The 72,089-nt window shown below is 41.2% G+C and overlaps 2 protein-coding genes across 4 annotated transcripts; one reads left to right on the forward strand and one right to left on the reverse strand.

Moving 5' to 3' along the window:
* Positions 1-6,203: 6,203 nt before the first annotated feature.
* Positions 6,204-20,126, reverse strand: LOC124147080 (ubiquitin-conjugating enzyme E2 R2-like). Its single transcript, XM_046517693.2, has 5 exons — positions 19,810-20,126; positions 17,207-17,293; positions 13,736-13,833; positions 12,040-12,174; positions 6,204-8,903 (listed from the first exon to the last, which is right to left on the reverse strand). The coding sequence occupies exons 1-5, from the start codon at positions 19,987-19,989 to the stop codon at positions 8,696-8,698; spliced, it is 708 nt and encodes a 235-aa protein (XP_046373649.1). The 5' UTR covers positions 19,990-20,126; the 3' UTR covers positions 6,204-8,695.
* A 3,316-nt stretch (positions 20,127-23,442) lies between these two features.
* LOC124147079 (tyrosine-protein phosphatase non-receptor type 9-like) lies at positions 23,443-56,487 on the forward strand. Of its 3 annotated transcripts, XM_046517689.2 has the most exons (13): positions 23,483-23,521; positions 24,046-24,082; positions 27,818-27,961; positions 29,142-29,231; positions 31,063-31,187; positions 32,172-32,277; positions 34,272-34,382; positions 41,890-42,578; positions 43,126-43,286; positions 44,810-44,888; positions 46,600-46,750; positions 48,145-48,349; positions 49,135-56,487. In XM_046517689.2, the coding sequence occupies exons 2-13, from the start codon at positions 24,080-24,082 to the stop codon at positions 49,356-49,358; spliced, it is 2,088 nt and encodes a 695-aa protein (XP_046373645.1). In that variant the 5' UTR covers positions 23,483-23,521; positions 24,046-24,079; the 3' UTR covers positions 49,359-56,487. The 3 variants fall into 3 exon arrangements, with proteins under 3 accessions (XP_046373644.1, XP_046373645.1, XP_046373643.1); XM_046517688.2 differs by lacking the exon at positions 24,046-24,082 and having other exon boundaries at positions 23,443-23,521; XM_046517687.2 differs by lacking the exons at positions 23,483-23,521; positions 24,046-24,082 and adding an exon at positions 26,498-26,611.
* The last annotated feature ends 15,602 nt before the right edge of the window (positions 56,488-72,089 follow it).

Genomic DNA, 72,089 nt, shown 5'->3' on the forward strand with positions numbered 1-72,089 from the left:
GATCGCTCAAAGGTGGCACAACGGTCGCAGCCCTGTGTAAAGGGGCCTTAAGAGCATGTAACTACAGATGTGTTTTAGTTTTACGAGACAGGCCAGCAGTGTAGGATAGCGATAGGACACCCAAGCCAGCAGGAGTTATCTCCCCCTATCGGAAAAGGTTTCTCTGCCCCTACCGGAAGAGGGCGCCACGTCCGGGAGGCGAGTGCCTCCAAGACGGCGGCACTTCCGGTTCCGGGAGGCGTGCGCCTCCAAGATGGCGAGGAGGAGGTGGAAATAAAAAGCGCACGTAAAATCTTCAACAATAAAATGGGGAAGTAAAATCCTCAACTTAAATAAGTAAGGTTATCAGGGTTGGCAAGCAGAGTGAACCGTATAGCTTGAAGAAGATAGGGGTGTCTCGAGCCAGACGGTTAAGAACCTCTAGCCATACTTATCGTTTGAGATTTAACCAAGGCTCCTTGGAAGACGTTCCTGCACACAACCTGTCAACAGAACTGCAACGTTTATTTGATAGCGTGCTTGATGACATCTACCAAGAGGTGTCAGGCCAGAAGGGTGACCGTATTGGTTTTTGTATCCATCACCCCGCTTTGGAGTCCCCCATACGTATTCCATTACGCCACTTGGAAGATCTCCATCGCAAAAATATCTTGTATGCCGTGGAAAAAGTCAAGCAGTCCAACAAAGACCTTGCCATCGATGACACCATGGATGTGAAATGATTACATGTAGCAGATCCAGATCGACTAGGATCAGGTAGTGGACAGCGTCTGAATAACGTGGTTTGGCTGGAAGCCTTTTTAGAACACAAAAGGTGCATTGTACGGATCAAGAACAAAGATCAATCCTGTTTGGCAAGGGCCAATGTTGCGGCACAACATTATGCACAGAAGACCAAACCCCCTACCCAAGAATGGTTAAGCCAGAGAAGGAGACTGATGAGAACGGGGCGAGCCGATGTTCAAGGAAAACTGGCACAGAAATTGTTTCAGCGCCTTGGCATCCCTGAAGGTCGTTGTCAGGGCCTGGTGTGTCAAGAACCAGCGACCCCAGAGCATCAGTGCCATGTCACACCCATCCATGAAGCCTGTGATGGTGATGATGATGATGATGATGATGATTTTGAATGTATGCAAGACATGGGTGTGCACATCCCGAATTTGTGTGGGTACCGATGATGGGTAAATGGTTGATGGCCCTGTCCGAAAAAACCAAGAGGACACACCCTGAGGAGGATGAAGCACCGAGGGAGCAGCAGCACATCTTCCCATGGAGGTTGACACGCCTGCCCCTCTTGGAGGAGGAAGAGGAGGAGGAGGATCCCATGGAGGTGGACACACCCGCCCTGCCGCTTGATGAGGATGAAGTCATTTATGTGATTGATCATAATGCACGGGGGTATGATGGACACTCGATCATTAAGTCCATACACCCGCATCTGGTGAAAACCCCAAACATGATACTGAAAGGGCAACAGATTTAACAGATGAAAGTGGGACGATTGTGTTTCAAAGACAGTTTGAATTTCCTGACCATGCCACTGAAAGTATTTCCAGAGACCTTTGCCCTGGCTGAACTGAAGAAAGGGTAGTTTCCTCACTTGTTGAATGCCCAGGCTAACAGATCTATGGAGGTCCCTAACCACCAGCAGTCATATACGATCCTGAAGTTATGTCTCCCACTGAACGCACCACCTTCCTCCAGTGGAATACCAAGAAAGTTCAAGAAGGAGCCTTGTTTGACTTGCAAGAAGAACTCTAAACCTACTGTCGTGATGTCGTTATTTTGAGGCGTGGATGTGCTTCCTTCCTACAGTTATTTATGGAGCAGTGCGATGTGGATCTCTTTGCAGAGGCAGTGACACTGCCCGGGGCATGCTCAAAAACTCTTCCTGAAACAAAAAAACATTGCCATTATCCAACCTCAAGGCTACCGACCTGAGAGAGGCTATTCCCTGGCCTGTTTGCATCGCTATCTCATGAAGACCACTTCAGATCTGCACATACAGCATGCCAGAAATGAGGGTGAAGAGACTTTCACGTGTGCAGAGGGTAGGCATCATTACAGTGTGGATGGATACGATCAAGCTACAGGCACCTTCTTTGAATTCATGGGCTGTTTCTGGCATGGGTGCCCCACCTGTTACAAGACCGCACGTGGAGCACCTCATTCTGTCCTGGGCACTTCTATGGGTGTACGCTATGGCAAGACCCAGTTTCGCCTGACCCTCTTGAACCAACACCCTGATGTGAAACGTATCGTCACCTTGTGGGAATGTGACTTTAAAGCCCAGCAATGGGCAGACCAAGCTTTGGGCCTTTTCTTGCATGGACCACACTGTGACGACTTACTTGACCTGCTTGACCCTCGTGAGGCCTTCTATAGTGGACGAACCAATGCCACCCAATTATACTATGAGGCCCAAGAAGGTGAAACAATCCGGTATGTCGATGTCTGTTCATTTTATCCCAACATTTGCAAGTATGGTACCTTTCCCACAGGACACCCTACCCTTCGGGACCATCCTCCTGTGGAGACCTTGTTTGATCTGCATGGCCTTATGCAATGACGTATCCTACCACCGGCACAACTCTACCATCCTCTACTGTCATTCAGATCGGGTGGAAAACTGCTCTTTCCTTTGTGCCGTATTTGTGCCAAAACCCTGTCAGAGGTGTCATGTGAGCACACGGATGAAGTGCTTGGGTTGGCACGTACACCACCCTAGAAGTCCAAGAAGCTGTGAAGCAGCGTGGCTACAAAGTGATTCAGATCTATGAAGCTTTCGACACCTTTGACACGTATGACCCTGAGACCCAGCAAGGAGGACTCTTTGCCAGTATGTCGACCATTTTTTCAAGTTAAAGACCGAAGCCAGTGGATACCCTGAGGGTTGTACCGATCCTGATGCTTACATCAAAGACATATATCAGAAAGAAGGCATCATCCTCAACAAGGCCAACATCAGTTCGGTCAGCGCTTAGGCTATGGTCAGACACTCATGCAAAGTACTTTGCTCTGTTGAAAGAAATACCATTAACGATGTCATGGTCTTGGTGACATATGGTTTTGGTGAACTATACCCCCAAGAAAGAATTCCACACACCCCATACTAATGCCAATGTCGCCGTGGCTGCTTGGGTCACCGCACAAGCGTGTCTCAAGCTGTACAGCATCCTAAAGCCACTGGGTGGCAGATTCTTATACCTCGACAGGGACAGTGTCATTTATGTCCATCGCCCAGAGGAATAGAATCCACCACTGGGGGACACTTTGGGTGATTTAACAGATGAGCTGGCGGAAACACCATCAAGAAGTTTCTGCCAAAGGCCCGATGGAAGGCACAACACGACCTGCAAATTACAGAGCCAGTCAACACCTCAACTTTGACACTATGAAAGACATTTTTTGTGTATATATAGTAGAGTAAAAATCTCAAAACCGACAAATTTTCTGATTATCAACTTGCAAAAATAATAGTGTCCCCTAATATAATTTTTCTCTTGATATTACAGAATATGATACTTGAGAATTACTTTCTAGTTCAATGCAGTGCAGTGATGTGTTTAATTAATTAGAAAATAATTAATGAATTAGCCTAATCCGCTAGGACATTCAACTCCATTACAGATCACAAAATGGAAAGTAATTGTAAAAGCGCTAGGTTGCTTTGAAATATAAAATCATATTCAGCAATTAATTTTAAGTGTGAATACAATTCAGTGTTAATACAAATGGAAACTGGCTGAATAAAATGTATGATTGGACATTTGTAAGTGCTCGCTCCATATTTCAAAAGTTTGCCTAGACAACAAAGTCATTTACATGAAACGGTATCCAAAATATAGTATTTTTCATCTTTTGTCACAGCATATATTATCAATAATCCTAATCTAAAGTTAAAACTCATAAAAACAACAAAGTTTTTCGTCAGTTGTCAAAAGAAGTCATCTATTAAAAAAATCCTGACGTAACAGAGTTGAGTTTGTTGTAACGGAGTTGTAACTCATATATTTTGTTATTCCTCTGTAGCATAAAATAACAACCTTGTTAGGACTTTGGTACTTAGGTTTATAAGCCAGTTACTGCAGTAATGGCATACAAAAGTTGGTCTACTAAATTACTAATGTTCAACCCTTTGTATAGACCTTGAAATAAATAAGCACAAAGTTGCTTAAAATGCAATTTTAGATCACTATAATATAGTTACAAAACTCACAATTGTAAAGATCAAATTCCAGATCAATCATAACATCAACACTGTCAGAAAATATGTTGTTTATACATGCTTAATGAAATTGCTTTCTGCAGCCCAAACACAATAGCAGGGCACTCCCATCAATGTAAAAGACAACAGTTCTGTCTTAAATAATTGGTCCACTGTCTGAAAGAGCGCTATCAATAGTATCAAATCCACATTTTGCACAGGTCCTAACATCTTGTTCATCAGAAACAGAGCAGTCCGAATGACTATTTTAAAAAAAAATTCTTTCAACAGACTGTGGGAAAATTATTTTTCCGGTATAGGGTTAAAATAAAATAAAATATTCTTGAAGAACAAAGCTATGTACTGTCAATAACTATCGAAATTGTGCAGATGCACAAATGTTTCCTCTCCGTTACGCTGTACAGCATCACAGAGTTGAGTGTAACGGAGTTGAGAAACCTTATTATATATGGCTCATATCCCACCATGCTTTGCTTTTTATGGAAATTAAAATACTCACTGCTAACATGGTCTTACTAACCAATTTCTTTTGGAAAAGTGAAGGAAATTAGAATGAGATATAGATCTATAGACAGTGTAACAGAGTTGAGGCTTAGAAAACATACTGTACTTAACAGACATATCTTGACGTCATTGGCTTGAACATTGTACATAAATGTGGCATCTATCTATCACCAGCAGATGATCTTCATACACGTTGCCAAAAGAGGAAGCGTATGAGAGTTATCTCCCATAGCACAGTTATTTTTTGAGTTGTGTTGAGTGCCTTTTTTTTCCTAATTTATTTTTTTTCAATTAGGTTTTAGATAATAATGATAGGATACGTGTAATTAATGTTCATTTGTTACATTTTTATATAATTTAGATATAGATTAAGTATTATTTTTTATTCTGGTCCAGCTGAGGGACATCCATGTTTTTAGTAAATCAAGAAAATATTTGCTTATAAACAAACAAATATTAACTTGAAAGTACATTTTTTAGCATTTTACATTTGAAGAAAGGTAATCTACTTGTGAATAGCCTTGAAAAGGAAATCAAATATTTTAAAATACATTTCTGCAAACACACTTCTAATGTACAGGTCAAGTGGGAAATTGTTACAGTGTTGAGATTTTCACCCAGTACAGAGTTGAGCGGACAGTGTTTTCTTTTGGTTTCGGGGATTCAAAGCCATGCGTACAAATCAAATCAAACACGTTGCTTCACGCAAAAATCTTCGGTGAAGTAACTCTCTTCTCGTTCAACTTTGATTGGAAAACAACCTGTTTTGTGTTGAAAGTCGTGAACAGACTGACGAATATGTGTCTTACACAATTCACATACTTTATTTACACACCTACGATGCTTTTCATGTGAACGCATAGTAAATTTACATATACGCAGGTATGTATAGTTACGCTTGTGTAAAATTACTTGAGTTAGTAAATGTGCATGTGAACGGGGTATTAGGTGGTGCTACAGCTATGAAGTCTCCATATCAAACTGCCAATACTGCCTGAATGAAACTCTTTACATGTCATTTCATGAGGGAATGGCCTACAAACTGACCTTGACATTTGACACAGAGATGACATATGTTTGTTTGTTGTTTAACACTGCACTCAGCAATATTTCAGTGGTCTGTAAATAATCAAGCCTGGACCGGACAATCCAGAGGATGACATCATGAGCATCCATCCACGTAATTGGGATACGATGACATGTATGAACGAAGCCAGCGACCCTGCCACCCAATCCCCTACAAGTATAGTCGCCTATTACAGTAAACCGGAGACCTATTCCAACCCAGTTCTCCACAGGACGAGTATATAGGCAGTATATCAGGTATGACGTCTCCAACATCTGTCATATTATAAAGCATGTGGTTGAGAAAACAAACTGTGCCAAAGGAGGCATCGGAGCTCAAATTCAACCAAACTCATTAAAGGGGGAATTTTTTAAGAATAAAGATAAAAAACAATGACAATAAATGCAAACTTTAAATAATTAACCATTTTTTTATTCAAATGTTTATTATTTGATGATATCAAACCCTCTCAAGCATACTATACAGATGAGATGACACATATGAATCATGAAACAAGACTTGATAAACATGATAAATAGAAACAAAATTATAACATGACGAACTTAAAAGGTGGGAAAACAAGTTTCAACATAGTAGGAGGTGGGAAAGCAAGTTTTAACATAGTAGAAGGTGGTAAAGCAAGTTCCAACATAGGAGTGGCTAGTAGATTATTTATTACCAGGTGTTAAGAAACTGAATATCCTGAGCATCAAGTGGTTGAGTAATGGTCTTTTATTTAAATGTAAAATGTTTTGAAGTTTCCAAAGTTCAATTTTTAAATCATAGAATCCAAATAAACATCTTCATTTCCTTATGACTGAGAAGCATGTGTGTCATTTTATATATCATAAATATACATGTACAAATATATCAAAGAGATCTACATTTCTCAAGAGTTAAGGCCATCGATATTCCTCACTCATCTGACATGACAGTCAGTTATCCTCATCAAATCCATGACATGAAGAAACAAAGATTATGGGACAAGCATGTTTTGGAGGGTGACTTCATGGACAGATCAGTTTAACTTGGGGTCACTCGTTCCATCACTTGTTCCTAGTGATTGAAACAGTGGACATGTTGCATATTGTCACCAAAAAATGCAAAGTGATGCACATTGAATGTTTCTGTTCAGAAAGACAACTACAATATAGGAATGATGAAGTAATGAGATTGTTCAACAGGAACACGTTCAAAGGTCTATGCTGCGTATTGTCATGAAGTTGACATCATTTGGCTACATACAGGATTTAATATAAAAAAAGCAAGTGTTAACTTATCTTTGGCTTCAACTTGCACAACTTTGAAAACCTTATACTTTAGGAAATTGTTTTTTCAAATGTTTTAGTAGATCAAAAGCTACAATGTATTAAAAAAGACAATGATGATGAGGTTGCAGTGTGTAGTTAACCATGACGTAAGACCCTGTGTCATATCAGGCAGTGTTACATGATTGCAGAGTTGGTGTTGCCACTGAACCACATGCTTAATAAAGTCATTTGTGCTGTGTCCAACATAGGCTGGAAGGGAAACAACTCATCAAAGGACAATGAATTAACCCCCTTTGCATCATAACTACATTGCCTAGTGCATCACACTGAAACAGTCAGGCATGGTGAAAACAAGAGCAAAACTTTTACAGATCTAAACACTGGGAATTAAAAGATGTGTCTGTTAAACATGGAGGATAATCCGGACTGTTATGGAAGGGAGATAACCCAGAATACAGAACTAAAGGAGAGGAACAGGGCGCAAGAGTGAGGGAAATTAAATAGTAGAATTTACAAACTGTACATTTATACCAAGTGATAACAACACCCGCACATTCACACCCACGCAAACTGATACATACAGACACACACCCATATACACAACAGAATTAATTTTCATCCAAATAACTTGCATGCTTAGGAACAAGCACAAGTGGCGGGGATACACTGTACACATCTGTGGCACCATCTGTACCAACTTACTGTAGACCAAACGACCTCGCAATTTACAGCTTCAGTTGCTCAATGGCCACCATCTCTGTACAATAAAACTTTTTTTGTTCAATTTTTAAAGATTGATTCACATAAAAGTACATAAAATGTATACAAACTCGGAATAGGATTTTTTACATTCTGATATTTTTTACACGGGAAGGGCAAGAACCTTTATCGTAACATGAATCAACCCTTTGAGCAACACACACCATGGCTTAGTCAGGTATAAAAATTCTTCGTGTTTTCATCTTTTGAAGTGGTCAAGTTTGGTCTCATTATGGTTGTACAATGCTACTGGGTTCCCATCCACCATCAACTCTAGGCTGAGCAGCCACACCAGCTAACAGGGGAAACTACAGCCTGCCTCCAAACAAGTCTCAATCTCTGGTACTCACACCAGCACCTACAACTATTTACAGCATATTATTGAAATCGGAATTATGAAACGAAAACAACTTAACAAACATGGATAAATTAATGGATTGTATGTTTATAAGCACTTGGATTATTGCACCATGTGAATCAGGAAATTGTCAGTGTGGCTGCTCAACCTTACGGCATGATGGCACTGACACAAGCTCCATCTTTGCCTTTCTCCACTGACTAAACTATCACCACCAGCACACTTGGACTATGATCACAACCCAGTATTATCAGGACTAGTCCAGCTTTAGGAACTCTTGCAAAGCTCGTACTTGGCATTGCATCCCTCAGCTTAACCATAGTGCCAGATGCATTAAAGAACACCTCAAAACCAAAGCCACATAGCAGAACATGTGTTCACTTGAAAAAACACTAGAGACATTTCCTGGAGCTTCTTGGCCCCCTGCACAAATTTTGAATTTGAAGAATTTTGTATTTGAGTGTGTAACAGTGAGTGTAATAGTTGCAGTCCTGCATAGAAGACTAACATCAGGATTCTTCATTTCCAGAATCATCATCATCATCTTCATACATTTCCTCTTCATCGTCCATATCATCTACATAATCATCATCGTAGAAGTCTACATCGACAGCATTGTCGGTGGCCGGCTTGGCTGTAACACAGTATTCCTGCAGCGTGGTGGGCACACGCACACTGTCACGCTCTGCATCCTCCCGAGTTGCTGTCACTTGTTTTCTATTCAACAAGGAATACAAAAGTTAACGTGAATCATTTATATTTCATGTGCATGATTTTATCAACAAAAGTTTACTTTGAAGTTTTAAAGATAGTTTATCCTGAATCATATTCAGAGTATATCTGGGGTGCATGTAAATTTGTATCGAGTCAAAAGATGTTGGACACAAGGTGAAAATAGTCACAAACCTCACCTGAATTTTTATCCAATATTCCCAACATAAGATCATAGAGATCATGACACAATAGTAAACAAGATATGCAAAAATATAAGTAACAGATATTTTCAAACAACAGAACACCAGAAATATATCTGAAAGATACATGCAGGGAATGGCTGAAATATGGACGAAGATGACAAATTCAATATGACAGTACTCAAGAATGATTGTTTTGATCACTTATACTATCATACTATTCCCTGGGCAATATTCAACCAATCGAATCTTAGTACTACACCTTTCGTCCTTGTTAATGTATGGGACATAAAATAGCCATATTGCTTTGTGAAATGAGGGTTGGATTATTGTCTTACATAAAGCTAGTATATACCCGAAATTGATCCCTTTCCATGTTTTCAGGTCATTCAAATAACTTGACTTTGGTGATGGAGTACGGCCTGCTTCAACAAGTATTATTCATATCAATCAATTTCATCAATTGTTGGTAGGAATGGCATAAACTTTTATTTTTGATTATTTTCTGACCAGGTTAGTTTGTTTTTACCTGTTGAGTGGAATATGTTGCAAGTTTGACAATAGATACTGACATGGTTTGAAGTATTTGTTTGTTGTTAAGTACGCTCAGCAATACTGAATCTACATGATAAGGTCTGCAAAAAAATGAGCCTAGACCAAAAATTCCAATGAATGAAATGAGGTATCAGGTAATATGACATGCAATCAACCAAGACACCAGGTCTGATCACCCAGTTGCATCTTACGTCATCCTGTTCAGGTAACATGACATGCAATCAACCAAGACACCAGGTCTGATCACCCAATCCATTACGTTGCATCTTACGTCATCCTGTTCAGGTAATATGACATGCAATCAAGCAAGACACCAGGTCTGATCACCCAATCCATTAAGTTGCATCTTACGTCATCCTGTTCAGGTAATATGACATGCAATCAACCAAGACACCAGGTCTGATCACCCAATCCATTACGTTGCATCTTACGTCATCCTGTTCAGGTAACATGACATGCAATCAACCAAGACACCAGGTCTGATCACCCAGTTGCATCTTACGTCATCCTGTTCAGGTAACATGACATGCAATCAACCAAGACACCAGGTCTGATCACCCAGTTGCATCTTACGTCATCCTGTTCAGGTAACATGACATGCAATCAACCAAGACACCAGGTCTGATCACCCAATCCATTAAGTTGCATCTTACGTCACCCTGCTCAGGTAACATGACATTCAATCAACCAAGACACCAGGTCTGATCACCCAGTTGCATCTTACGTCATCCTGCTCAGGTAACATGACATTCAATCAACCAAGACACCAGGTCTGATCACCCAGTTGCATCTTACGTCATCCTGCTCAGGTAACATGACATTCAATCAACCAAGACACCAGGTCTGATCACCCAGTTGCATCTTACGTCATCCTGCTCAGGTAATATGACATGCAATCAACCAAGACACCAGGTCTGATCACCCAATCCATTAAGTTGCATCTTACGTCACCCTGCTCAGGTAACATGACATGCAATCAACCAAGACACCAGGTCTGATCACCCAGTTGCATCTTACGTCATCCTGTTCAGGTAACATGACATGCAATCAACCAAGACACCAGGTCTGATCACCCAGTTGCATCTTACGTCATCCTGCTCAGGTAACATGACATGCAATCAACCAAGACACCAGGTCTGATCACCCAGTTGCATCTTACGTCATCCTGTTCAGGTAATATGACATGCAATCAACCAAGACACCAGGTCTGATCACCCAGTTGCATCTTACGTCATCCTGCTCAGGTAACATGACATTCAATCAACCAAGACACCAGGTCTGATCACCCAGTTGCATCTTACTTCATCCTGCTCAGGTAACATGACATGCAATCAACCAAGACACCAGGTCTGATCACCCAGTTGCATCTTACGTCATCCTGTTCAGGTAATATGACATGCAATCAACCAAGACACCAGGTCTGATCACCCAATCCATTACGTTGCATCTTACGTCATCCTGCTCAGGTAATATGACATGCAATCAACCAAGACACCAGGTCTGATCACCCAGTTGCATCTTACGTCATCCTGCTCAGGTAACATGACATGCAATCAACCAAGACACCAGGTCTGATCACCCAATCCATTTAGTTGCATCTTACGTCATCCTGCTCAGGTAATATGACATGCAATCAACCAAGACACCAGGTCTGATCACCCAGTTGCATCTTACGTCATCCTGTTCAGGTAACATGACATGCAATCAACCAAGACACCAGGTCTGATCACCAAATCCATTAAGTTGCATCTTACGTCAAGTTACAAGCAGCACTGGTTGCTGCAGAATCACAAGGACTACAGCAAAGTAATTATTCCAAGCAAATGTTGCTGTCTTGCAGGGAACAGAAGTTTTACAATTATATGTATTGTTTCTATACATTTAAAAAACTGAGAAATGTACGGAAATGTATGAGAGATGTATATGTTCCTTGTTTCATCCATGATCGATCATTCATTGCTTTAATGAATCAATCACAAGTCTTGAAATGTTCACCAACCAAGCATATACACCCTCAACACATCTCGGTTGTAAACAGGGAATTTAACATGGACAAATGATAATCAGCACTGAGTCAGTTTTTAGTATCACACAGATATTGATCAGATTAACTGTAGTCATCAGGCAGAATGTATAATACTTTAAAGACACTTCAATGTGGAGTCAGACCACCTGGTCCGAATCCCCTATGACTACTTGTGTGTCAAGCCTATTTCTGGTGTGCCCCTGCTGGAAATTTCAAAGTCTGTTGTCATTTTTGTTTTCATTTTGTAGTTTATCGGAAGTGTTTTGGGCTAGTAAAATATGATGAGGGCTTGCAACATTTATTGTGAACTTTGGAAACAAATTCCTACACGGGATGATACCACATCACGCCAACTCACCTGATGATGTTCTCGTATTCCTTGTCCTTGCCTTTGGACTCCCTCCATTTCCTGAACATGACGGAGGCATCGACGTTGGCAGGAGAGAAGGTGTTGGGCTCGTTCAACAGGGATATGATGCTCAGCAGAACAGTTCTAAAATGCAGGAAATGTCATATAGTCAAGGCCGTAAGACCTGCAAACCAATGTAAAGTATATTAATTACTAGTAACCCAATCTCACTAAAATCAGATCTTAGTGCTCGCAACCACTGCATAAAGACTGGACATTGCACTACTAGGGTTGGCATATTGGCACATGAATCATATTGCAATGCATCTCAATATGGAGAACTGTATAGTGACATAATTTGCAATACGTATTGGGGTAATTCTTCTGTGAGTGTATCCTACAATATTGATATGCAAGGGTTGCATTATGATGCGTGTATTGCTGACAGCCGTATTGCAATATACCAGTACACCAGTTATATTGCACACACCTACCCATTACAGGGCACATCATAACCTTTTGCCAACTCTAACCAACCAAAGAAATGACAAACAAGAAGTCAATATTATCCAGACAACAGTTTTCTTGAGCCTTACGGCACTAGTTTCAAACTGGCAACTTCTATTCCAGACTATGAAATAGAATAAAATTGAAACTAACTAAAGAAATTTCAAGATTCTAAATGATGGCCTGATATTGTCTAGCAGTTATTCCAATGGGCTATGGAAAGTCTTTTGTTTCAAATGTTTGCTCTATTGAAATGGAAGATAGGTGGCAATTTTGATGGGATAATGGAATGTCCGAAGCGTAAGATCTTTGTTTAGTGGCAGCGAGAACTAAGATCTGATTTTACTAAGATTGTTTGTAACCAAGACTATTTTCTTGAACTTGTTGATCAAACTAAGATATATCCCACTTAGATCTGTCATGTACTTTAAGCAAACTATCAGAAGGTATGGGTTTTCCTACACAAAAAAATCTAAAAAAGAAAAGTAAAACTCTTTTCTAAAGCTCTAGGACAAGTTAATACGAGTTGCATCACAAATTCTCTGAGCTCCATGTACGCACGGTGTAACATTGCTGTACCTTCATGTAGATGGGTTTATTATATATAATTATGGAAGACTGTCTAAAATAGGATTTTCTTTGCCTTATGCATCTCATTTTACTTTGAACGTCTTTCATTGGCTGAAAGTCACGAATTTGCAAACATAGGACATGTAGTCATAGTTGTGATGATACCCAAGATGTTTCTGCTTCAAATATTCCAGCTATATGACGGCAGTCTGTAAATAATCGAGTCTGGACCAGACAATCCAGTGATTTACATCATACGCATTAGGGCTAGCAATAAATATAGATTATACATATCAAAATCGCTAACTCAATGCCCTAGTGAGCATTTATCCACACAATTGGGATATGATGACATGCATCAACCAAGGCAGCGAGTCTGACCACCCGATCCCGTTAGTCGCCCCTTATGACAAGCACAGTCACCTGATACAGCAGGCAATGGTTGCTGAAGACCTGTTCTACCTGGAATCTTCACTGGTCAAGCAACAATGCAAGTTGTCAGGGTATGTTTTATGCGCCAAACTGACCACGCCATCCATTAAGTTGCCTCTACATGGTACTTGGGACTAATTCTAATATGGAGTTGCCCAGGTTGATGTGTGAACGTGTGATGATCTATTTATACTACCTGACAGTCTGTGTGGGATTCCATCTTTCTGACGGAAGCTCTCCACTTTGAGGATCATCTACTGGGGGATGCAGGATGGAGATACACACATCACCGTTCTGGTCACATGAAACAGAAGACACACTACTTACTCACCACTCAACAGACTTAAAACATGTCTTACCCTTTTCGCGAACACCTGGGGTCATCACTGATTTTCAGTGGCCCATTCATACAAATTCCACGGCTATTTTTCCCTTTACGCCAAATGGAATCCGTTTCATCCGAAAATCTAGGATGGTTATTCTCTTCCATTGACAATTTATATTCACTGCCAGTCTTGAGGCCTAGTGCACATCTGATTTCACTAATTCTCAGAATGTGCAGCTCCTGCACCCAGATTTCGATAACAAATAAGCAGAATGAAATATTATGAGATTGTTGTTAATAAATGTATTTGATCAAAGTTAGCATTATCGTCAAAGAACACTATGAACAGTCACTTACTATGTAATAAAAGGATTTTGAGAATTCTTCCAGCACAACTGTACAGCAAATCAAAGAAGTGAACACTTGTTAAGAAGTACCCAACAAATGTTACTTGTCTTTGATAACAAGCATCAGTAGTTATTTAATAACCATCAGCAATATTTGGTTGTCTTAAAATAGTGATTTCAGAGGCTGTTCAATGTATCAGATTCAGAATAAATATCTAACAAGAGCTAGTCCAAGTACAGGATGTAGTCAGCATATATGCTTTCAGACTGTTGGGTTCATAATTTAAAGGGCAATCATGCTTTTGTAGTACTCGCTTTTAAAAAGCTCTTTAAAAAAATTGTAATTCTTGAACTCTTCAAAAGAATCCTCCTCTTATTTTAGAAATAGGAGACATAAGTTTACTCATGGCTTTCTCACTTTCCTGGGCAATATAGAAATGAGGACATTGAGACAGCAACACCACATTACTGTGTGGTGAACATGTTGAGGCAGACAGAGACAGCAACACCACATTACTGTCTGGTGAACATGTCGAGGCAGACAGATACAGCAACACCACATTACTGTCTGGTGAACATGTCGAGGCAGACAGAGACAGCAACACCACATTACTGTCTGGTGAACATGTCGAGGCAGACAGATACAGCAACACCACATTACTGTCTGGTGAACATGTCGAGGCAGACAGATACAGCAACACCACATTACTGTCTGGTGAACATGTCGAGGCAGACATTGAGACAGCAACACCACATTACTGTCTGGTGAACATGTTGAGGCAGACAGATACAGCAACACCACATTACTGTCTGGTGAACATGTCGAGGCTGACATTGAGACAGCAACACCACATTACTGTCTGGTGAACATGTTGAGGCAGACAGATACAGCAACACCACATTACTGTCTGGTGAACATGTCGAGGCTGACATTGAGACAGCAACATCACATTACTGTCCGGTGAACATGTTGAGGCAGACATTGAGACAGCAACATCACATTACTGTCTGGTGAACATGTTGAGGCAGACATTGAGACAGCAACACCACATTACTGTCTGGTGAACATGTTGAGGCAGACATTGAGACAGCAACACCACATTACTGTCTGGTGAACATGTCGAGGCAGACAGATACAGCAACACCACATTACTGTCTGGTGAACATGTCGAGGCAGACATTGAAACAGCAACACCACATTACTGTCGGGTGAACATGTCGAGGCAGACAGATACAGCAACACCACATTACTGTCTGGTGAACATGTTGAGGCAGACATTGAGACAGCAACATCACATTACTGTCTGGTGAACATGTCGAGGCAGACATTGAGACAGCAACACCACATTACTGTCTGGTGAACATGTTGAGGCAGACATTGAGACAGCAACACCACATTACTGTCTGGTGAACATGTCGAGGCAGACAGATACAGCAACACCACATTACTGTCTGGTGAACATGTCGAGTCAGACATTGAGACAGCAACACCACATTACTGTCGGGTGAACATGTCGAGGCAGACAGATACAGCAACACCACATTACTGTCTGGTGAACATGTCGAGGCAGACATTGAGACAGCAACATCACATTACTGTCTGGTGAACATGTTGAGGCAGACATTGAGACAGCAACATCACATTACTGTCTGGTGAACATGTTGAGGCAGACATTGAGACAGCAACACCACATTACTGTCTGGTGAACATGTCGAGGCAGACATTGAGACAGCAACACCACATTACTGTCTGGTGAACATGTTGAGGCAGACAGATACAGCAACACCACATTACTGTCGGGTGAACATGTCGAGGCAGACATTGAGACAGCAACACCACATTACAGTCTGGTGAACATGTCGAGGCAGACATTGAGACAGCAACAACACATTACTGTCTGGTGAACATGTCGAGGCACACATTGAGACAGCAACACCACATTACTGTCTGGTGAACATGTCGAGGCACACATTGAGACAGCAACACCACATTACTGTCTGGTGAACATGTCGAGGCAGACAGATACAGCAACACCACATTACTGTCGGGTGAACATGTCGAGGCAGACATTGAGACAGCAACACCACATTACAGTCTGGTGAACATGTCGAGGCAGACATTAAGACAGCAACACCACATTACTGTCTGGTGAACATGTCGAGGCAGACATTGAGACAGCAACACCACATTACTGTCTGGTGAACATGTTGAGGCAGACATTGAGACAGCAACACCACATTACTGTCTGGTGAACATGTCGAGGCACACATTGAGACAGCAACACCACATTACTGTCTGGTGAACATGTCGAGGCAGACATTGAGACAGCAACACCACATTACTGTCTGGTGAACATGTTGAGGCAGACATTAAGACAGCAACAACTCATTACTGTCTGGTGAACATGTCGAGGCAGACACTGAGACAGCAACAACACATTACTGAAACCATACTGCCTAGTCATCTTTACTTGCTTGACCCCTTGTAATAAGCTATAATTTCTTATCAAACTTGTCCCCAGATTAACAAACTTGGGATGATTATTGCAAATCAAATTGTGTTGCAACAAAACTATAGGAAGTTGAACTGTTTGGGCTCCTTATCAAAGTAATTAGGCTAAGGCTTGCTGATCTTCAGCTACATGAATGGAAGTCTGTGATTCGTTCATTGCAATTGACTGCCTTCAGCTTCAATTGCTGTCCTTGGATGCAGGTTCTTTAGAAGAAAGGTGACACCTTGTTTCCCTCATCTGAGAGGAAAATCAGGGGCATGAAAGGGATGTAGCTTACTTAAAAACAACACACTTACCATTTCTGAATTAACTAGCTCAGTAAGTGGAACACAATGACATAAGTGTACAAGATGCTTTTGTAGGTGATGTTTCTGGGCTTATATCATCAAAATTGGCATAGATGCGTCAATTTCACGTTCAACCGTGAACACAATTACATGAATTCAACCAGTCAAAAGCTTTTCTCTCTCCATTCAACTTACCTCATACACATTGGGATGCCACATCTTAGATATAAACCGGACACTTGGAGGTGAATATGGATAGTCTTGTGGAAACTTCATGTGAGCCTGTAACAAGTACAATATTCAAAGCCATATGGTTTATACTGTAACATGTGCTTCATTCATGATCATACTACCATGAAGCCACAAACACAATCACCGTGGTCATCAGCGACTCTGTATGTATGCTGACATACAGTATCACCTGCTCATACATTCTTCCTTTCAGATAATCAAGTTATAAATCATTTATCAATCATTTATTAACATAATTAATTTGAAGCTGTTGCCTCATCAAAATATCCTTTGAATAATAAATTAATTTCTTGACTGAGTAATCGATTATGTTTATCCGGGGATTTAACTGGGACATCCAACTCGCCCTTGGCAAGGTATTTTAACAGGTGTTTATCAATATTGCTGGTCATGGCAGCTGCACATTTTGTTACATTATAGTATTCTGACAGCTTAAGTTGAATACATGTATTTTGGAAGTCTTCGCCGTTTTTTTTCAGGTGTTTTTTTTACAAATATAACTATTATATTTAAAGGGACATTATTTCTTTTCAGGAAACCAAGAAGTATAATCTCCTCGTTTAGAATGATTTTCAATTCTGTTTTCTCAAGAAGTCAACTTTCCAAGTATGCCCCAAGGCAATAAATTTGTCTCCATTCCCCCAAAATATGTGGTATAGTTTCAAATTCTAATTTACAAAAATCACCTGTTTCACTGTTGACATAGATCTCATTGGTCCTAACTACATAAATACGTACTGGGAGATTTTCAATTGCCATTTGGGAATTTTCACATTTACTGCAGACTTGGGGTCTTGGAGCAGGCCGAAATAAATCCCTGTTATCAATTAGTAATTATCAAAAAGCAAACCATTTTGATAAGTGATGGAAACTTACTTGCTCCACATCTCATCATAACTGTCATTTGTGAAACTCATTTCCATTGCAAGTCAATATTAAAAAGATGTCACTTAAGTATTGATGCAGTAATATTCTTGTGTCCATGAAAGGATGTACAATAACTCATGATCTCTGATATTTATATTCTGTGAGCAGGATGAAGATCCTAAAAAACAAAGCCAAGATTTTCTCAAGGTTTGAGACCATTTATTTCAGTATTTACCTTTCTGATCAGAAAAAAATTTGTTCTAGTTATCATGACTATGAAATTATTTATGTCCAATTCTGGCAGAGTAAAAGTACTTACTACGCTCACTTAGATTAAGCTAATTAAAATTATATTCTACTAAAAGTCTACTGAATTTTAAGCAGAAAAGAAAGGTTTGAGCTAGTAGATTCAAATATTTTGACACAGACTGCCAAAGTGTATCTTAGACTTCACAGAATTGGTTAAATACAAACGTTTGAACTTCATGTACATGAAGTATCTGCTACTGGTATTTATGTTATGCATGTAACAATCAACAACAATATTGCCTAAAAGTTCTTTACGTGTCACTCTGAAGAATCATGCCCCAAAAATTATCTTTATTAACAGTTCAACAAATTGTTCTTCAATACATCGATCATTATCAACAACAAAAAGTTGAAATACTGATGAACTAACATGAATATGCCAAGTTTCTTCATGTTACTGTAATTCATGCAATTATTGCCTTTTGAGATCAACTGTTCAATGACCCAATGTTCCTTTAACTAATGTATGTTTTCACAGTACAAGACTTTGAATAGTGCATGTCTTGAAGGATACACAGACCTGTGCTGACCTGGCTGTATTGATGACTGACCTCTACATGACCCCATGAACTATCCACAAAATCAGTTAATCAATGCTGACGTCCAACTGGTATGTGTTCAGATACAGGGGAATGGAAAAGGAATGTTACACATACACTATTATATCAATATTTAACTAATTACCAATCATGGTCATATAGGCATCATGTTCATTCAAACTATACATCTGTAACATAATCATGCCAAAGAGTGAGACAACAGTGAGAAAACCTCAGTTCAAAAGATCAATTAATCACAAGTGACGTTTTGGGGGTAATATATGCTTAATGAAGTCCAAAATATACAATAATAACAACACAAAATTATGATAATGAATATCAGATAGAAATAAATCTGAAGTGCTGCTACTTGTCACATTATTTGACGAAACTATTTTGACCAAGTTTCCAAAGAAATCAGTTCTGGGTAGGACGTTTTTCATTCTGAGATATATTAGAAGAATGTAACTGGTTATGTTTTGACTACTTGATACAGATGGTAACCAACAAAGGAAAACCTTCATTTCTTCAACTACATTTGTCTTAGATTACCATCTGCATGGGGGCATTTTGCAATTTAAACTAATGCCTACAACGTGATACCATATCATTGAACAACTAAATTGCACATTGCAGCTAAAAAGTTAGCTCCACAGCCAAGAAAAATGCAAACGGAAGTGGTGTGTCTCGTGTTAGTCAGATGTAAACAAACAATGGCCAATAACAGAGCGACTATGAAAACAAAGACTGGCCTTGCAATCGACAAATTATAGGAATTAATTAGGACGAAAATAACACACACAAAGATATATTAGAACATTTTCTAACAACCTTAAAATATCCCCCCTCGTACAGAGTGCCAGGGGGTCCAAATATTGCCACTTCCCACTCGAACAAGTTGTCATCGTCAATGAGTTTTACTCGAAATCCTTCCACAGGCTCTTCCTGTATTTTCTTCAGTTCGAGTTGTAAAGCCTTCACAGCACTGCCGGCTGGGCTCTGCGCCATCATCTGTTCTCCAACTTCTATCGGAAATTCGTAACAACAAAAGAACTGGAGAAACTAAATTGAAAGTGAAAATGAAAGAGAAAAGTCTTCTTTGTACTATCTGCGCAGCTAAATATGGCGATATGATTATGACGTCACGGGTGAGCAGGGCATTTGGCATGTCGTAAAAAATAAACATATTTCTAATACTATATGTATTGGGGGATTATCTAACCGTTTTTGTTTACAATCAATCATTTTCTACCTTCTCACTAGAAAAAAGGCTGTAACTTAGCTTAATTCATATTTTGAGGATAGGTCGTGACGCCTATTCACATGCTACTATCTGCACGTCTAGTTACAGGGTGATTTGCCGTAACGATGTTCACTAAGGGAGTGAATTTGAAGTAAACTCCATTTATTACAGCGAAGTTCTAGACGAGTGTTCTAGACATTAAACATCTAAAGTAATTCATAAAGTATATCAGTTTAAATATAATCGCTTGATCGAAAGAAAAACAACAGCAAATGAAGCAAACTACCAAACTGACTGAAGCGCCACATAAATATACATACCATGAATGTCGACAAAATGACATAAATGATCTCCATGTACACGCACACACTCCTTGATTATTGAGACATGTTTTCAAAATTATGTGTCATTTGTGGTATTGAAAACAGCTTTTAGCAGGTTGTTTTTACTAGACATATAAACATGCTTGGTCACACTCAGAAACACATTCACACGGAAAAAAACAACCTAATCCAACTAATAGAAAGAATGTCTAGTTGATACACAGCTGAAAGTGGTGTGCCCAAAATAAATAAATATAATAATTACAACATTATAAAAGTTTGACACTGTGGGCAGGTAAATACTTCTCAGTCACCAATACTGCGTCATAATAGCCGGCGATAAATAAAATAATATTAAATCTGTTCACAGCTCACCAGGACATTGATTATACTCTGCTGAAATCTTACTTCACCATTTATACCTACATGTAGTTATAATAGGAGTATGCGTATAGCCTTCGCGGCAGTGTGCATGGTCACGCCACACACTCCTGGATTAAAAAGACATTCTTTCCAAATTATGTCATGTCTTTTGTCTCATTTGAACACACATGATGATATTTAAAACAACAATTCAAACAATGTTTTCATTTGAATAATTAGGTGTTTATTTTTTATCCCATATTTGTATTTCCGAATTGTTGATGTGAGCTGCTTGGTATTCTCTCAAGACGTTTATGCCATACAGTGTTCAATGATCAGCTTCAGCCATCTTCCAAGGATTGCACTCATTACCCTTGCATAATGTCAGAAAATGTTACGCTTTATGAAAGTTAGAACTTAGAAACTTAATATCGATTGAAAAAAATGTGTTGAAAAATTACGTTTTCCACATACATTAATTACCTGACTGCATAAAGTGCACTGTTAACTGCGATCATATGTCATACAAGAGTGAGGCGGTCCGCTTTGAACATTATTTAAAGTTATATTGTCTAATGTGGTGGAGACGCTTAAAAAAGGTTGTTTCTTTTCAAGAGTACTTCAGTTATTGTACGTACGTACATATATCTATCGTTAATGTTCTTTTGACGGGGATGGGTTGACTTGCTTCAATCAGAGTCGTGTTATTGTGATTTGAAACCTCTGATTTGACGAATCAGAAAAGAGCAACCTCAGAATGTATTTTGGAATGAAACAATATATATTATTGATATTGTAACCCCGGCAAATGAATGTTGATTTTATATAGCTCAAAGTGTTAATATAATAGCCCCAGCTACAAACAACATTTGTGTTCTTACAATAGGCTGAAACTTGCAAAGATTTCACGTAGAGTTTTACTATTTTAGGTAGGGTCAACATTGTGGACGTTTTTATATGTATGTTATTACTCAACTGCATGAGAACGAATATCGAGGGTATTGGTAATGTGTTGACCGAGTTTTAGGCCCTGGTGCAAAAACGACAGTATTTCACCACAAGGAGCTCTTGGTTGGAGATAGAACAGTTTCCATTAAATTAACATGTAAATAATCCATGAATTTACATTCAGCAAACAAACACACCAACATACATACAAAATATACAATGAAAATATAATATTAAATGAAGATTCCAGATGCTGATGCATTCAGAACACACCAAGGATGAGGAAGTAATATATGTTGGACATTATATTTTCTATTAAATATTTTATGGAGACAGAATCCAGTCTAGGCTGGAGTGTGAGTTGATATAACCAGTTTTGTTCGCGTGTGATTGGTCTTTACAGAATGTGAGGCTTTCGGGCGTTTGAAAAGCCATTACGTAAGCGTTAGGATCTTATTGTTACGTCACAACGTTCCTTTGATTCTGACTTTCAGCCATTGTGACGTAACAAAGCTGACGTCATGCCGCCCCAATGTCAAGGACAAACACTGGTTTCTGAACGTTTTGACCTGTACTAGGCCGCGATTATAGATTATAAACTTAATTAATTTCACCTCAGATATAAAAGACAAAATCGACACTTACACAATGAAAAACGAAAACTCCCAGTACTTATTACAAGTGTATGGTAATGCCAGATTCAAACGAAGATTTGTATCATTGTTATTGTCGCAAACAATTCTGTACACAGGAATGTGTAAATTTACAAAAAAAAATAGATAATAATTAAAAACATATTGACCATGTATGACCCATGAAGGATTTGTTTTGACCAATGTGTTTGTGGTCGTATTGACGTGTAGTACTTTTGTCTATAGCCGATCTGAATGACACAGCAGAAGTTATCACGACATGTGCGTTACTACTTTCTGCCTGTGCTGACAAAAGACACCCTCGCCACAAACGACAAACGGCCTTAGCTATTGACATAACTGAATATCCATGTTGGTCGTGATATGACCCCCCCAAAAGTGTATTGCGTTTCAAGTGTGTTTCTATTTGTGGTTTTGAAAACGCCATTCAGTAGGTTGTTTTTTGCTAGACATAAACATACTTTGTCATATTCACAAACACATTCACATGAAAAAAACAACTAAACCAACTATTAGAAAGAATGTGTAGTCGACACACAGCTGAAAGTGGCACGCTCGAAATAAATATAAAAATCACAGCATTATAATATGTTTTTATTATACGTATGAGACAGTGGGCAGGTTAATATTTCATAGTCACCATTATTGCGTCCCACAAATAGCCGGCGATAAATAAAAAATATTAAATCTATTCACAGCTCACCCGGACATAGATTATACTCTGCTGTGATCGCGATCACTTCACCTTAATCCCCACTTATAATAGAAGTATTTGAATAGACTTTGCGGCAAAGTGAGTGAATTTATCGTATATCCTTAGTCAACGAAACATACTCAAAAGCAGAGGATTGGCACTTTCAGGATGTTTCATGGGGACAAAAAACCCTACGTTTCACGTCATTTCTCGGAACTGTTTCCAAATGCAGAGTAGTTTTACAGAAATTGCTACATGCATGTCGAGTGAGTATTTCCGGTGTAAGATGGCCGCATCGCTTTCTCAGGAAGAGGAGAAGGTTTGCTTATTGTTGTTTAATCGATATTTCTGTTGATATTTATTTGTTTTTGACGAAAGGATAATATAACATACACCGTTGGTAATTTATAAACGAAACTAAACAGAATATATGATTTGGATAATTAATGAGTGTCCGGTTGAAACGAATTTGTCGGCAGCTGTCACAATCATACTTAATTTTGCATTGAATTAATTTTATTCATGAATTATTTTAAGTAGTTGTGTTCAGCAGATATACACTGCCTATGTCTTTATGTAACTACACAGTAAATGTTTCTGCTAAATCTTTAAATGTGCGACAAGTGACCTAAAATACTGAATTCGGGAAAAAGTCGTAATCCAGAAATTCTAATGCATAGGAATTTACTTTATTTGAAGTCTATTACTTAACAGAGAATCATATCTTCTTTATATATAAACTAATTTCATGGATGATTTTAAGCTGTTGGGCTCATATATTATGATTCACGTATGATGCTATGGAAGTAGGAAGGGCACTATAAAAAACACACGTTTTTCCAGAACAGGCTGTGAGAAGTGTGATCCGTGGACTTCTATGGTATGTGGATCGTTTTCTCACTGTGATATCTTCAGTCATCATCAGTCATCATCAGTCCATCAGTTGACACAGAATCTAAAAATTCCCCAACAGTTTTGAAACCTCAAAACACAATAATTAATTAACATGTGATTATGCAGTAAAAACAAATACAAAATACACTGTAGTTCTGTTATGAATGTAATGGATCTGATTTTATTGGGATAATGTCTCACAAGGGTTGAAATGTTGGTGTACTCCAAAACAGTATTAAAAATGTCTGAAGATAGAAATGCAACTATTTTCAAGAAGACTTATATAATTCCCAAAGTTTATCTTTTATCATGTTTATTGGCCCAGCAGTATTTAGCGTCATAACACCATCCAATATTTAGGTCTCTCTCTTTTCGAAAGATGGCATTTGGAAAGTCAAAATAAATTCCCAAATTGAAATGATTCACCTAATTAGTAACTGCTAAGCCTAGTAGCCTAGCAATACAGACTATCAAGGAAATTCATTTGAACCTTTGCTAATTATGTGACTACTGTCATGTAATGTGGTTCAACATACAGGCAAATATTACCCTACAGTGCATTAATATTTAAGTTCGGTGTAATTTAGTTGCATTGCTGATATTGGCCACTAGTCATCAATGCATGCAGAGAAAATAAAGGAAGTGCAAATGTATGTGTTGTATGTAGTGAAGTACAATATTTGCATGATGTACTATGCTGTAATTTTGAACTTAAACTTTGATAAAAGTTTGCACTAAACCAATTTCCGAAATCGCACATTTTCTTCGAAATGTCTATAATTACACAACATTTTTCAACTTGATGACTCAGCCACTTCTGATACTTCCCTAATGTTTCCAGTAGCAGGAAATAATTTAAAATGTTTTCCGTCTTTCATTATTGGATAGTTAAGACAATGAATTTGGACTCATGATAAGGCCAGGGTATCTTCTCTTTGTTTGCCAGACCAGTTTGTCATGTAGGGATAGGTATGGGCCATGATGAAATGATTTACATAAACCTAGAAATGAATAACATTAAGAAGTGGATTGAGGACAGTACTTTATCGGGATATAACATGCAGTTGCAAGAACAAACAAGGGAAAGCTGGGCCAGGTGTCCTTGCAACTATTCCCTGTCCCCTGATGAAGTACAGGCTTATACAATGAAAACCAGCTGAGAGCGACTTAACTATGGAATATGTACACACTTTCAATAGAAACAGCCACACAAATTACAAACAAGACACAATCCCCAATAAAGTGTACATCATTCGTATTTTGTGTGGCTATTTCTATTGAAAGTGTGTACATATTCCATAGTTAAGTCGCTCTCAGCTGGTTGTCATTGGTAGGCCTGAAGTACTGTCATGAGTCCTCGATAGAGCACAGCCAAATTATCGAGTTCCATGTATTGCATATCACAGTATACAGTGACCAGTTCGAGCATTCATCATTGGTCCCATTCATCGATCCCGCATCAAACCAAAAGATGTTAAAAGATAGTACTTGTTGTTACCCTGCCTGGCACTCGGCATTAAGGGGATAAAACAAGGACTGGGCCCACTTGCTCAAAGGGATCTTAGCACTAGGACTATCTTAAGTCTATGTTAGAGTATGGGAGTTACGATTGTTGTTGCGCTAAGATCCCTTTCTACAAGTGGGCCCTGGTCAACTCAGAGTCATTTTACTGTGTCTGAGTGGCACATCCGTGTTAAATTTCAGCTTAATGTCTCAATGGCCTAGCACTATAAAACAGGCATAAGTCTGGACCAGTACAAGCAGCCACACACACATTGTTATATAAGTGAAATATCCTTGAACATGAAGCAAAACCCAATTTCACCTCACTTCTGAAACAAGTTTTTCCTTGTTTGTCCTGATAGGACTTCAATATGATGAATTATGTTATGTAAGTCACCCTGTACCCTAAGTCTTGTTTTAGTTTAAGAATTAGGGTTATGATATTTGTACAAAATCTTAACTTCTTCCTTAATCATTACATTGTGGGCGTACTAGAGTGACTTCTACAATAGGATGGACTGAAAATATGCTCCAAATGTCACAGTCTGCCATAAATCTACCATGGATCTGACTCACATGTGATCATGTTATTTTACTGGGTGCATTATTATTTTCATTGATCAAAATTAAGCAAAATCTTTAAAGAATAAAAGAGAGTGCCCAAATAAAATCACTGTACCCCAAACTCCCCAGGATCACCTTTTATTTCAAACACTGAAAGATGCTTCTAAAGTGGAAGTTCAAGGTTCATCACCAGTTTTGTGTTAGGTTTTTCATGTGGCCTAACAAATAATATAATAATCAGGATTTGGTTTCATTTCTCTTGTGTGTTCAGCTCAATGACTCATGGTTGGGTCAAGGTGAAGTTTAGTTATGATAATTGACTGAGCACGCTGTAGTGGTGTAAAGAACAATGGCTTCTGTATGTAATGCGCTGTCTCTGTGTTATGACGGGGATTCTTATCACCATTTCACAGAAGATACAGTCTTAAATGGTGAAGACCTGCGTGCGGTATGTAGTCTCACTTGATTTGTAGAGTTAACTATAGGGTGTTCCCAGGGTAACACTGGCTGACTATCTACCGAGGGTGTCCCTGGGGTAACACTGGCCAGGTTACCTACCGACAGTGTTCCTGGGGTAACACTGGCTGACTACCTACCGAGGGTGTTCCTGGGGTAACACTGGCTGACTACCTACCAAGGGTGTTCCTGGGGTAACACTGCCTGACTACCTACCAAGGGTGTTCCTGGGGTAACACTGCCTGACTACCTACCAAGGGTGTTCCTGGGGTAACACTGGCTGACTACCTACCAAGGGTGTTACTGGAGTAACACTGCCTGACTACCTACCGAGGGTGTTCCTGGGGTAACACTGGCTGACTACCTACCGAGGGTGTTCCTGGGGTAACACTGGCTGACTACCTACCAAGGGTGTTACTGGAGTAACACTGCCTGACTACCTACCGAGGGTGTTCCTGGGGTAACACTGGCTGACTACCTACCAAGGGTGTTACTGGAGTAACACTGCCTGACTACCTACCGAGGGTGTTCCTGGGGTAACACTGGCTGACTACCTACCGAGGGTGTTCCTGGGGTAACACTGGGTGACTACCTAACGAGGGTGTTCCCAGGGTAACACTGGCTGACTACCTACCGAGGGTGTTCCTGGGGTAACACAGGCTGACTACCTACCGAGGGTGTTCCTGGAGTAACACTGGCTGACTACCTACCGAGGGTGTTCCTGGGGTAACACTGTCAGACTACCTACCGAGGGTGTTCCTGGAGTAAAACTGGCTGACTACCTACCGAGGGTGTTCCCAGGGTAACACTGGCTGACTATCAACCGAGGGTGTTCCTGGGGTAACATTGTCAGACTACCTACCAAGGGTGTTCTTTGGGTAACACTGGCCAGGTTACCTACTGAGGGTGTTCCTGGGGTAACACTGGCTGACTACCTTCAGAGGGTGTTCCCGAGGCAACACTAGCCAGATTACATACAGAGGGGGTTCCCGAGATAACACTGACTGACTACCTTCAGAGGGTTTCCCTGGGGTAACTCTAGTCAGACTACATACAGAGGGTGTTCCCGAGATAACTCTAGTCAGACTACATACAGAGGGTGTTCCCGAGATAACACGTGTTGCCAGTGAAGTGACAAGTGTTGCCAGTGGAGATACATGGGTGTTGTCCCTGAAGTGATGTGTGTGTTTCTGTGCAGGTTGTGCAGCACTTCCTGGATGAGGTGAACAGACAGAGGGTCTTCAAGCAGCAGGGGCAGGTCACATGGAACGATGGCGTCAAGTTTCTTATGGCCAGAAAGTTTGACCTGAAAAGGGCCATCGATTTGTTCATCTCCCATGAGGTGGGTACAGCAGGATGTTGGCTGGTTTCACACAGCAGGGAGGGAGGGGTGGGATGTTTCCCTATCTCTTGGTTTCAGTCATGTCCTGACCCCGTGGTACACTCATGGTTGCAAGTTCCTTGTTATTTTCATTATAGTCAAACCTGCTTCCTTGGGTTGCATAAACGTAATGAGAGGATTAATGCTTCATTGTTGAAATTCATTGTGTCTATTTTTGTTTGTATGTTTGTTCCTTGAAAATTATTCACCAAAGTGTTGGATCCACCACTCATATCTTCATATACAGAGGACTGTTCTTATGGGAGAACTAGTAAGTACTAACCTTCAAGTCGCCAACACTATACATACTGAGGTGTTGGCGACTGGAGGGTTTTGTGAGAACCAGTAAGTGTGTATAGTGTTGGCAACTGGAGGGTTATGTGAGAACCGGTAAGTATGTATAGTGTTGGTGACTGGAGGGTTATGTGAGAACCAGTAAGTGTGTATAGTGTTGGCGACTGGAGGGTTATGTGAGAACCAGTAAGTATGTATAGTGTTGGCGACTGGAGGGTTATGTGAGAACCAGTAAGTGTGTATAGTGTTGGTGACTGGAGGGTTATGTGAGAACCAGTAAGTATGTATAGTGTTGGCGACTGGAGGGTTATGTGAGAACCAGTAAGTGTATATAGTGTTGGTGACTGGAGGGTTATGTGAGAACCAGTAAGTGTGTATAGTGTTGGTGACTGGAGGGTTATGTGAGAACCAGTAAGTGTGTATAGTGTTGGTGACTGGAGGGTTATGTGAGAACCGGTAAGTATGTATAGTGTTGGTGACTGGAGGGTTATGTGAGAACCGGTAAGTGTGTATAGTGTTGGTGACTGGAGGGTTATGTGAGAACCAGTAAGTGTGTATAGTGTTGGCGACTGGAGGGTTATGTGAGAACCGGTAAGTATGTATAGTGTTGGCGACTGGAGGGTTATGTGAGAACCAGTAAGTGTATATAGTGTCGGCGACTGGAGGGTTATGTGAGAACCAGTAAGTATGTATAGTGTTGGTGACTGGAGGGTTATGTGAGAACCAGTAAGTGTGTATAGTGTTGGCTACTGGAGGGTTATGTGAGAACCAGTAAGTATGTATAGAGTTGGTGACTGGATTGGTTTATCAAAGTTATTATGATTTCAATATGTTTTTATGTTGTCAGGGTGTAAGAGAAAGAGAAGATTTGGTGAATATTGACCCAAGTGATAAGTACTTGCAGAGAGAAATATCCACAGAAAAGTTTACCATCTTGGTGAGTGCACACTGGTTCTCTCTAAGATTGGTATATTGGTACCCCCTCATGATAAGTCTTTCGAGCCATTTGATGCCTGTTTATGCCACACCATGCTAATATGGGGTAAGGCGGTGCCACTTAATGTTTGGTTGTGATGGAACCATTTGAAGTTAGAATGGATGGGATGTTCCACTTGGTGTTTACTTGGGCTCTGATGTTCTACTTGGTGTTATTTGGGGTGGGATTTTTCACTTGGTTTTTATTTGGGGTGGAATGTTCCACTTGGTCTTTACTTGGGGTGGGATGTTCCACTTGGTGTTTACCTGGGGTGGGATGTTCCACTTGGTGTTTACTTGGGGTGGGATGTTCCACTTGGGGTGGGATGTTCCACTTGGTGTTTACTTGGGGTGGGATGTTCCACTTGGTGTTTACCTGGGGTGGGATGTTCCACTTGGTGTTTACTTGGGGTGGGATGTTCCACTTGGTGTTTACTTGGGGTGGAATGTTCCACTTGGTCTTTACTTGGGGTGGGATGTTCCACTTGGTGTTTACTTGGGGTGGGATGTTCCACTTGGTGTTTACCTGGGGTGGGATGTTCCACTTGGTGTTTACTTGGGGTGGGATGTTCCACTTGGTGTTTACTTGGGGTGGCATGTTCCACTTGGTGTTTATTTGGGGTGGGATGTTCCACTTGGGGTGGGATGTTCCACTTGGTGTTATTTGGGGTGGGATGTTCCACTTGGTGTTTACTTTGGGTGGGATGTTCCACTTGGTGTTTACTTGGGGTGGGATGTTCCACTTGGTGTTATTTGGGGTGGGATGTTCCACTTGGTGTTTACCTGGGGTGGGATGTTCCACTTGGTGTTTACTTGGGGTGGGATGTTCCACTTGGTGTTTACTTGGGGTGGGATGTTCCACTTGGGGTGGGATGTTCCACTTGGTGTTTACTTGGGGTGGGATGTTCCACTTGGTGTTTACTTGGGGTGGAATGTTCCACTTGGGGTGGGATGTTCCACTTGGTGTTTACTTGGGGTGGGATGTTCCACTTGGTGTTTACTTGGGGTGGGATGTTCCACTTGGTGTTTACTGGGGGTGGGATGTTCCACTTGGTGTTTACTTGGGCTCTGATGTTCCACTTGGTGTTTACTTGGGGTGGGATGTTCCACTTGGTGTTTACTTGGGGTGGGATGTTCCACTGGGGGTGGGATGTTCCACTTGGTGTTATTTGGGGTGGGATGTTCCACTTGGTGTTTACTTTGGGTGGGATGTTCCACTTGGTGTTTACTTGGGGTGGGATGTTCCACTTGGTGTTATTTGGGGTGGGATGTTCCACTTGGTGTTTACTTTGGGTGGGATGTTCCACTTGGTGTTTACTTGGGGTGGGATGTTCCACTTGGTGTTTACTTGGGGTGGGATGTTCCACTTGGTGTTTACTCCACTTGGTGTTTACTTGGGGTGGGATGTTCCACTTGGTGTTTACTTGGGGTGGGATGTTCCACTTGGTGTTTACTTGGGGTGGGATGTTCCACTTGGTGTTTACTTGGGGTGGGATGTTCCACTTGGTGTTTACTTGGGCTCTGATGTTCCACTTGGTGTTAAATGTTTATTAGGGGTGGGATAGAACCATTTGATGATCCCTATGGGGGGATGGCGTGTGTGCGTGCGTGGGTGCATGACACTTTACTTCCTGCTCTATTGTGAAATCCCAATATTTTTGTAATCCTTCATGCCGAGTGGTATCCTGCCCAACATGTTATCCTGCCCAACATGTTATCCTGTTCTACATGTTTCCTGTACAAGTGTTAGTTATCATGCACGACATGTGTGACATTGTTTTGTATATGTACAGAATGGTCGAGACAACAGCGGTGCTGCCCTTGCATTGTTCACCGCCCGGAACCATCAACCCCCCAAGACCACCCACCAGATTGTCCTGAAAGGTCTCATCTACCAGCTTGACGCGGCACTACACAGGTAGGGCCTGGCAGTCCAGGAGAAGGCAATTCTATATACTGTTGTTGTTTACTAAGTTTCAGGGGCGGTCGGGTAGCCTAGTGGTTAAAGCGTTCGCTCGTCACGCTGAAGACTTGGGTTCGATTCCCGACATGGGTACAATGTGTGAAGCCCATTTCTGGTGTCCGCTGCCATTATATTGCTGAAATATTGCTTAAAGCGGCGTAAAACCATACTCACTCGCCACTATGTTTCAGATATCAAGAGCGATTTTTAAGCAGTCATACTTAAACTTAAGAGTAACAAATAAATATATTGTACCTTTCCAGATTCTGCATCATTGAAACAGTGAAACAGGGTTAGACACAGCCATTAGTTTGTTAGTCATCAGACACGTGAACAGTTTGAAATACTTGTATCTAGTTGCATTACTCAAGTCACAACTGAATTTGATGCAGTTATTTTGTTGCCATGGTGTTGTTATAGCATTATTGACCACCTCTGTGGGCTAGTGGTAGAGCGTCCAACCGGAGAGCGGGAGGTCGTGAGTTTGACCCCCGGCCACGTCATACCAAAAGACATTAACAAATACTTGTTGTTACCCTGCCTGGTGTTCAGCATTAAGGGGCTAAAACAAGAACTGCTCGGCTCGGAGTCAGTATCCTCCACACACAGCCTCACACGCACAACATGACACAACACAACATGATAGAGACGACATCGCTATAGTATATAACTGAAATAATCTTGCCCGCGACATTAGCCCCATTTTACCTCACCTCATGTCACAGGGTTAGAAACTAACAGTTTTTGTCCACTAGTCCTTATATGATAACATATAGCAAAACCCTTAAAATGGGCCAATTTCTACTAGTCCTTAGGATACCTTTACTATTGGGCAGTTTGGTAAGGACTACAGGACTAGCTCCAATTTCTAACACTGATGTCATTATTCTGTCATGGTGTTATAAACTAACATATACCTGATGTTTCTGTTTGTGGCAGCCTGGAGACTCAGCGCCATGGCCTGGTGTTTGTCTATGACATGACAGACTCAAAGTATGCTAACTTTGACTATGAGCTCAGCATCAAGATTCTCAACCTGTTGAAGGTAGGAACACAACATATATACCATGGGTGGCTGAAAAGTTGTATGCCTATTGCAGACATCCTTTTTAGTTTGGCTCAGACCTTTCAGCCACCCTCCATACCAGGAAATGTTCACCAAATACCTGCATACCAAAGAATAAGGAAGTTTGGGATTATGGAATTAGGAGGTCCTTTGACAATATCTTTAAAATCAGATCTGAGTTCATCTTCCCGAGGGGGCGGTCGGGTAGCCTTGTGGTTAAAGCGTTCGCTCATCACGCCGAAGACCCGGGTTCGATTCCCGACATGGGTACAATGTGTGAAGCCCATTTCTGGTGTCCCCCGCCGTGATATTGCTGGAATATTGCTAAAAGCGGAGTAAAACCATACTCACTCAGTCATCTTCCCGAGGCAAGAGTGTCCACTAGCCTATTTCAAAGCCTAGTTTCTACCCTTGCCACGTCAAGGCCACTTTTCTTGGCTCGACCCTGGCGTTGCTTGTAGATCACGAGTTGTGAACCTTGTAATGAAAACGAGATATCCAATCAGATAGCTTTTCTTATCTCATATAGCTTCACAAAGATGCCGACTACCATTGGCAACGACCTAGTCGATCAGATAACGAAAACATTCACGATTTCATCCTGACACAAAAACAGCAATCGTTGGGGGGTTTAAAAGATGAAAAAGGCGTTTCAACAAAGGCAGGCAGCAGTAAATCACTTTCATTCGAAGGTGTACCAGTCGTGGATATTGATGTTGTGAAACGTTCTCTGATTGGACTGTCAATATGTGCGATAGTCCAAGCATATTTAGCACAGGAATTTGGGCTTGATTTGGCAAGGGTGGAAACAAGACTTTGATTAAAAGCCTAGTGGACGTTTTTGCCCCGGGAAGATGATCAGAGTGTGCCTACCAGATCGGGAAAGTGACAGTCAGAATGTGTAGCCTTGAAAGGGTTAACACAGGTTATCAGAACAACATTTCTGGGCTGTACGACCGATTCCATCAAAATCATTGTCTATCTTTCCTTCCATGGGATAAGCATTTGAGCCTTTCTATAGCCTATGGGAATTACTACCATGCAAACTTAGCCGTCTATCATACAATCCAGCATTTTCTTTTATTCAGTTTTCAAATTTTGAATAGAGAACTTTGTCAAAATATTTTTCAAAGCATAGTCTGGAATGGAAGTCGCCAGTTGTAAGCTAGTGTCATAACGCTCAAGAAAGCTGCTTTCTGATTAGCTAATGTCCACTTCCGTTCTTGTCAGTCATTTCACTGGTCAGAAAGGTTGTTCTGACATGACCCATAATAGGATGTCCTAAGATCTTTGTATGGCGGAAGCAAGAACTAAGATCTGATTTTAATGAGATTGGTTCTGTGACTGATTGTATGTCATTGTTCTCTGATTATGTGATCAATGCTTCAGCCATTGGAATATTACTGACTATAGCTGACTATAACTGACTATAGCTGACTATAACTGACTATAGCTGACTATAACAGACTATAACTGACTATAGCTGACTATGCTGACTATAACTGACTATAGCTGACTATAACAGACTATAACTGACTATAGCTGACTATGCTGACTATAACTGACTATAGCTGACTATAGCTGACTATAACAGACTATAGCTGACTATGCTGACTATAACTGACTATAACTGACTATAGCTGACTATAACAGACTATAACTGACTATAGCTGACTATGCTGACTATAACTGACTATAGCTGACTATAACTGACTATAACTGACTATAGCTGACTATAGCTGACTATAACTTTATTCATTCACTCACACATTCCCTGCAATGACTTTTGAAAGGTGTTTACTTCACTTCCTTCCATCATATGGCTGAGATATTGTTGATGCCTGCCTCGTTATGAGTCACTTTGTTTTCTTTTCCTGTAAATATTGTTCCGCTCTGTGTCACAATTATGTTTGTTGGGCTGATGCAGGAATGTGATGGTGGATGGTGTGACTATGATCGTGTAATGTTTCTAGGGTGGTTACCCGGCCAGATTGAAGAAAGTCCTCATTGTCACAGCCCCCCTGTGGTTCAAGGCCCCTTTCAAGATCCTCCGACTGTTTGTCAGGGAAAAGTTACGTGATAGGGTAAGTGTTTGTCATCTTTGGAAAGTTACACTTTACTGTCAGAAACTACTCTGAACTAGTTTTCTTTATTATACCCGACTGTGTATAATTTTAAGTCTCAAAGATTGAGGGTACAGTCCCACAAAGCGATAGTAGCGCTACGGCTGCCGTAAGTTGGTAATGTATTGGAGTTAGGATAGTTGTTACATTATGGTTGCTTTGAAAACCAGGACCTGGGGATGCAACTGGCTCTTCTCTGCTGACATGAATCAGTGTGTCTGATGTTAAGGTTATCCTGAGGACCATTAAAATTTAAATTTTTCCTGGGTATCTTGATACCTTAACACAATTTGGACACATGACTGTTTCAGGTCAGGTTTGATCCCTGACTTGTAAAGAGTTTCATTCAGGAAGTATTGGCAGTTTGATAGGGAGACTTCATATTTGTGATACCACTTAAGTTGCACATTTAATGTTCTCACAAGTGATTGAAGGGCAAGGTCACTCAATGTTTGTTGGGCTTCCTAAGATCTTTATTTTTTACTTATCCTGCATTACTCCTTCATGCATTCACTGCTTACCTTATGACAACAAGGACAGTGCAACAGCGATGGTCCTAGGTGATGAAATAAAGTTGTTGTTCTGAAGTCCCACTTTTACTGACCCCCACCGCTGCCCTGTGACCTCTGATGACACCTGAGGTCACCTTCTTCACATCACTGCTTGTTGCACTGCAGCGAGGACTTGTCCCAACGGAGCTCTCCTTTTGGATTAATTTCGACCATCAGTTTTCATCTACGTCTAAAATTTATTTGCGATGGGTGATGTATTCTTTTCATATTACTATCACTATGTTGTGTAGTTTTATGTGAATTAATTAGGCGTAAAAAGACTATCTTTTTCTGTGCCACATATTTGTTGTTCGCCGTCATTTTGAATTCTGTTACATTTGTTTGCCTGCCAAGGTAGTCAAATTGTTTACAATTCTCAGCTATGTATGTATAACATATTCTTGTGTTCTTAAATACTACTCGCTTTGTCGTAACAGTGAGTTGCGTATATATAATCAGGCAACGCATGATTAGCTTAGCGCTGTTCCAACATATCCAGCGCAGAAGATGCACGCTCAGGCGTCAACACTGTTCCCAAATGATAATTTGACAATGGTCCAAGCGCTTCTTCAGTGATCCAGTCATCATCGATGAGCATTGTCTCATAGACCTGAGCCGAGCGCAGCGTCTGCGTACCAATCAAGGCCTCTACAATGACAGTGTAGTAGGTTACACAACCGGCACATGATCCAGTCATCACCGATGAGCATTGTCTCATAGACCTGCGCCAAGGGCAGCGTCTGCGTACCAATCAAGGCCTCTACAATGACAGTGTAGTAGGTTACACAACCGGCACATGATCCAGTCATCACCGATGAGCATTGTCTCATAGACCTGTGCTGAGCGCAGCGTCTGCCTACCAATCAAGGCCTCTACAATGACATGTACCCAAGGGCTTACAGTGTACCTGGTTACGCAACCGACACATGATCAGCTTAGCGCTGTTCCAACAACTTTGGCGCAAGTGTTAGTGCCTACACCTGTGCCTAACATGTAGCAAACGCCTAATGTGCTTTCTGGTACAGCATACATCGCTGGGCAGCGCTAGTACGCCAGCATGTACGGGGAATTTGGCACATGACTCCTTATCTAGTAGGGTCATCAAAGCCTTCTGATAGAAGAGGCATTACGCACTGGAGCAGATTGCCGGTTTAGAGCAAGTACCTGATTGGGTAGCAGACCATCTTGTGTCAGTGGCGCCCTCTCCTGGTAATGGGGTAAATAAGAGGGACACCACGAGGTCATTGGATGAAGACTTCTCTAAGCCTAAATTTCCTTCGTCATTTAAGCCACCAACATTGTCAGTGCATGAAGTGGATCAGGATCTATCAGAGGATAACCCTATCCGATTAAATCATTTCCAAACTATGGTGATTTTCCTACAGCATCAGATTGACAACATGAAAATTCATCTTGAAGCCGCTCTGACAGATTACCGTCACACGCAGACTTTTGTGCTTTTCAACTGGGACCTTCATTTCAAGCGCAGGCCGCTATGTCAACCTTGGTCATCTACTTCCCTGTTCAATGAACAGATCGCAGACACTCACGCCAAGTTCCCAAAGACACTTGGAATGACACTGCACTAAAGACTCTAGAGCACATCTCATTTAGTCTATCCCAGCGGCCTGGCAAGTTAGGCAATTATAAGCCTAGACGCGCATCTCTCAAGGAAGACCAGTATTTCCTTCATGGGAAAGGGCGGGGCAGAGGCAAATCTCATGGACGATTACGTTCTCATCGTACTACATCACGGTTTCCATCTACACATAGAGGTAACCCCACTGTTGACCACAGCTCCTCCGCCTTGGAAAATCCAACATAGACATATTGTTGGTGAAAAGAGCTGTAGAGATGGCTCACAACCCCGATTTATCACCAGGGTTTTATTCTCACATCTGCCTGCTACCCATGAAGGACTCAGACAAGATGAGAATGATCCACAATCTCTCCGTGTTCTACGAACATTATCTTAAGCGTCCACATTATTGCAGCCTTACCACGTTGAGACTACTCAGAACCAACATCAATGCGTTCGATCCTTGATCAGTGTCGAATATCCATCCCTCAGACCACAGACTCCTCAGGTTCCAGTTCAATGGGGTTCACTACCAATGGGTAGTGTTCCCATTTGGCATTTCTGTGACCCCATGGCTATTTACAGGAGTAATGAAGCCAATGTCTGTGTATCTACAGCTGACGAACACTTGGTTAGAGTCGTAGATAGAGGACTGTCTACTGTGTCATCAACACGCGCCAATGTTAGTACACCACCGGGAATTCACCATGCTGACGGCTACTATATCTACTGGGATGAATAATCAACGAGGCAAAGTCTACGTTCACTCCTTCCTATTGGCTTCAGTTCATAGGAGGCCTGTTCCAGACAGACCAGGATCTCCTATCAGTATCGAGGGACAGATGGTGCAAGCTTCTACGCCTCTTATCATCTGCTCTACACCAACCATGCACGCTTCACCAATGGCAAGTGTTGTTAGGGTTACTCACCTCGGCACAGGACTTAACCAGCATAGTCCGATTACAACTGCGACCAATTCAACAGTTCCTGACACAGCGTCTGGATCCACGCAAGGCCATCACTCTACCGGCTCAACTAAGGCCTTACCTCATTTGGTGGACGGTAGAGTTGAATGTCTTAGGGGGAGTCTCTTTATTCGGGTTATCCCCGAATCTACACCTGTTCATAGACATCTCTTTTCAGGGCTGGGGTGCTCACCTGTAAGGCCAGACAGCCTCAGGGCTATGGTCCCGTGCTCATCGAAAGTGTCACATAAACAACTTGGATACCAATGACAGTGTAGTAGGTTACACAACCGGCACATGATCCAGTCATCACCGATGAGCATTGTCTCATAGACCTGCGCCAAGGGCAGCGTCTGAGTACTAATCAAGGCCTCTACAATGACAGTGTAGTAGGTTACACAACCGGCACATGATCCAGTCATCACCGATGAGCATTGTCTCATAGACCTGCGCTGAGCGCAGCGTCTGCCTACCAATCAAGGCCTCTACAATGACATGTACCCAAGGGCTTACAGTGTACCTGGTTACGCAACCGACACATGATCAGCTTAGCGCTGTTCCAACAACTTTGGCACAAGTGTTAGTGCCTACACCTGTGCCTAACATGTAGCAAACGCCTAATGTGCTTTCTGGTACAGCATACATCGCTGGGCAGCGCTAGTACGCCAGCATGTACGGGGAATTTGGCACATGACTCCTTATCTAGTAGGGTCATCAAAGCCTTCTGAACAACTTGGATTTGGAAGTTAATTCTGGCTATATCCCATTGGCAGAATCAGCTACACTCAGCCCACCTCGCAATATCCACAGACAACAGCACTGTGGTATGATACCAGCTCAATCAGGAAACAACACACTCCAATTCTTTACTTCAACAGACATTCAGGTGGTTCTGATGGATCATCTGCAACTACAGTTCATAGTTCAGCACATGCCCGGATGTTGGAACTTACTGGCTGATGCCATATCACGTCCAGACAGGGTGGCTCCCACCGAGGGGAAACTTCACACAGCAGCATTCCAGTTACTGCTTCAGAAGTTCGGGCAACCAAACATCGACTTGTTTGCTACTTGCCTAAACCACCAACTCATGACGTATGTCTCCCTGTTACCAGATCCGCAAGCTTGGGCAGTTGACACATTCAGCATCCCTTGGGAAGGGCTAAAAGAGTATGCTTTTCTGCCACCAGTTTTACTTCCCAAGGTGATTCAGGGGATCAAGAAGACGAGGTATCTTGCTCTCACTTTGGTGACATCCTGGTGGCCGGCAAGAGGGTGGTTCTTCGAGCTTGGAAAAATCTAGCAGAATACGATCCACTATCTCTCCTACAGTGTTCCAACATACTCATCCACCCTCACAGCAAATTGTCTCAACCAACGTCAGACAGGTTGCGTCTGCAAGCTTGGTTCATCTTTAAAAGGCGTTAAGTGTGAAGGGCTATTCGGCGATGGCAGCTAAAGCTATAGCTTTAGCTCATCATTTCTCTCCCATTGACAAGTGGGGATCATCAGTGTTCTCTTTTGCCAGTAATTACCAGTTTTTTTACCTGTAAAATTAGGCTTGGACCAGTAATTCAGGTGACTGCCAGTCCCTCTGGACCGGCAAATAAAGTACCATATAAATCTTTGTTGATGAACCAAAAATTGGCGATATTCATATTAGTACATTTTACAATGAAATCAGCTTGTCTGTTACCATCAGGGTTTCCCCTTGTCTATTTTTATTGCAAGGAAATAACAATTTGCTTTGCTTCGAGGTTAAATATCCATTTGTAGTGACTTTGTCTCAAAATATTATAAAAATGGAGAAAATTATGACTTAAGTTAGTGTGAATGATGTATAGATCTAATGAGAGACGAGAGATGACATCTTTGCACTGAACATGATGTTGAAAGAATTAAAGCCAGGTAATTTTCATATATTGTTTTATTTGTTGAAAGTTGGGACTGGCCAAAATTAGGGAGGGGACTGGTAATTATTAGAGCTGCCACTAGAACTGTCATTTTCAAAAGCCAGCGGGAACACTGTTCTTTTGAGACTTTTTGCAAGGCAAAGACTCAAGACCCCAGGATTGTGTCACAACGATTCCTAGCGGAATACCTCCTACATTTGCGCACCCAAAGACACTTGGAAGGGAGCACCATTACTACGTATTTGGTTGCACTTAATGCAGTGTTGGTCGTTCCGGATAATCGCAAGATGACAGGCCCTATTACGCTCATTCAGGCTTGAGGATCAGAAGGCCAAGTTCCACCCACTTACTTGGGACTTGAATGTGGTACTTTGAGGTTTGCGAGGGCCCCGCCTTCGAGCCCCGCTATCCTTCCTCATTTTATGACCTCACCAAGGAAACAAGGTTTTCTCTTGGCATTAGCTACGGCGGCACGGGTGAGTGAACTACATGCGAGCAGCATCACCCGGGTCTGCTTCGAGCATGGAACGCACGGGGCAGTACATCTCTAGTTGTGCTGGGATTTTATTGCAAAAATCTACTACAAGGCCAACCCGATCATTCCTTCACCATCCCACCAATATCGACTATTGTGGGAGCCGTAGATGAGGGTGAACTTCTCCTGGGCTCGGTGCGAGCACTTCGAGTTTTCATCCGCCTCTCCAAGACAAGGCGTTGTTCGAGGAAGCTGTTATTTATACCTGTGTCTCCTACATCCACGACCAAAGTTAGTGGTAACACCATATCAAAATGGTTATGCACAGTCATCCTTCAGGCTTACGAGGTCGCCAAACTGAATCAGCCGAGATCGAATTACCCTCACGAGTTTAGGGTGTTAGCCTTTACCATGGCTTTACAAGGCAATTGTTCTATTAGAACAATCAGAGAAAGATGTTTTTTTAGGTCTGACACATGAACTCTCCATATACAGAGCCAGCCTACTTCGATGTGCAGTCGCTCAGTTTCTGCCAGTGGAAGAATATTAGACAATCCTGTTTGTTAACGACGGCTCTATGACGTAGTAAGTAAAGAATTAGCTGATCAGCTATTATTTTCTTTATTACTAAATGTGTATAGGGAATTCCGCTTCACTGTTTATCGACCAACTGGTGTCGTATTGCAGGGTGTGAATTATTGAGGTTTCTGTATTCAGAAGGTTAGCCCCACCTCCAAACCTTCCGATACAGATGCATTTAGGAGTAATGCAGGATAAGTAAAAAATTTAGTAAATTCTAAATAATTTTTACATTTGTATACTAAACCTGCATTACTACCCTTAAGGCCCACCCGTCACAGACTTGCCTCCCCACTTTGGCTTTAGAAACCTCAAAAGTATGGTTTTCTAAGAGCTTGGGCGACAGGCAGTGATCTGAAGAAGGTGACCTTAGGTGTCATCAAGGTCACAGGACAGTGATGGTGGTTAGTTAAAGTGGGACTTCAGAACAACAACTTGATTTCTTCACCCAGGACCATCGCTGTTGCGCTGTCCTTCTTGTTGTCGTAAGGTAAGCAGTGAATGCATTAAGGAGTAATGCAGGATAAGTATATAAATGTAAAAAATATTTAGATTTTACTAATTTGCTATGTTAATGATTGGAATTTGATGAAACTTATACATGATATCTAAGGTGTGGGTCTCAATTGCATTAAGTTTTTGATGACCTACTTGTAAGGTCATGGTCACAAGAGGTCAAATTTGGAAACATGGTTAAAATTTCATGAAATTTCAGATTCAGTCATGAAAAATCAAAGGTTTTTGCAATCACCTAAGATGAATTCCAAGTAACAACTCAACAACAATGATATGTCATCATTGTGTAAAATGTCAATGTTCCTTTGACAGTCATTCACTCATGAAATGACTTGTAAATAGTTTCATCAAAAGCAACAACCTCTTTAGAATTGTAGATGCTACAACCTGAAGAATTTCATGCAAAAATGGTGCATGTGAGAATTGCGATCGTACAGATCTTATAGTGTCTCCTCATGTATCATGATATGTATAGATAGGGGAGGAAAGTGATTGTGACACCCCTAATTTATGTAGAACACCTCTTTCACCATCTCTCTTTTCCTCTCTCTCTTCCTCTCACTCTTTCTCTCACACTCTCTTCCTTCTCTCCCTATCCCTCTTCTCTCTCTCCCTCTCTTCCTTATCTCTCTCTTCCTCTCTTCCTTATCTCGCTCTTTTTCATTGTCTCTCTTCTTCTTCTCTCTTCTCTCTCTCTTTCTCTCTCTCTTTCTCACCCCTCTCTTCTTCCTTATCCCTCTTCTTCACTGTCTCTCTTCTCTCTCTCCATCCCTCCCCTATCACTCACTCACTCACTCACTCACTCACTCACTCACTCACTCACTCACTCACTCACTCACTCACTCACTCACTCACTCAGTATAGACTCCACCATTGCTGCTGTGTTTCAGGTTTACACTGTGAGCTTGTCCCAGCTGTCCCAGTATATCCCCCGAGATTCTATCCCGGAACATCTAGGGGGAAGCGTCCCCACCAGCCACAAGGCTTGGCTGCAGTTGTGTTATAAGATAGCCATCAGTGAAACAGTAGACATGGACTCCTACTTCATCAGCCGGAAACGCTCGTACAGCTCCACAGGAGACGGCGAATCACGGAGCTCCGTCACCCGCAGTCTATCCAGTGATATGGATCTGCATTTCAGTGATATGGACTCAGAGACTTCCAAGGAAACAGTGAATGAGAAACACAACCATGAGGACCGGGAGAAGGAACGGGAAGATGTTCGGGATGGGAACAAGGATGTGTTCATTGAAAAAGAGTCTGATTCTATTCTGATGTCAGGTAAGAAACGCCGGACGTCGGATGGTAGAAGTAACGCTGATTCCAGGAAGAGAATCTCTGATTCAAGCACAGTGGATAATTCACCCAACGATCAGCAAGTTTCTGATTTGCCGATCAAGCGGCGACCTCCATCGTCAGGGTCGAACATCCTGGATGACTCCATTCACATGCCGGATCAGGGCGGTATGAACCTGAAGCAGCTGGTGGAACATGTCAAGTCACTGCGGAGGAAAGGACTATTCTCAGAGTATGCCAGAATCAAAATGGAGGCACCCACAGGCACATTCAACGCATCCAAGTGAGTGATATTTGGCTTGTGTTACCTGCAGGGGTCCTGCGGTTCTTGAGTTTTCTACATTGGTGTTTGAATCTCATGACCCCCTTATTTCATATTTTGTGTCATTAGGAATATGACAAATACACCTTGATTTTCCTACTTAGTTTTGAACACTGATGTTGTCATTCATCTCATTACGTATATCATGCTCATAAACTGAACAGAAAACGTTTTGGACAATGAATATTTTGGGGGATAATTTTGTGCTCAGTCTTCACTACAAAAAAATATCCCCAGAAGTATTCATGGTCCTGAACTTGCTGTGTTCAGTATATGAGGATCGTTGCTTCTAATGTCTGGATTATTTACCGACTGCTGTCATATGACAAGAATATTTCTGACTGCGGCAAAATACGACAAACACAAACACACACTTTATGTCCCTAATTATCCCAATATTCATGTTTTAGGGCAAACTTTTTGTACATATGCTGATCATTCCAAGTGTAAAACAGTGACAAATGTATGGCGTCTGTTGAAGTTGTGTTAAGTACATTTCTTGTTCCAGAGCTCGTGTCAATCTGCCAAAGAATCGCTACACCGATGTGCTGTGTTTCGACCATAGTCGTGTTGTCCTGCCTGTCATGGATGCAGACCCCACCTCCGACTACATCAACGCCAACTTTGTCGACGGCTACATGCAGAAAAACTCTTACATCAGTACACAGGGTGAGTTTACCATTCCAATAAACACTTGGCAGACGAAACCTGGGGAAATACTTCTGACTATCTACATATATAATGATGTATGTGTTTAATACCTGGGATATTCTACAGAGCACTTTTAGTGGGATTTGTATGCCTGTATACATGTAAACTTCAACATGGATTTTAGCAAAATTTCATATGATTATTGAAATGGTTTTGTTGCTTTTATTTGCAGCAGTCATAGCTGAAAGATATATATATATATATACACACAAGACACACACACACACATAATACATGACACACACACATGATACGTGACACACACATGATACATGACACACACATGATACATGACACACACACATGATACGTGACACACACAAGAGACACACACATGATGCGTAACACACAAGACACACACACACATGATACGTGACACACACAAGACACACACACATGATACGTGACACACACACATGATATGTGACACACACAAGACACACACACATGATACATGACACACATGATAAGTGACACACACAAGACACACACACATGATACATGACACACACAAGACACACACACATGATACATGATACACACATGATATGTGACACACACAAGACACACACACATACGTGACACACACAAGACACACACATGATACATGACACACACAAGACACACACATGATACATGACACACACATAATACGTGACACACATAAAACACACACATGATACGTGACACACACAAGACACACACACATGATACGTGACACACACAAGACACACACACGATACATGACACACACATGATAAGTGACACACACAAGACACACACACATGATACGTGACACACACAAGACATACACATGATACATGACACACACAAGACACACACACATGATACATGACACACACAAGACACACACACATGATACATGACACGCTCATGATACGTGACACACACATGATACGTGACACACACAAGACACACACACATGATACATGACACACACATGATACGTGACACACACAAGACACACACACATACGTGACACACACAAGAGACACACATATGATACATGACACACACAAGACACACACATGATACATGACATACACGATACGTGACACACACACATGATACGTGACACACAAGACACACATGATACGTGACACACACAAGACACACACACATGATACGTGACACACACAAGACACACACACATGATACGTGACACACACAAGACACACATGATACGTGACACACATGATACATGACACACACACATGATACGTGACACACACAAGACACACACACATGATACATGACACACATACACTAACACACTCTAACACACACACACACACACACACACACAAATTTTCATTTACTACTTGTCAGTTTAATTAAACATACCAATTACTCTATTTCTATTCCTCCCATTGATCCAATAAATGGTCAGTTATGAATAATTAAAATGACAGTGAAATAGATATGTATATAGAATATGTATTCTGTTTGTCTTTTATTAGGTCCATTACCCAAAACATTTGTGGACTTTTGGTCCATGGTGTGGAATTACCAGTGTCAAGTGATCGTCATGACAACAAGGTGAGAGAAAGTCGTTGATTGTCCTTGATTTCCCCCCTCTACAATGACCCTCAATCAGGAAGAAGGTGCTCTGTTTCTGTCTTTTCCAACAAGGAAACTGTGTCACTGGAAGTCCTTTGTTATCACAATTAACCATGACTGTAGCCATGACTGTAACCATGGTAACGTTACAGCTTGGATTTGACATCTGTATACAATGGATAAGGTGACACTAGATTTGTCAGTTAATGAATCTACCCAAAGCCACATTATTAAAAATCCTATAACATTACTCGAAATTTATATTTATTGGAACGACCTTTCATTCTTTGATGGATTAGAAAAACAAATATACAACTAGAAAAATCAATATCATTGTAAATAGTTTATGACCACTGCAAACACCTAGTTAAGAGAACAGAGCCTTCTCTGATAGATGTAGACACATTTATAATTGATTTAACTATCAACATGAAAAATGTGTTAAAACATCCTTCCCCTGAAACAGATATGTGAAGCCCATTTCTGGTGTCTCCCGCTTGAATACAATCTCATTAAAATCAGATCCTAGTTCTCGCTATAGCTAAACAAAGATCTGAGGACATTCCTTTACGGGTCACGTCAGAACGACCTTACATCTGACCAATCAAAGCGTCGCTTCCCAACGACAGTTACGGCTCGTACGACTGATTCCGTCAAAATTATCATCTATCTCTTGCTTCCGTCGGATCAACGGAGGAGGCGTTGCACAGTACTTGGGAAGCACTGTCATACAATCTCAACCATATATTAGACATTCCGGAATGTATGTTTGTTCAGTTTTCAAAATTTTAATCGAGAACTGTGGCAGCATATTTTTTAAGCATAGCCTGAAATGGAAGTTGTAGGTTGAAATGAGTGCCGTAAAGCTCAAGAAAGCTACTTTCAAATTGGCTGATGTCAACATCTTGTAAGTCGTTTCAGTGGTTGGTCAAAGTTCGTGAAAGGACGTGACCTGTAATGGGATGTTCTCAGATCTTTGTTTAGCGGCAGGAGAACTTAGATCTGATTTTAATGAGATTGGCGTGAATATTGTTAAAAGCGTCTCACTCACTCACTCACTCACTCACTCACTCACTCACTCACTCACTCACTCACTCACTCACTCACTCACTCACTCACTCACTCACTCACTCAAGCACACATCACTATATAAGCATAATATTATTAAACTTGATGTTAAACCGCATTTCACCTCACCTCATCAATTATCATTGGAAAAGATACACATTTTCTGGGATGTCATTGAATCACTAATTCTTATAACCTAGCTTCAGTAATAATCTCATGAAACTAACTTACGCTGCCCCCAACTAGTCATGGTCATGATGGTGTATCATGCCTTGTTGACAATATCTCTCCACATGAACACACTTGAGAATATACTTAATGATGTATTCATCTGCAAACCATGAATTGGGTAAATGACTGACCCTGCTGTTGCAGACTTGGATGTCCCATCTCTGAATGATGTGTTGGTCTTGCAGTACATGTGTTGGTTAAATGGGTAGCTCTGTTGTTTTCAGTCTGACTTGGATGTCCCATCTCTGAACGGTGTGTTGGTCTTGCAGTACATGTGTTGGGTAAATGGGTAGCTCTGTTGTTTTCAGTCTGACTTGGATGTCCCATCTCTGAATGGTGTGTTGGTCTTGCAGTACATGTGTTGGGTAAATGGGTAGCTCTGTTGTTTCAGGACAATTGAGCGACAGAGGATGAAATGTGGCCAGTACTGGCCCAACGAGGAGCAGACAGACGAGCAGTTTGAGGAGTTTATTGTCTACAACAATGGTATCAGTACACGCAAAGACTACACTGAAACTAAGCTTCTCTTGCATAACACCAAGGTATGTACCATTCCTACTCTTATAGAATCCTATTGTCTCACTGGCCTGTCCCTGTCTTGCAATGCATACAAGTCCGTTGGCTGCCAACAAGGACATAATGTTGACATGTTTCATGTGATTCTGCTTGCCCATTCACAGTTGCAAAAATTCAAAGAGGGGTTTGTTTCAAGGCCAAAAGTTAATTTCCATGCAAATGTGAATGGAAAGCAATCTTGATCATGTTCATTACTCTCAGGATTGGCATGTGTGAGTAGCATGGTGTTCGGGGAATGTATTTGACATCACTGCTCAGCTCATAAAATCCAGTAGGAGCCCTGGTGGCCCAATCGTCTATGGTGCCGCAATTTTCTGTGCAGAGTCGCGTCCCTTGTGCATGCCAGAATCTTGTTATTGTGGGTTCGAATCCTGGTCAGCACCGTACCTGTGCTCATGGGTTTCATCAAAGTAGTAAACGTCCAAGACCTGCATCACTTCAGGCTTTCCTCCCACATTAAGCTGACACTCTGTGATATAACTGGAATACTGTTAAAAGCAGAGTTAAACCCAACTCACTCATAAAAACCTTCACCTGGCCAGTTCTACCCAAGGGATGAAATAGCCTACTAGACCTTACCTGGGGAATCAATATCTTAGGCAAGATACCTCCCATCCCTCACACCCCCAAATCAATTTAAACTGATGACTGTTGCTATTCAGGAATTTTTGAAATTTGTATTTGTTGCATTTCTAAGGCAACAAGTTGGACTTTGGTTCAAATGAGGGTGGGGATAATTTCAATCAATTTAAACTGATGACTTTTGCTATTCAGGAATTTTTGAAATTTGTATTTGTTGCATTTCTAAGGCAACAAGTTGGACTTTGGTTCAAATGAGGGTAGGGATAATTTCCAGTGCATTACTCCTAAGATGTTTGTTATTTGTGAATCTTTGTATATGCATTAGGAAAGTGCTGGTGCCTTTTGTAAATCAGGAATAAATTTGGGACTTAAGTTCAAATGAGAGTGGAGTTTGTTTGAGCATAACTCGTAAAAGGCCTTTCAATATTGTAGAGCCCTGTTGGGACTCTGGGTTACAGTAGGTTCCAATCTTTGGAAGGTATAGAAACCATTTAATGAATGGAGGGAAACAACTGATAATCAATCATAATGTCCAATGTACTCACAAGCTTAGGATTAACCTTTTTAGAGTATAAGGAGATAATTATATATAACATATATTTTTGTCAATTTTATACACATGTTTTAAAAGGGCAGGAGATATCTTGTAAGCGTTAAATTAAGTATAAAACGGTTTTAAAGTTGATTGTATTCTGGTAGATGAAACTATTCCTCCACAAGAATATGCTGAAAACACAGGCCACGGGAGACAGGAAGTAATATAGTTTTGTATTTTCAGACTGGAGAGTCAAGGGAGATAACTCATCTACAATTCACCAGCTGGCCTGACTTTGGTGTACCCCCTGCAACAACTTTCTTAGACTTTCTCTTCCATGCACGACAGTGTCAGGAGGAAGCGACTAAATTCATGGGGGGAGGATGGCAGGGACATCCTCGAGGCCCACCAATGGTTGTTCACTGCAGTGCTGGCATTGGCAGAACAGGTTTGTTGTGTACTCCTTGTCGAGGACAATTATATGATGTTAACTTTAACATTGAGTAAATCTCACTTCACATTGTTGTTTGGTTTGGTTCTGAACATCTGCAGCAATAAACACTTTCCATCATTGTCAATGCAATAAGTCCGCACATTGTGACAATGAGTGATAGTAAGACCCCACAGTCAGAATCCACCTGCAAAGTTTTAGCCACGACACACACCATTGACATCTGTTTGAGTAGTTCATACTTACTGAAGTTTAACATCGTCGTGTTTTGTAGGAACATTCACTACTACTGAAGTCTGAGATTTTCATACTTACTGAAGTTTAACATCGTTGTGTTTTGTAGGAACATTCACTAATATTGAAGTCTGAGATTTTCATACTCACTGAAGTTAAAGATCCAGGGTAGAATAGGTCTTCAGCTATCCATGCTTGCCATAACAGGCGACTAACGGGATTGGGTGGTCAGACTTGCTGACTTGGTTGATGCATGTCATTGTATGCCAATTGCGTAGATCGATGCTCATGATATCAGTCACTGGATTGTCTGGTCCAGACTTGATTATTTACAGATCGCCGTCACATAGCTGGAATATTGCTGAGTGCGGCGTTAAATATCAAACAGGAAACAAAAACAACTGAAGTTTTACATGGCCCTGTTTTGTAGGACCATTCATCACTGCAGACATCTCCTTGATTAGTTCATGTGTACTTAAGTTGCACTACCTGCTCTATATTCAGCCCATCAGGAAACAGTGTTGAAGTTTAACATGGTTGTGTTTCAGGAACATTCATCACCATAGACATCTGTTTGCGGAGACTGGAGGATATCGGCACCGTGGATGTCCAGGAGTCGGTGCGACGCATCCGTAGCCAGCGCTGCTACAGCATCCAGATGCCCGACCAGTATGTCTTCTGTCACCTCGCCATCATTGAACACGCCGTCCGCAATGGACTTATTAAAGAAGTGGACTTGGCACTACTGGATGACAGTGATGAGAGTGACTGAACATCATCTGCATGTGGGATTTACATGACGAAACATTTTATATTCTATGTTTGAGTCTGTGTTTGTCTGTTCTAGCAGTGCGATTTGTTGCATCTCTGGTGCTGTGTGTCAGCAGAGTGTGCCAAGCTTACACTGGCCTGCACCGAGTTCTTCTCCCCGAGGAGTGTGTTGTAGTAGCAGGTGAACACTGCTCTTCCAGCTTCTGTCCGTTTAGACTCTGGCAACAGATAAAGACACAATGTTTTGTTGTCCCTGTGAATCAAGTTGAAATAAGCTTCCAAATGTTTTGTGCTTTTGCCCTCTTGGAAGGCTTTGTGTAAATAACTATTAGTTTTTTGAATGGACAGCTTTGATATTGTTTCCTGCAGATGGGGCTTGTATTAAAGAGAATATGAAAACACATACAACTGAACATCATTATGCATTTGTCCTGCTTGTTGGGTAGTTGCCAACTCGAAGTGCTATAGGGATTTGCCCTGTAGACAGAACTAATGTGAAAGACCACTTGTGCTATGGCATACTTAGCACGGACATTACAAACAACATGAGCCAGCAGAACCTTGGGTGTAAACTACAGTGTCCACCAGTGTCCACCTACATTTCGGTCATCACCTGTGCACCTACAGCTTGACTGAAGTAGCAGACTCTATGTCAGATATGTCCGCAAGCATTCTTGTTTACAACACAGTTTCTGTTGTGGCATACCTTAGTTGAAGTTGGGAGTTTTCCATCTAGTGCCTCGTTCTTTCACTCCAGACAGTCTTGTAATCAGCTACAAAACAGGAAGGAAATTATGATAAGGTGAAATGTAGATGTGGTTCAACTTAAGTGTGGACATGGCAGCAGCTGTTGTGAAGTGGTTCAACTTAAGTGTGGACATAGCAGCAGCTGTTGTGAAGTGGTTCAACTTAAGTGTGGATATGGCAGCAGCTGTTGTGAAGTGGTTCAACTTAAGTGTGGACAAGGCAGCAGCTGTTGTGAAGTAGTTCAACTTAAGTGTGGACATGGCAGCAGCTGTTGTGAAGTGGTTCAACTTAAGTGTGGACATGGCAGCAGCTGTTGTGAAGTGGTTCAGCTTAAGTGTGGACCAGTGTTTGCCAAATTGTCAGGAAGTGGATCAGCGCAACATGTGTTTGGATGAAATAAGCTATCACAAGGAGGTTCAACTTCATGAAATGTTTATGTAAAAGATGGTTACTGCCACTCGAGTGAGTTAAGAGACAGATGTTAAAACTGACCAATAAATCCTTGTTTAATCTGATTGATATTCTGTCTGAGGACATTATCTTACAATTTCTTTTGCTGTTTTCAATTTTATTTTGATGGGTAACTTCATTACTTTGTATGTATCCTAAAAATATACTCTGTATTTTATAAAAAAAAACTTTTTTTTATAGTACTCTCATTTTATTTATTTTAAATGTGTGTACCTGTAAGGGGTAGTTTGTTGTCATTTTGCTTTGTACAATGTGTGTACTTCTGTGTTTATCTTAAGCTGTGGTCTTGTCTGATCTGAATGTTTAGATAACAAGTTACTTTCAAACTTCATCCAACACATAACACAGTCACTAATTTATTGTATGTTAGTATAAAGCTGGTAATTGAGTTGCCGCACAGGAGTTGTCTGCCCACAAGGGAGATAACTTCAGTAACATTTACTCTTCATTAGAACTAATTTCCCATTCTGTACATGCATTCATGTACTTATAGCATGATTGCGTTACTGTGGTTACTCATTTCATTTCTCCAGGTCACAATGTATTTTGCCTGTATTGTATCCATCATATACTGAGTTCATCATTATTCGTTGGTGTGATATTGTGGACGTAGTGCTCTTATTGTACTGCACCACCACACACTGCTAGTGGAACAACTGACTATATATGAGAGTGTCTTCAGACATGTACTGCTGTCATATACTGTTTCCCTATCGACAAGTTATGCTTGTTCATGTAGCCATTTATCGTAAACTTGCAGTGAAGAGCTGATATTTCTGAATTCATATTTTATTTTTATGTGTAAGCATAGGCTATCCAGTTCGTTCATCACATAGTCATCGCATATTTATTATTATACCTTGTAGGAAACTAACATGACATGAGTATGATGTCAATCAAAACTCAGAATTTGCATATTAGTTACATGTTGTGTCTTGTTTTCATAATTGTTGAACTTGGGTTGAGCATTGAGACAATACTTGATTAACTTGTCAAAAAACATTTGTATCCAATAGTTTCTGCCAAACCTTTTTCCCATTAGCCCAAATAAGCACATATTGAAATCAGTATGTTATGCCTATAGCCAACAGGACAGATAACGCAAGACAAAAATCATAAGGGACTGGTAGTTTATATATTGGTGGGGGAGAATGGTCTTAGGACTGTATCATATTTTGCTGCCCACCCCACCCCCAAATTAAGTAACATTTTTTATGACCAGTCCCTTACCCTAAATAATGTTAAAAATAATGTTTTTTAGTTGCCAATCCTGCTTTGTTGCTGTGATTTTTTAATACTCCCCATTTGGCCAAACAATCAAGTCATTTCAATCACAGATGTTATGTTGTCAAACAATCTGTGAAGAACCTGCCAGTGTTGTTGTGTTGTCATGACGACTGAATAAATTTGACTTAGGATATAGAGACACATACTCTTTGCCATGTTGATTTCCCAGACAGAGCCATGCATAATTGGAGAGGTGTCTCTCCTTTTCCTGAAGGAACCACATCATTTATTAGGCTTTTCTCTGGGCTTTTGAGGATGTTAACATTTTTGTTTACATTTTGATATTAGTAAATGGCCTTTTTATCGTATGACATTAATCTGCTGTATAGCTATATTATTGTTAAGCTGCCATATTAACAGATTTCTTTTTTGACTTAATGCAGTTAACAGAATCATTTACTTACCAGTGATCACTGACAACAGCTTGTCTCTCCTTTGTGATCACTGATAATAGCTTGTCTGTCCTCAGTGACCATTGAGAACAGCTTGTCTCCCCTTAGTGATGACTGATAATAGCTTGTCTGTCCTCAGTGACCATTGACAACAGCTTATCTGTCCTCAGTGACCATTGACAATACTTTGTCTGTCCTCAGTGACCATTGACAATAGCCTGTCTCTTCTCAGTGACCATTGACAGTAGCTTGTCTGTCCTCAATGACCATTGACAATAGCTTGTCTCTCCTCGTTGAGCATTGACATTAGCTTGTCTGTACTCGATGACTGTTGACAATAGCTTGTCTGTCCACAATAACCATTGACAATAGCTTGTCTGTTCTCGGTGACTATTGACAAAATAGCTCGTCTGTCCTTGATGACCACAGCAAATGGCTTGTCTGTTTTCAGTGACCACGGACAATAGCTTTTCTGTTCTTGGTGACCATTTACAACAGCTTGTCTGTTCTCGATGACCATTGACAATAGCTTGTCTGTCCTTGATGACCACTGAAAATGGCTTGTCTGTCCTCAGTGACCACGGACAATAGCTTTTCTGTTCTTGGTGACCATTTACAACAGCTTGTCTGTTCTCGGTGACCATTGACAATAGCTTGTCTGTCCTTGATGACCACTGAAAATGGCTTGTCTGTCCTCAGTGACCACGGACAATAGCTTTTCTGTTCTTGGTGACCATTTACAACAGCTTGTCTGTTCTCGATGACCATTGACAATAGCTTGTCTGTCCTTGATGACCACTGAAAATGGCTTGTCTGTCCTCAGTGACCACGGACAATAGCTTTTCTGTTCTTGGTGACCATTTACAACAGCTTGTCTGTTCTCGGTGACCATTGACAATAGCTTGTCTGTCCTTGATGACCACTGAAAATGGCTTGTCTGTCCTCAGTGATCACTGATAACTGCATGTCTGGTCCTTGTGTTGGTTTTATCAAATATATATATATGTTCATAGTAGTGTGTGAAATTAGGGAAATAAAATCTGATAACATGAAACATTATTGATAAGTAGTCCTACTCTTTATTCATATGATAAAATAGGATGAGGCTGAGAAATTTCCTTGCAATATTTCTGCATGTACAATACTAGGGAAGACCATATAATCTAATGTATGTAACTAGTCAACATAAACAATATAATACTCCCCCAGCTCTGCATCTAGGGTGAATCAAATGGTCATTATGAAAGCATTGTCCTCAGTAGTGGGCAGACCTAGCAGGCATCGCCAGTGTTCCTTCCATACCTAATGGAGAAAGCTATGTATATTTTTATATCCACATGAAATTTTAGGAGTAGAGAAAACAATATTTTGCACACCTGTTTTCACCGGATAGTTAACTGGTATATACATTAGATTGCAATATATCTTATGTAGGTAAAGTATTCTGATTATTCTGATTAATCATATCCCTTCTGAAGGTTGATATTCTATTTGTGGAGAAAGATATTTTCGTAATCTATGTGAAACTGAAATGAAATGTCATTGATGGAAATTACATGTATTTACTATTGTGTTCCGTAAGTGTTGTTTTCAGAAAAAAAACATTCGGAGTAATTATGGAAAATAATAATTTTATGAATTGACAGTGCGGGAATGTTAGGAATGTGTCTATGTTGGTGGTGTACAGTGAGTGATATATGTGATGTGGTAGTTTGGGCTTCTGTGACCCCCTGCCAGTGACATCCTCCCCAACTTGATGATGGTCACCGCATCCTTCCTTGATGTCCAGGTCTCATCAGATTAACATGCTGTCTGTACTGACAGAATGTCAAGGCCGACGTGTGTACATTTTCGTACTTTCGTTATCATGTTTGAGATGGTCATGGTAATGGAAGCATGTTTGATAATCATCAGGGTATGCATTTTCAGAATACATTTGGTGTTAGTGCAGTATTATGTTCAATGAAGTCCCGAGAGACTGCTCCATATTGTATTTGTATTCATTAATAGCATATTCAAATGCTTTTTCATCAGTTTCTATCGATGTTCACAGAATGGTTGATTTTGAAGTCTACAAGTAAAAAACATGATCTGTTGCTTCATTATGGCACAAAATGCAATACCCATGTTGTTAGATCCCTTGAGCTTCACTGTGGAGCATGGCCAAGGAATACTTTTTGCTTTAGAAGGAACCCATCCAAATATGCATAATTTCTGGCTATTTTGATATATGGTTGGGGTAGAAACATGAAAATAATACTTGCTTAAACGTTGATACCTTGTTGTGTAGATTTTATTGTTGTGAAATTATCTCATCATTTGTTGAGTGTAGTATATTTATGATAAGGGGAAATAACTCTGCACAGATTAACAGCTGCCACACCAGGTTTTAAATACTCCCTACTTGGGCTACTGTAACATCAGTTGCACTGCCTACCATATATAGATGTCTGCTGTGTTGACAGTGTTTCCTTCTGTCAGTGTGGTATGATTCTAGAGCGGCAATCACTTCACTGCTTTAATGCTTGTGTGTGGTCATTTCTGTCTTGTCGATACCAGTACCTAGTTAAAACTGCCTATGTGCTGTTGGCTAGCTTATGTGAAACAGGAGGGGCTTTTGTGCCCTGTACAAGTAACCACCTAGAGGTGAGAAGAAGGGTTATCATGAATAAAAGCTTAAGTCAGTTGTAAGCTACGCAAGAACAGTATCTGCCATGACAGATTAACAAGATTGGGTAGTCGTTAGCGTCTTTTGTGTAGTATATAAAACATATTCAATGATAGAAACAAAAGGGTGTTCTAAAGAAGAATATTTCGAATGAAACAGCAAATGTAGTGTATGCATGTTAATAAAACAAAATAGTTTGGCCTGCAGTTAATGGTTTAGGGCCTTGTGCTCCAATGTAAGGAGAACCAGCAGTTTTGTTCACAGATAGAATTGACTGGTGCAGGAGCAGTGACAATAATGGATGCAGGTTCTAGGGATCAGATCATCAAGCATGTTTGTGCCAAATCATAATTTTTTAAATGATTGTTTAGTTGGGTTTTCTCCCCTAGATAAAAAAAACAAGAGTAATCATAAGTACATGTAAAGGTTGGAATATTTGGATTTTAGATGTAGTGAAATAAGAGTCTGATAGAAAATATTTATTTGTCAACATTGCTGCAATTCAGTGAGTTGAAATGATGTGGTTGTTGCAGTGAGTCTAAATGGCACTTTGTGAGGATATTCAGTAAGTCTATATGCCAAGCCTGTATACTTCAACAAATGGGAAATGTTATGATCACAGCATTACAGGTCTTCCCCGAGATGGGAAATGTCAAAGGGCTGAAGTTTGAGAGCAGGTGGAACCATATTGAAAAAAACAACAAACCTAAATGTCAAGGTTTGTGCATATTGACAAACTGTTTGAACTTGAATCAGCATGTCATACCATTATAATTTTGAAATCCGATGAATATTAAATCAGTTTTAATGTGGGACAATCAACTTGATAATACAATCCTCTGGCACATAATTGATACCTCCTGACTTTCACTGTTTTAATTGAAGGTAATTGAAGGTGCATGATTGCAGACATGTATTTACTCCTTGAAGCATTGGGATCTATGGAATTCCCCAAACTAAACATTCTACTGAAACATTATCATTAAAAAGGGTTAGGTGATAAAATGTATACTACTTTTCTGTGGCCTGTGATTTAGGAGAATTATGTTGGCATAAGTTGGACTGAAAACACTTGGGTTAGATCAAGGTGCCTCTAAATTATGCTGTTGATATAAAATACCTTATGAAATAAGTATACAATTGATCACTTTTCACTGAGAAATTCCTCAAGAACTTGTAATTTGTATTGTTGTTTTTTTGCATTAAAACGAATATTTGATTACTTAAACGTGGATATGTGGAGAAATACGTCTGTGTTTCATTTTCAATATTCTGAAGGAAATGGGACAGTGGGACAAGGAACCTTCAGGGGAGGAACTGCATGCTCTTGCCACATGATGTATAAGGCTTGAATCTGATGGTGGTGTCCCTTTAACAGGGAGCTACCGGCCCAGCACTTCTCTAGCCATCTATTGGACCAAATACCTTAATCTGTCCTTGTGATCATATGTAATGTCAATCTCAGGCTTATCAACAGACGTATTTGTTTTTTTATTTGGTTTATTTTGCTCTTGACTTATGGAGATTTCATCTTCACTATGAAATAAAATGTCACTATACATGTATTGCGTGTGTTGGTTCTGTGTTATGGGAGTGTTCACACATCATCGGTTTACATATCACAGGATCGATGCTCATGCTGTTAATCACTGGCTTGTCTGGCAAAGTTGTTTAACGCCGTACTCCGCAATATCCCAGCTATTTGACGGTGGTCTGTAAATAATGGAATCAGCACCATACAGTTCGGTGATTGACATCATGAGCGTCGATCTACGCGATTGTGATACGATGACATGATCAACCAAGTCAGCGAGCCTGACCACCCGATCGATCCCCTTAGTCGCCTCTTACGACAAGCATAGTCGCCTTTTACGGCAAGCATGGGTTGCTGAAGACCTATTCTATCCCGGGTCTTCACGAGCAGCACAATCTCAGTACAACTTCAGAAGGTCATCATATTACAATTAAGTAATCCTGAAGTTTATGTCTTTTAATGTTATTTCAGGTGTCCCCCGCCGTGATATTGCTGGAACATTGCTAAAAGCGGCGTCAAACCAAACTCACTCATTATAGCTTGGCATGTAGAAACAGAGTTCGTATTTTATAGGAACCATGGTTTCTATGTGTATTGTATTTATGAGGTATATATAGGTCCCTATGTCTTCATACAACTCACAAAACAAAAACAAATATAATTCCTTTTCAACACGTTTTAAACATAGTGGGCATTATTAACGATCTGCTAGAAGGAAACATCCTTCCTGTATTAACCGCGTGATTTGATATACATGTTAAATATTTACGTACCTTTCCTGGGGCAATATGTCTATCTTTAAACATAATACAATTTACAAATCCATTCTGACTGACCGCCCGATCCCGTTAGCGAAATTAGGGAGTTGTTGAATGATATGTTACTGAAAGACCCATTTACTTTCCTCTGCTTAAACATAGATTCTAAGCATGGGCTAATGCATTTAATGGCAGTAAATACCCAATCTTGCTCCTCCGCTGTGTGCCTTCAGTACCACTGGGACTTGGCCAAGGATCTGATTGTATCCCAGAAGACGACAGACCGTGGCTGGCCCCTGGAAGAGATAGGACTCATTGGTTGTCAGTTCTGAAGCATGGGGTGCTAAGTAACTCTGATGTCATTTCACCTGCTCATTTCTCAGTCTCGCAAACAGTGTTGAGGACAGTGAAGAAGAGGGATCCGTGGCACCACCCCGCTCACTTTGTCGTATGTCATTAATCAATGATGTATGCATTGTTCACTGGCCATGAGAGATTACGAGTTGTGCCTGGAACCAAGTTTCTTCAAACCTCAGTGCAGGGAGATACGGATGATCAACCTTGCAGAGTTACATACCTTAGCCGTCCCAGGATTCGCTTATTTCGAATCCCAGACGCATCGATTTTGATTCTTTGGATTTTAAATCTCCAGCCTCACTGAGCTCAATATATTTATGTATGATCTTCATATGTCACAGCCTGTGGTCAGAAAAGCCAATAGAGTAAAGTATGTATGACACGCTGTAATGAAACTAGAAACCTGTTCAAAGAGGCGTTAAACCAACTCACTCCTGTGTATGGTGTCGTAATTGAAACATTCAGCAGCGTATGTCGTCGTCACAAACACAAACGTTACTGGTATACATACACGCATATAACCTGGCGTCTTAGACCACGCGTTACTCTGTCCGACATGACCCCGAAAGACTATCACTAAAACATGTCAATTATCTGACACTTTTTATGGATAGCAACCTCTTTTATTCTCTGTCATGACGTTTCAGAGGTACTTCTTGCTCCTCATCAAGCTCCTTCATCATCTCGACAAAGAATAAAAGAAGTTGCAATCCATAAAAAGTGTCATATATTCACTTTCTTCCAACTTCTAAATGCCTATCAAAGACTTCAGCTTAATTGTTGCATTTCAACAGGAAGAAATGTTGCTCTAAAACTCGTGTAAATTGTCAGCAACCACCATCTGGCTTTCATTTCACATTTTTCTCCTAAACACTCTATTATTCAACAACACCTCGTGTTAGAAAGGTCAAATTACAATTTTTTTCATTGTCTGGCTATTGTTCAAATTTTCACTTTAAGGTAGTGTGGAAAATTCCTTATCAAGGGAATCCAAATGGGTTTGGTAATTGAAGGATGGGCTCACGATGTACAGTACAACAGCTTCATGCCTATCTCACGAACCAGGAAGATGTACACGCCGGAATTTGGCTAAGTAGTCTAAAGTATGTAAATGTCACAGTCGAAATAAATCCGAGACGCGACAAGGACTGTATTGTGTGTTTTATTTCCCAAGCCCAAACATGTTATCTGAATGTACATCTGTAAACACAGAAGTCAAAGCAATATATTCATTATTTCTTGAATGTAAATACTTAATGAACGCCATTGTCGAGAACTATTCGCCAAGCGACGGGGTATGGCATGACATCAATACTCTATTCATAATACATAGATGACTTGGATAATGGTGTAAGCCTGTAGTTCTTGAAGATAATAACGCACCATTGATACCTTGGTCATCGACGTTGATGTTGCTGATTAGTCGTGGCGTGGTCGAGTTTGCCCGGATGTGGTCCGTCGATATATCTGTATCGCGCCACTGTGCTGGTTGATGCCAGAATGCACAGTTAATGACCGTGTGTGATTTGTGCGACAGATTTCTAATCATTGACTTTCCCCACCCACGAAGCTAATATAATCAAGATGATGTGGAGCATGATGCTTTTCCCATCGGTCTCAGCAAGTGATTTCAAATTGTTATTGACATGTTTTGTTTTATAAAGATCCCGACAAACAAACAAACCACCCACACAAGTTGAAGACAGCGTTCTTGTAGACAAAGGGCGTAACCTTCTTGTCTATGCAAGTGATCTCACGTAATTGAGGACAGTGAAGTTCCAAGTGATGTTTTCAGGAAGCAAAATATTAATTAACGAATCCTTGACGTCTTGTAATGGCCCTTTCATAATAAACTACACTTGCATCTTTGATTTAACAACCAAATTACAAACGTAATCAAAACGAAACGCTGTATTCTTGAGGTTCAAAACACTATTATCACCGTATCACATATACTACTGAAAAAGGTTAAGTACCACCCGACTCTTTCAAATTATCATACCATGACATATTAACTATAGTAACATAAAGGAATCGGGTGGAACGTAACCTTTTTTTTGTAGTATATATCCCCATCGAATAACCATTTCCTTTTTGTTTCATTTTAGCCACCATGAAACATGGGCGTATACGTTCATTTGCCCGGTAGTGTATATAGATGGAAGATGGCGCGTGCGCACGAACCAGGTTTAACTGTTCTCGGCTTCAAGCCACGATTAACTTTCTTCCGTGTATCACAGTATCTGTTCGTCGAACCGTGAGCAAATAATATCAGAATGGTCCACCCGTAAAACTTATGCATCACTTACAGTATGATGACGACTTTTCGAAAAAAAACACCCAACATCTTTTGATTCCAAATATGCTGAGTCAGCAATAAAAGAAGTGTTTAGGTGAGTTATTAAAACAGCCATCACTAATTTTCACTGATCCATTCCTGTAATTTTCACCACTATTTTGTCCTTAACATCAAACGGAAACTGTTTCGGCAGATAATCGAGACCGTATATTCTCTGGCGTTGACGTTTTAGTCCGAATAATATGTGTAACATTGAGTAATTTAAAAATTCTATGTTCATGAAAATTACAAAATGCCATAGCTTGAAACAGTTTACTGGTGCTGCACTGGAGATAGTGCCCTACATCCATTTGCTTGGTGTCAATGCCACTCTCAAACGACCACGACGTCAGTGCATTTATTTGAATAACGAGGTATTCCGTTCCAATTTCAAAGCTGCATTTAGGCTGATGTTGAGTTGGTTTAATGTTCACTGCCGTGTCAATCTTTTAAGCGGTATAAATCAGTTTGACTATGTATACGATTACAGCCTCAGCTAAGCGAGACTTGCGGTCTGGACTTCCGCAGATGCGCAGATACTTGAACTCTCGTGGGACTGATACTCACCAGGCAACTTATCCCATGTTAGATCCGAAATTATTGACAGCCCAATAACTACAGATCACAATTAAATTTTGTTACATGCATTAGAAACAGTTCTTTTTCAATTAAATGCAAATCTTGGAATAAATTGTGTGCTGGGCTCCAAACCCCTTTTAATTGCCCCTTCTACACCAGCCTGTGTCAGTATCTGTGTAAACGATGATCTGTTCCGCTGAAGGTTTAGTCCGGACAGGAATAGATCTAAATAGTAGATGAGTTCTAATGGTAGTAAGAATAATCCGGAATACTATGGAACTTATTTTCAGGGAGCGGGAAAATAATTCCCCGTTAAAATTATCCTAAGTGCAGTGTACCGAAGTGCTGTACGAACAGCCCCGATTGATTGAAAGCTCTTAACATCATCAGTCGGTTACGCGCATAGTTAAGTGAATCCTATTTTAGATGCGCGGAAAATGAGTAAGGTCTCGTGCAAGATGCTGGAAGTATGCCCACATTTAGAAAGAAGTTGAGACAATGCAGTATAAATGATTATTATTAACCCGCCAAAGATATGTGATTTGAATTCATCGTAAATGAAAATTGGGTATTAACTATGTGTGTTGAGACTGTGTTTGCAGCCTAAGGATGGGGAAGTGAAGTGGGGAAGGGATGGGTGGGTGGGGATGGGGATGGGGATGGGGATGGGGGGTGGGAGGTGGGAGGGTGGCTGTGGTGCAGATAACATTCCTCGGTAAAATGTTTCCCAAAATTACTAGGGAACTTTCAGGAGGTATGAACAATGCCTTGCATCTGCACGTCTAGGCGTCGAATGGGATAGAGAGAGGCAATATCGCCTTCGGCTATTCCCATCAAGCTTGGAAACAGAGACTTGGTTATGCCAACACTCTTTGTTCTCCATCTCGTACTCAGATTCGTACTCCACAGTCTCATCATTCATCACCACCCGCCCCAACAGCAACAGCCGACACTGTCGACAAGTCGAAATTAACCAATATTCGGTTATAACTCGAATCCGAGAGGAATGCTCCAAAATAATGTTATTGAAAGAATGTTTATGCGAATATCGCGAATAAGGAAGTACGTGTATGTGTACTCCTATAGCCATCTTCCCGAGGCAAGGGAGCTGAATAACGATAAAAGACCAGCTTCCACCCTTGCCGAACTAGACTGGAATTTCCCTGCTCTATCGTAGCGCAACCAGGGGCTATAACGAGTAAGGTCCCTCCTATTGACCAATAAGATTCCACCTCTCACATCACTTGCAATTGCTTCAAACAAAATGGAGGCGCCCAGTCAAGACGTTCTAATCGATAATCAAGATCTATAGTGTAAAACGGGCCTTATCGCGAAGTGCATCAAAACACTTGAGCGCCTTGATTACAAACATGAAAAGATTTGCAAAATATCTGCCGACGCCCAGTTTATCGGTACAAATGCTATGCCAATCCTTCAGTCGACCGACATCTGCACGTTGAAATCCATGTCTAGTTCACCGGATGTCTAGTTCGTTACGCGATTTTGATTGGACTATGCATAGACTGGTTAGTCCAGTCAAAATGTAACTCCGGAATTCCAGCCTAGTTTGGCAAAGGTGGAAACTGGACTTTTATAGTCAGTTAACGCCCTTGCCTCGGGAAGAAGTCCTATCCCTTGCAACCATCATTAGCTCGCTATGCCGCATCATACCGCGTGGGTGACAAAGTGTAAAAGTATGGAATGGAGTTTGGATTGGAACACTGGAATAGAAATTAGGATAAGACAGATGACATATCCTATTTACAAACAAGTCCCCAGTCTAAGATGCTCAGATGTTAAGACTGTCACTGAAATATGGCAGACTTAGGGACGTGGGTGTCCGCTGCTCTCCTTAAACATTGCCACAACAGTGCTGAGGTAGGGGAGATATACTTAGACAAGGAAACAGTTCATTTAACACAGCAATGTATTGACTTATGGTAATCTGAGGAAGCACAACAACACCATGTGAAGACAAAAATACATATCCTGGTTCATTTGGCTATGTACTCGTATCATGTTTATTATCGCCAAGAAGGCTACCTATAATCAATGTCTATCCATCATCGCAAATGTCACAGACAGTACAATTGCAGTCTCTACGTCATTGGGAAAAATGTTTACAAACTCTCAATTAAATTCAGAGCGACATGAGAATATTCCATTTTTCCAGATATTTTGCAAATCTTTTCATGCTTGTAATCAAGGTGCTCATGAATGTGTTTTGATGCACTTCGCGGTAAGGCCCGTTTTATTACACTATAATCTTTTCTCATTCCAAATTCCTTTCCACTATTCCAATCCAAACTCCATTCCATACTTTACATCTACACTTACATCATAACGACGAGAGAATGTTCCAGGAATCACCGACATCTCATGGGGATTCTGAGTTAGGTTCCCAGCAACCTGTTCTTGTCGACTTCCTGAATCAGGTGGTAAAGCTCGGTGACTTAGTTGATTTCGGGTCATCATTCCCGACCGTCCAGAAAGTTGATCATGATATCAACCATTCGTGTGTCTTGCCCAAAGTCGATTATTTATTGACCGCTATCATTTTAGCGGGAACGTTGTCCAGTCCGGCGTTAAAGAACAAACCAACAGAACAAAACATGCAGTGAAACCTAACGTGTTTGCAGTAATCTGTATATCAGCTTTGAACATCCCGTTTATGAAATATGATGTGTTTACTCAGTTTTACCTTCTTCTAAACCCACATATCGGTTGTCCTCCTACACACTGTCCACATCCGCAAACACTCCCTGCACGACTGGTCTGAGTGGAATCACAGCTGCTGTAGCGATAGCCGCTCAAAGAGTCCAATCACACCAAGCATTCAAAACATTATTACTGCAACAAATGTGTTATTTGCGTACTTTGCGAACTCTGCGTGGAGGTGTTGTTTACCTCAGTCCCCAGTCAGCAATATTCCATAAAGATGAAGACGGATCGTACATGATGGAGTTTCGGCCAGGCAAACCTGTGGCTGAAGCCAGTAACAATTCACGATCCTTCCTTTAGTCGGCCATTACGAGACGCGTGGGATTGTGGGTATTTGTCACGTGTATCTTAAATTCGAGGTGTTCCGGCGACTGTTTCGTGCGACTGTTTCCAGGGTGATAAAGTTCAGATAACATTTGTGAATTTTCAAGTGTATACTTTCTTTTCCCAGTCAGCTTTTGTATAGAGTAAAATACAGTCGGATACATAGATGGCTGTCTGTGTAGAATATGAAGAAAAGTCCCCTGGTGCTTCTATAAAAAGATGCATCGTGAGGTTTCGCTTGTTGTTTCACGCCTCACTCAGCAATATTCCAGCTATATGGCGGCGGTCTGTAAATATACGAGTCTGGGCCAGACAATTCAGTGATTCACATCATGAGCAGCCATCTACGCAGTTGGGGTACGATGACATGCATCAACCAAGTCAGCGAGTCTGACCACCCTATCCCGTTAGTCGCCTCTTACGACAAGCATTGGCACCTTTCATGGCAAGCATGGATTGCTGAAGACCTATTCTATCCCATCTCTTCACGGGCAGCAACATGTCAGTACAACACCAGGAAGTAATCAAATCACCATATCTATTAAAACCCTGAGATCTAGTCATTTAATGTTTTAGCTAGGCATTTTAAAACTGAGCTCGCATCGTAAAGGAACCATGGTTTCCATGTGTAATGTACCTATGAGGTATATACTGCGTCTCTATGGCTTTATGAAACTCCCAAAACAAAACAAATATAATTCGTTTTTAAGATATTTTAAACATACTGATCATATGTTTTAACGATTTGTTAGAAGGAAAAATCCTTTGATACACATGTTAAATTATTTACGTGCCTTTCCTGGGAAAGGATCTTATCTATACTCACACGCAAAAGAAACGCAAGTGGTTTTAAGCAAATAGGTAACAAACACGGAACCATAAATTGATACGAGTTTTAGCCTGTAGTGAAGTCTGATGGTGCATTTTGGAAGCCTCGAGTAAAAACGCGACATATAAAACGAATCGCCAAAACGCACCATTTCAATGAATATGTGGGTATCATGCACCCATTTCTCGCGAAATCGAAAATGCACGAACTATCACGAATTGTAGTGGGTATAAAACTGTGGCCGATTCTTGGACCTACCACTCCTTGGTCAACAAGGCCACGCCTAACTCAAATTCAGAGAAACCAGGCTATCGGACGTTTGGAAGCTGGAGAGTCTGTCCAAGATGTTGCCCGTCATTTCAACGTTAACATAACCACAATTTACCGTCTCCTGCATCGATACAATGCTACACAGACCACAGATGACCTTCCTCGGAGCGGTCGTCATAGGGTCACCACACCTCGGTCACCAGTCAAGTGCTCGACAGACCATAGGAACACATAATCGACACATTAGCTGGGACACTGTGATCCGACGTCTCCGTTCCAAAAACCTTAGATGTCGCCGACCAGCACGTCGTCCTGTTCTCCAACCACGTCATCGACAAGCACGACTTCAGTGGGCACAGGGTCATCACAATTCGCTTTTGTGTCTCCCATGCAGACGGAAGAGTCAGAATTTGGCGGCGTCGAGGTGATCGTTTCGCTGACAGAAACGTTGAGGAAAGGGATCCATGGGGTCATGATATGGGCAGGGATTGGACTTAATACGAGACTTGGACCCATGTGCTTTCTGAATGTTGGTCAAGGTCGGGGACACGACGTCACTGCTCAGCGGTATATCGACCAAGTGATCAGACCACACGTTGTTCCATGTTTTGCACAACATCAACAACAGATTTTCCAGCAGGACAACGCTCGTCCCCATGTTGCCAGAGCTACCATGGCCTTTCTGCAACAACACAACTTCCGTGTTCTACCGTGGCCAGCCCTCAGCCCTGATCTGAACCCCATCGAACACTTGTGGGATGAGGTTCAAAGGCGTCTGCACAATGTGCGCCCAGTCCCTACAACTGCCGATGAACTACGCACAGCTGCTCTGGATGTGTGCAGGAGGATCCCTAGGGCCTTCACAAATCGTCTGATCCACTCAATGTACAGGAGATGTGTGGCAGTGATCAATGCTAATGGTGGTCACACCAGGTATTGACTGACATTTTGGGTATTGACCCGAAACTGTGTAAGCCCTTAACATTTGAAAAAAACAATTATGTCATCTGCCTTTTAATCCATTAGACTGTCTTCAGTCAATTTTTTGTCAATCTTGCCCTATTAGTATTTCTTGTCTTTACTGTTGAAAATAAATAACATGTATACTGCATACTCGACTTGCGTTTCTTTTGCGTGTGAGTATATAACATCATTCATTTACAAATCCATTCCTATCAAAAGATACCGATATAAATTTCAAATGTCTTTAAACAGTTGTATGTGTAAATGATAGGTAGCAGTCATAGAGAATGTCTATGCGTGTATTGGATTGCCTCTATCTTGAGAACACAGTTCTTAAATCAGATGACTGTTCTTTGTTTGTTTGCTGTTTAACGCCACACTCAGCAATAGTTCAGCTATACGATCACTGATGTTTAAAAAGAGACCTACTCAAAACGGCTTCCCTATGTTTGGGAATTGTGTCAAAGAAGCTACGTGACGACGATGCGGATGGCTACGGCTTCCAAGTCTCGCTATTATTGCCGGTGTTTGTCCTATCGCTGCTAATTGATTCTGGAGAGCGAATCCCTATTCAATAAGCATGCAACCCCTCCAAGTTTAGACTTTGCTAAAATCGTCTTGGCATCCAATATCTAACACTAACAGATTTCTTTGTGAGAATGTCTTGGAGGGTCACATGTTGCTGTCACTGGATGCACTCAGCTTTCGCTGAAGAATACTATTGCGTCATTGCAGAAATCCTACTGTGATGAAAACTAATTCAATCAATTGGCTGTTTAAACATTCTCAGAGTGTTGTGTGAAGATGGTGGAAACACGATCGTCTTGAGTGGACAGTGGCAGCAGTAAGAGAGAACACACTATACTCACTATAACCATGAATAAAAGTGCTTAGAAAATGGTACAATATGAAGCTGATATTCGACAGAAATGTGCTTAAAATTTGGCCATATATAGTGTTAAATATAATCTGGGCATATATAGTGAACATACAAATACATATATATATTGGCCATATATAGTGTTAAATATAATCTGGGCATATATAGTGAACATACAAATACATATATATATTGGGCATATATAGTGTTAAATATAATCTGGGCATATATAGTGAACATACAAATACATATAAAATTTGGGCAAATATAGTGAAAAATATACAAATGGATGGACATGTTTGGACCAGTCAGAAGTCTGTTTTTATTATCAGTAAGACAGACCAGATGGCAGATGTGGATTTTACAAAAAGGAGCGCTTCCGATATAGGCCTGGGATGGGAATCCGGGGTGATAAGTGATCTTCACACGAAAGCTGGTCTTGATGTAATGTGAGATGATAAGCACGCACCCGCTCCACTAATATATTGTGACTAGATTCCGGCACTTTCCACACAGTGCCAGACCAGTTCAGTTTACTGGATATTCCACATGCTTCAATAATACTTGACATCCATCCATGCTATTCCGGAGGTTTACGGATAGTTCGAGCAGCTAAATATAATAAATTCCTCACCACTGTTTACATTAAATATTACTACATTCATGACGACTAATTATTGTCCAAATACAGTGTAATTGACTTCTACTGAATCTCAACAGAAACAATGTAAGCCAGTTAAAATCATTGTTTAACAATAAATTAAACTGACATATAACATAATACAATTGTTGTTTGTGTATCATATGTTTGTTTCACACTATATTCTTTTACGTACATATATCTGGGTTAACATCTTGTTTCAATTTTGGACTTGACTCTAAAACTGAAGACATACCCATTGCTCTACTTGGCCGCCAAGCTCCATCAAAATTATTGCTCACAAATAATCAACATCACTGTACGCGTCTTCTAAAGCAATCTTCATAAAACAAATGGCAGATGTTTTGGAAAGATATTTCTCCATTCTCCATTTCAGAAATATAACGTTACTGACATTCAGAATTGAAACCTAGTCTGTTGAAAGAAGTAATATAAAAACAATACTGATATAGTTAGGTTTCAGATTACATTTATTGCCCTTAATAAAAACAGACTTTACAAGTAGAAATGCGTTGTGACTGGCTTTTTTCCATGGTTTCATTTTTCTCGGATCATTTTACATGTATCATTAGTCACTCTATGGGGATCATAACCTTGAAATTAAACCCCATTTCACATCAGCTCAGCCACACATGTATCGTCCTTGAATATTCTCTAAATACACAACAGCCACACAGTGTTTACAGAAATAACGTACACACACAAACCCCATGAACAGTCACATTGCAGATTACACACGCTTTTCGTTATTCCAGCACACTTAATTACAGTTTGTTTTAAATTGTACTGTCCATAACGTGAGTGAGTGAGAGGGAGAGAAAGAGAAAGAGAGGGGGAGAGAGAGAAATGGAGAGAGAGGGAGAGAGAGAGAGAGGGAAGAAGAGAGAGATAAGGAAGAAGAGAGAGAGAGGGAGAGAGAGAGGGGGAAGAAGAGAGAGAGGCAGATGGAGAGAGAGAGGAAGAACGAGAGGGGAGAGAGAGGGAAGAAGAGAGAGCGTGAAGAAGAGAGAGGAGATAAGGAAGGAGAGTGAGAGAGAGAGAGAGAGAGAGGGAGGGAGAGAGAGAGAGAGAGGGGGAGAGGGGGGGGGGGAGAGAATGAGTTATATGTTCAGTTAACTGTTTCGGAGTGCATGTTTATGCTTGTTATCATGTTGGGTCGTACTACTTTACATTTTCTTATTCCCTTCATTGAAGTACAGGTGTCGCCGAGAAACCAATAGGTTCAACCTGACGTCGACAATGCTGTGCCATTACTATAATTATGCCATGTGACATTGACGTTCGCTTGACACCTCTGTGCTACGTCCAGAGTTCTGTGGATGACGTGAAATCATTGTTAAGGCCGGCCTACACTGAAGCAAAGCTCCAACACGTCAGAGCCGTGTATAACCCACATACAGGCAGAAAAGAAAATCTTTTTGAATAACACACATGTTTGGACATTTATATCGTATATTTATCAATGCATGGTGTAGACCTGTGGAACCACTCAGAATCCTGCCACACATGAACGAATCGGGAAATACGCGAGAAGAACGCAAACAGCACAAATTTCTCTTGAGATCTAAAAAAAATCTTTTGCCGCCGACGCGCTGCGCAGCGGTGCTTCAGTTTGGATCAGCCATTACGTGTATGCTTTGTATTGACTTACAGTAGGTCGCTTAGATTTAACCTCACTGACAATGCAGAACAGTATTCGCTTCATCTCCGGAATGTGAATATGAAAGGTCATAACAAACTCTCCTTACATCGGGAAACAGTGTGCATGCAAGTATACATTACAGTTAAGAGCCAGAATGACATTTATTAATGACGTCTATACTCTCTTGCAGCCATGATTGAGATACATTCTAAAATTCAACTTGTAAACATTTTCCGTACACTGTAAACTGAAGTTATGAAGAGTTTGAACGGGCCATACAAGTTTACATTTGAAAATTAGCATTTGGTTAAATGAGATGAACACTGTTCTCAAATTCTATTTGGATATGACACATATATTTGCCCTTAAAGCCACAATCATGTACACTGCATCGAGCCGACATTTCGGAGTACTGTATGGTAATTACCCTATGCATTCCTCCCCTTGCTGGGGGCACGGGTGGCCAAGTCGTCTAAGGCGCCGCGATTTGCTGTGCAGAGTTGCGTCCCTCGGGCACGCCAGAAACCTATGATTGTGGGTTCGAATCCCGGTTCGCCCCAATTATGTTTCTAGGTTTGTCAGCACCATACCCGTGCTCGTGGGTTTCACCGAAGCGGTAAACGTCGGAGACCTGCATCACTTCTGGCTTTCCTCCCACATTAAGCTGACACGCCGCGATATAACTGGCATAATGTTAAAAGCGGCGTTAAACCCAACTCAATCACTCACTCCTCCCCTTGCTACATGCTTGTCGTCAAAGCCGATTAAATGGTGATCGTACTGTCAGGCTCTCGGAATTGGCTACTTGCGTGCAATCAGACAATCCAAAGATCGCTAGAATAGGATAAATGTATTAAATCTGTCACAACTATATACTAATTGAGACAAGTGGCGGCCATTTTTTAATTTGACAGCCTTTTTGATTTTCAGTTTACTAACGTATTTTTCTTAAAATACATACTGTTAGGACTATTCGAGAACATTTTCATGATTGTAGCAACGTTTGGACAATTCCCCTATATTATATGTGAATGAGATTCCGGTGCCAATATGTTAAAGTGGGTATAACAATCTGATAATTCAATATGAAAGTCGTGATGTGTAAAGGTAAGGTGAGGTTAGGTATCCGAGGCTGCTACATGGAGGCTGGCGAGGTCTCTCTGCTGCTGCTGCTGCTCTATTACTGAGGCTCTTATTTGCCCGAGGCCGCCTTGTTGAGGGTGAGGTTAGATGGTTGAGGCTTCAACATAAAGGTAAGGTGAGGTATCCGAGGCTGCTACATTACGGTGGGGTTAGGTATCAGAGGCTGATACATTAAGATGTGGTGAGGTGTCGGAGGCTGCTACATTAAGGTAAGGTGAGGTGTCCGAGGCTGCTACATTAATATGAGGTGAGGTGTCCGAGGCTGCTACATTAATATAATGTGAGGTGCCCCAGGCTGCTACATTAAGGTAAGGTGAGGTGTCGGAGGCTGATACATTAATATGAGTTGAGGTGTCCGAGGCTGCTACATTAAGGTAAGGTGAGGTGTCCGAGGCTGATACATTACGGTAAGGTGAGGTGTCCGAGGCTGATACATTAAGGTGGGGTGAGGTGTCCGAGGCTGCTACATTAAGAAGAGGTGAGGTGTCCGAGGCTGCTACATTAAGATGAGCCGAGTTGTCCGAGGCTGCTACATTAATATGAGGTGAGGTGTCGGTGGCTGCTTCATTAAGGTAAGGTGAGGTGTCCGAGGCTGATACATTAAGATGAGGTGAGGTGTCCGAGGCTGATACATTAAGATGAGGTGAGGTGTCGGAGGCTGCTTCATTAATATGAGGTGAGGTGTCGGAGGCTGCTTCATTAAGGTAAGGTGAGGTGTCCGAGGCTGATACATTAAGATGAGGTGAGGTGTCCGAGGCTGCTACATTAAGGTAAGGTGAGGTGTCCGAGGCTGCTACATTAATATGAGGTGAGGTGTCCGAGGCTGCTACATTAATATAATGTGAGGTGCCCCAGGCTGCTACATTAAGGTAAGGTGAGGTGTCCGAGGCTGATACATTAATATGAGTTGAGGTGTCCGAGGCTGCTACATTAAGGTAAGGTGATGTGTCCGAGGCTGATACATTACGGTAAGGTGAGGTGTCCGAGGCTGATACATTAAGGTGGGGTGAGGTGTCCGAGGCTGCTACATTAAGAAGAGGTGAGGTGTCCGAGGCTGCTACATTAAGATGAGCCGAGTTGTCCGAGGCTGCTACATTAATATGAGGTGAGGTGTCGGTGGCTGCTTCATTAAGGTAAGGTGAGGTGTCCGAGGCTGATACATTAAGATGAGGTGAGGTGTCCGAGGCTGATACATTAAGATGAGGTGAGGTGTCGGAGGCTGCTTCATTAATATGAGGTGAGGTGTCGGAGGCTGCTTCATTAAGGTAAGGTGAGGTGTCCGAGGCTGATACATTAAGATGAGGTGAGGTGTCCGAGGCTGCTACATTAAGGTGAGGTGAGGTGTCCGAGGCTGCTGCATTAAGGTGGGATGAGGTGTCCGAGGCTGCTACATTAAGGTGAGGTGAGGTGTCCTAGGCTGATACATTAAGGTAAGGTGAGGTGTCCGAGGCTGATACATTAAGATGAGGTGAGGTGTCCGAGGCTGATACATTAAGATGAGGTGAGGTGTCCGAGGCTGCTACATTAAGGTAAGGTGAGGTGTCCGAGGCTGCTACATTAAGGTAAGGTGAGGTGTCCGAGGCTGCTACATTAAGGTGGGGTGAGGTGTCCGAGGCTGATACATTAAGATGAGGTGAGGTGTCCGAGGCTGATACATTAAGATGAGGTGAGGTGTCCGAGGCTGCTACATTTAGATGAGGTGAGGTGTCCGAGGCTGCTACATTAAGGTAAGGTGAGGTGTCCGAGGCTGCTACATTAAGGTAAGGTGAGGTGTCCGAGGCTGATACATTAAGATGAGGTGAGGTGTCGGAGGCTGCTACATTAATATGAGGTGAGGTGTCCGAGGCTGATGCATTAAGGTAAGGTGAGGTGTCCGAGGCTGCTACATTACGGTGGGGTGAGGTGTCCGAGGCTGCTACATTAAGGTAAGGTGAGGTGTCCGAGGCTGCTACATTAAGGTAAGGTGAGGTGTCCGAGGCTGATACATTAAGATGAGGTGAGGTGTCGGAGGCTGCTACATTAATATGAGGTGAGGTGTCCGAGGCTGCTACATTAAGGTAAGGTGAGGTGTCCGAGGCTGCTACATTACGGTGGGGTGAGGTGTCCGAGGCTGCTACATTAAGGTAAGGTGAGGTGTCCGAGGCTGCTACATTAAGGTAAGGTGAGGT

The sequence above is a fragment of the Haliotis rufescens genome, unplaced genomic scaffold (genome assembly GCF_023055435.1).
Source record: "Haliotis rufescens isolate VD_foot unplaced genomic scaffold, xgHalRufe1.0.p SCAF_1, whole genome shotgun sequence".
Classification (NCBI taxonomy): domain Eukaryota; kingdom Metazoa; phylum Mollusca; class Gastropoda; order Lepetellida; family Haliotidae; genus Haliotis; species Haliotis rufescens.

Coding starts and splice junctions, on each gene's coding strand:
- LOC124147079 (XM_046517687.2), top strand. CDS start 26,513: ATGGCTTCTGTATGTAATGCGCTGTCTCTGTGTTATGACGGGGATTCT. Junction 26,612..27,817: donor ATGGTGAAGACCTGCGTGCG/GTATGTAGTCTC, acceptor GTTTCTGTGCAG/GTTGTGCAGCACTTCCTGGA. Junction 42,579..43,125: donor GGCACATTCAACGCATCCAA/GTGAGTGATATT, acceptor TTCTTGTTCCAG/AGCTCGTGTCAATCTGCCAA.
- LOC124147080 (XM_046517693.2), bottom strand. CDS start 19,989: ATGATGGCGCAGAGCCCAGCCGGCAGTGCTGTGAAGGCTTTACAACTC. Junction 17,294..19,809: donor ACGAGGGGGGATATTTTAAG/GTTGTTAGAAAA, acceptor TACTTGTTACAG/GCTCACATGAAGTTTCCACA. Junction 13,834..17,206: donor GGCATCCCAATGTGTATGAG/GTAAGTTGAATG, acceptor TCATGTGACCAG/AACGGTGATGTGTGTATCTC.